General features: G+C 60.3%; 3 protein-coding genes across 3 annotated transcripts; all 3 read right to left on the bottom strand.

Annotated features, from left to right (window-relative positions):
- Positions 1–5061: 5061 nt before the first annotated feature.
- LOC136790782 (maestro heat-like repeat-containing protein family member 2B) lies at positions 5062–21120 on the bottom strand. Its single transcript, XM_066996562.1, has 39 exons — positions 20637–21120; positions 20093–20215; positions 19424–19592; positions 19004–19102; positions 18492–18646; positions 18042–18185; positions 17660–17752; positions 17299–17368; positions 17076–17189; positions 16741–16814; positions 16398–16517; positions 16038–16130; positions 15702–15855; positions 15459–15499; positions 15061–15199; positions 14320–14372; positions 14086–14247; positions 13699–13818; positions 13411–13518; positions 12835–12990; positions 12514–12636; positions 12162–12241; positions 11591–11690; positions 11402–11497; positions 10932–11036; positions 10678–10801; positions 10036–10157; positions 9620–9772; positions 8853–9007; positions 8459–8600; positions 8057–8253; positions 7405–7542; positions 7119–7230; positions 6841–6987; positions 6350–6532; positions 5816–5971; positions 5589–5711; positions 5324–5417; positions 5062–5174 (listed from the first exon to the last, which is right to left on the bottom strand). The coding sequence occupies exons 1-39, from the start codon at positions 20751–20753 to the stop codon at positions 5062–5064; spliced, it is 4767 nt and encodes a 1588-aa protein (XP_066852663.1). The 5' UTR covers positions 20754–21120.
- A 6058-nt stretch (positions 21121–27178) lies between these two features.
- Positions 27179–42430, bottom strand: LOC136790783 (maestro heat-like repeat-containing protein family member 2B). The gene is made up of 27 exons (XM_066996563.1): positions 42426–42430; positions 42115–42238; positions 41888–42010; positions 41623–41716; positions 37211–37347; positions 36207–36368; positions 35820–35939; positions 35532–35639; positions 34956–35111; positions 34635–34757; positions 34283–34362; positions 33519–33807; positions 33049–33153; positions 32795–32918; positions 32153–32274; positions 31737–31889; positions 30970–31124; positions 30576–30717; positions 30174–30370; positions 29522–29659; positions 29236–29347; positions 28958–29104; positions 28467–28649; positions 27933–28088; positions 27706–27828; positions 27441–27534; positions 27179–27291 (listed from the first exon to the last, which is right to left on the bottom strand). Exons 1-27 carry the CDS (start codon positions 42428–42430, stop codon positions 27179–27181), a joined length of 3585 nt encoding a protein of 1194 aa, XP_066852664.1.
- On the bottom strand, positions 41362–57402 carry LOC136790784 (maestro heat-like repeat-containing protein family member 2B). The gene is made up of 37 exons (XM_066996564.1): positions 56919–57402; positions 56375–56497; positions 55706–55874; positions 55286–55384; positions 54795–54949; positions 54345–54488; positions 53963–54055; positions 53602–53671; positions 53379–53492; positions 53044–53117; positions 52701–52820; positions 52341–52433; positions 52005–52158; positions 51762–51802; positions 51364–51502; positions 50623–50675; positions 50389–50550; positions 50002–50121; positions 49714–49821; positions 49138–49293; positions 48817–48939; positions 48465–48544; positions 47701–47989; positions 47231–47335; positions 46977–47100; positions 46335–46456; positions 45919–46071; positions 45152–45306; positions 44758–44899; positions 44356–44552; positions 43704–43841; positions 43418–43529; positions 43140–43286; positions 42115–42831; positions 41888–42010; positions 41623–41716; positions 41362–41473 (listed from the first exon to the last, which is right to left on the bottom strand). The coding sequence occupies exons 1-34, from the start codon at positions 57033–57035 to the stop codon at positions 42478–42480; spliced, it is 4545 nt and encodes a 1514-aa protein (XP_066852665.1). The 5' UTR covers positions 57036–57402; the 3' UTR covers positions 41362–41473; positions 41623–41716; positions 41888–42010; positions 42115–42477.
- Between the last annotated feature and the right edge of the window lie 5713 nt (positions 57403–63115).

Raw genomic sequence — 63115 nt, forward strand, 5'->3', positions numbered from 1 at the left:
CCGTCAGGAACTGGGGGGGAACACGGCAGGAGGCAAATGTTGTCTCGCCCTTTGCCCAGGCCTTTCACGTTCATGTGCCCCAGGAGCTGTCGGGGCACAACTGCCCACAGCCTCACCCCCAGGGATGCGTACCTTAAGCAGATTGCACTGCCACTCTTCAGAGTCCAGGGAGCCCTCTGTTTTTTCTGGAAAGCAAGAGGAAGCAAAATGCGTCGCTGTCACTTAAGCCAGCACCGGAGAAGAGTTCAGTGCTCTCCTTCCCTGGGAGCCAAAAACCCCAGAAGTCCCAGGCTTGAAAGGGCCTAAAATTGCCTGCACCAAAGCTCTTGCCAGGCTGCAGACCCCGGCTGGATCCCAGGGACATTGGCCAGAGCCACCGACTCAAGCCGGGGAAGGAAAGACTGACTGGGGCCGATCGCCGCTGCCCGACTGTGATCCCCGCACTACTCGAGCACCGTGCCCCAGCGTGCACAGCCGCACACATTTTCTCCTGACAGACCCAACACTTGCAGCCCATTTAGGGCCTCCTCCCAGGCTACTGCGCTGCCCAGCGTGGGACCGAGCTGCCCAGAACGGCTGCTGCAGACCTGCCCCAGGCACTCGGCCTTCCAGAGCCAGGGGCGCTGGTCCCACCCCTGCCCCAAGCACCGTCCCAGCAGGGGCAGGGGGACACTGCCCAGACCTGCCCTCCACGGGCACATCGATGGCCCCCTGCAGTACAAGCATAAAAAAGCAATTTCTGCTGTTGGAGACTCCATGGGCTTGGTTTGCAGATGTGTCTGAGGGAAAAAAAAAAAATATATATATATATATATATATATATAAGAAAAGGAGGCAATTGGCATCTCCTGGACTTGCTTCACTAGATTACCAGGGGTGGTGGGAGGTGCACCACTAGACCTTCTGTTCACAAACAGAGAAGGACTGGTGGGAGATGTGGTGGTTGGGAGCTGTCTTGGGCAGAGTGACCACGAAACGGTAGAGTTCTCTATCCTTGGCGAAGTCAGGAGTGGGATCAGTAAAACTGCTATCTTGGACTGTTGGAGGGCAGACTTTGAGCTGTTCAGGACACTGGTTGGCAGAGTCCCTTGGGAGGCAGTCCTGAAGGGCAGAGGAGTCCAGGAAGGCTGGGCACTCTTCAAGAAGGAAATCTTAAAGACTCAGGAGCAGACCGTCCCCACGTGCCCAAAGACGAGCCAGCATGGAAGAAGACCGGCCTGGCTGAACAGAGAGCTCAGGAAGAAAAAGAGGGTTTATGGCCTTTGGAAAAGAGGGTGGGCCACTCAGGAGGACGATAAGGCTGTTGCGAGGCTGTGCATGGGCAAAATTAGAAAGGCCAAAGCTCATCTGGATCTCAATCTGGCTACTGTTTTTATAAATACATGAACACAAAAAGGAGGACTAAGGAGAATCTCCATCCTCTACTGGATGCGGGGGGAAACCTAGTGACAAGAGACGAGGAGAAGGCTGAGGTGCTTAATGCCTTCTTTGCCTCAGTCTTTAGCGGCAAGGCCAGTTGTTCTCTTGGGTACCCAGCCCCCTGAGCCGGTGGAAGGGGATGGGGAGCAGAATGTGGCCCTCATAATCCACGAGGAAATGGTTGGCGACCTGCTACAGCACTTAGATGTATGGAAGTCAACGGGGCCAGAGAGGATCCACCCGAGGATGCTGAGAGAACTAAGTGGTGGAAGTTCTGACCAAGCTGCTTTCCATCACTTATCAGCAGTCCTGGCTATCAGGGGAGGTCCCAGTCGACTGGCGGCTAGCAAATGTGATACCTATTTAGAAGAGGGGCCGGAGGGTGGACCTGGGAAACTATAGGCCTGTCAGTCTGACTTCGGTGCCAGGGAAGCTCATGGAGCAGATTATCTTGAGTGTTATCACGCGGCACTTGCAGGGCAACGAGGTGATCAGGCCCAGTCAGCATGGGTTTATGAAAGGCAGGTCCTGCTTGACGAACCCGATCTCCTTCTATGAAGAAGTGACGCGCTTAGTGGACGAGGGAAAGGCTGTGGAAGTGGTCTACCTTGACTTCAGTAAGGCTTTTGACACCATTTCCCACAGTATTCTCCTCAAGAAACTGGCTGCTCATGGCTTGAACTGGCGTACGCTTTGTTGGGTTAAAAACTGGCTGGATAGCTGGACCCAAAGAGTCGTGGTGAATGGAGTTAAATCCAGTTGGACGCCAGTCACTAGTGGAGTCCCCCCGGGCTGAGTACTAGGGCCAGTTCCCTTCAATATCTTTATCGATGATCTGGATGAGGGGATTGAGTGCACCCTCAGTAAGTTTGCAGGCGACACCAAGTTGGGTGCATGTGTTGATCTGCTCGAGGGTAGGAAGGCTCTGCAGGAGGATCTGAATAGGCTGAACCGATGGGCTGAGGCCAACCGTATGAAGTTCAACAAGGCCAAGTGCTGGGTCCTGCATTTGGGGCACAACAACCCCAAGCAGTGCTACAGGCTGGGAGATGAGAGGCTGGAACTGCCTGGCAGGGAAGGACCTGGCAGTATTGGTTGATAGTCGGTTGGATATAAGCCAGCAGTGTGCTCAGGTGGCCAAGAAGGCCAACAGCATCCTGGCTTGTATCAGAAACGGCGCGGCCAGCAGGACTAGGGAAGTGATTGTCCCCCTGTACTCGGCTTGGTGAGGCCACACCTGGAGTGCTGTGTTCAGGTTTGGGCCCCTCACTACAAGACGGACATCGAGGTGCTCGAGCGTGTCCAGAGAAGGGCAATGAAGCTGGTGAGGGGTGTGGAGAACAAGTCTTACGAGGAGCGGCTGAGGGAGCCGGAGTTGTTTAGCCTGGAGAAGAGGAGGCTCAAGGGCGACCTTATCGCTCTCTACAGATACCTTAAAGGAGGCTGTAGCGAGGTGGGGATTGCTCTGTTCTCCCACATGCCCAGTGACAGGACGAGGGGGAATGGGCTAAAGTTGCGCCAGGGGTGGTTTGGGTTGGATAGTAGGAAAAATTCTTTACTGAAAGGGTTGGTAGGCATTGGAATGGGCTGTCCAGGGAAGTGGTTGAGTCACCATCCCTGGAGGTCTTTAAAAGACGTTTAGATGTGGAGCTTAGTGATATGGTTTAGTGGAGGACTGGTTCGTGTTAGGTCAGAGGTTGGACTAGGTGATCTTGGAGGTCTCTTCCAACCTAGATGATTCTGTGACTGTGTGATTAAATTTTGCTTGCTTTGACAAGCCAACGGAACTAACTGCTGAGCCACCTGTGCTATCTATCACTGGGCTGGCAGCACTCAGACCACGGGGAACCTCAACTTTGGGTGTCAGACTCGTTTCTTCTGGTGAAGAATGGCAAAGCTGAGGCAGAAACGGCCATCTAACAGCCCTAACGACCACATAACGACTGTAACGGCCACCTAACAGCCATGGAACGGTCTCCTCAGCAAGGGCGCTGAGGGGCTGCCTCACGCCCGCCAGGCGGCGCTGTGGTAACGGCAGCCGCGCGGCGAGGCCCGGCCCCTGTTCCCGGTTCCCAGCCCCAATTCCCGGCCCCTGTTCCCGGTTCCCGGCCCCTGTTCCCGGTTCCCGGCCCCAATTCCCGGCCCCTGTTCCCGGTTCCCGGCCCCTGTTCCCGGTTCCCGGTTCCCTCCAGTCGCGTTGGAGCCAGCCCGGGCGTAGGCAGGGCTGTAAATGCGTCTCTGTCACGACGGTCGGTCTTCATCTTCGTGCTGTGCTCACATGTTGTGTGAACGCTGACCGGCTGTGTTGTGCGTGTAATTACCTGTCTGCAGGTAATTACAGCTGGTGCTTGTCCCAAAAGCCTGGGCAACTCAATTGCTGTTCTAACTGAAATGTTAATGCCAGACGCCCTAGTTGTGCACTGTATACATACTAACATACAGTCTGGCCTGGCTGAGGGCTTGGCCCCAAAGCAGCCGGTGGGTTCAGTTTCTGAGCCTGAGTACACTGGCACTGGGCTCGATTCCGAGATCCCAAAACGTGCTGCTTACTCTCCATTTCTGAGCCCCCAGGCTGGACAGATGAGCCTGGCTGGGCCCACAAAACACAGCAGGTGGTCTCCCTTTTCAAGCCGCCCACAGCTGCCCAACGAGCCTCCTATAAAGGCTGGAAACCACAGGACTGCCTGCATTGTTGAGCCTGAAAACCAGCCAAACAAGGCTCATTTTGAGCCCCCCAAAGACAGATGATGACTCCATCTTCACATAGGGCCCCAAAGCTAGTGCACAAAGACTGGCGTTGAGCCCCAACGTGCAACATTTCACCTCTGTTTTCGTGCCCCAGCCCAGTTTCCCCAGCTGTGATCCCAGCCGCCATCAGCAGCCCCCCCGTTTTGCTTTTCTTTCTGCCCCAGGCCGTGTTTGTGTAGTCCGTAGGTTCGTGCCCGCGCCAACAAGCACACAGAGTCAGAATCCACATGAAGGTCGTTTAATTAAATAATTAATTATATAACTCTGCAGAGTCGGGTGCTTGGCGATCTTTCTCAAAGCAAGCACACCTCTGACTCGAATCACCGTAATTTATACACAGCAAACTTGTGAAAACTCTCTCTTTGGTTACTTTTGATTGGCTGTCATAGCTCACCTAACTTATCTCTACTGAGTTTGCTCATTACAAAGGAACAGTGGTGGAGGGGAGGACACCAAATCCCACATCAGCATACATTAGCATTTTGATGGGCGTGATTTTTAATATGTTAATGACCCTTAATGAGCAAAAGGTAACTAGTTGGAAAACCAGTCTGGAGCTGGTTTTCTCCTTCTTCTTTTTAACCTTTTATCCCTTATCTTCCTTGCTTCTGCTAGCTCAAGGCTACCTGTCTCTTTCCTTCAGCTAAAAGACTACACAAGCTGCAGGCCTCCCAATTTTCTTCAAGGTTTTCTTGTTTTTTCCCAGCTTTGGGACTACATTTGGACATGGATGGGGGGATCGGAGCACTGGTGCTTTGGCCCTGACCCTCCCCATCCCACCAGTGCTGAGAGGTTTGCAGGCAGCGCTGCCTGGCCCCAGCTCCCACCAATGCCACCCTGGGAAGGACCCAGTCCACAGCCGCTGTGCTCTCTGGATTTTTATTCTGTGGGTGCTCAGGCCTCTGCAAGCTCGGGGACGTCTTCTGTGTGCCCCGAGAGATCTTCTGCATGCTCTGGGCTGTCTTCAGCATGCTTTGGGCTGCCTTCTTTGTGCTCCGGGCTGGCTTCTGTAGCGTGGGGAAGAAGAGGCAGTGTCAAGATACGGCCCCTGGCCGTGCCCTCCTGGGCACCGTAGGGAAGGCGGCTGGGGCAGCGCTTGGCGGCCCCTGGGCCGCCCCGGTGGGAGCGGAGCAGAGAGCTCCGTCCCGGCTCTCACCAAGGACGTGGAGAGTGGCATCTGTGGACCGCTTCTCCAGTGGTGGCTTCTGCTGGCGCTTCAGTGTCTTCAGCAGCTCGGGAGCATGTGTCTCCTGGGGGAGAGCAGGGAGGTGTGAATTCTGCTTGGGCCGGAGAGGCCTCGCTGCCGAGCCCTCAGACTCCCGGGGAGCATGCGGCGGGACGGACGGACGCGTCACGCCATGCTCCCCGCTCGGTGCCGGGCCCCGTGGCCCCAGCGTCGCCCCGGGACAGGGCTCACTCACCAGGTAAGAGCAGACCTCGCTCTGCAGCTGTGCTCCACTGCGCCCGATGGCATTCTTGACGACTACCTGCAGCCCCTTTGGCTCGACGAAAGGAGCGCAGACATAGAGGGCTGTCCTGCAAACCTGGAAAAGAGCATTGTGCTCGGTCGTTCCTTCTCCCTTGCCAGGGAGGCAGCTCCTCAGGGAGCCTTTCTGTGGGTTGGCAAATAAGCTCAGGGGGTTCTTACGCTGGATACTGCACAGCTGGGGTCTTGGAGGTGCAGGAAGAGGCTGCCCAATATCTGCTCCACTTCTCCGCTGAAGAACGTGGTGAGATTGTCCTTGGCGCCAGCAGCCAGGGCCGTGTAGAGACTGAAGGCCGCAAAACGAAGGTCCTCTTGCTTCTGCAACCCAGAAAGCCATCTGTGAGCTGGGTCACGAAGGCATCGTCTCCCAGCCTCTCTGCAACAACGAAGCATCAGGGACTGACAACTGAGGGCGAGCGAGCACAGCGCTGTTGGCAGTGGCGCTTTGGAAACCAGCTCCAGAACGAGGTCACCTCATCCCGGCCCCTTCCCTGCCATGTGGAAGGTCCCTTCCTCGTCCCATCCCTAAGAAATGGCACCTGAGTGCCGGGGCCCTCGGTGCGTCCCACCCGCAGGAGAGAGAGAGAGAGGGGCCACGGCAGCTGGTTGCCTGGAGGAGCACCTCCTCGCAGCACAGGCAGGCCCCTGCCCACCCCACGCCCCTCGGACAAGTGGGAGAAAAGTAGGTTCACTCACGGCATCAAGGAACTTCCTGGTGGAGCGGGCGATGCGTCTGAAGGCCCCGCCCAAGCCCTTCGCCATCTGCTTTGCAAGTATTTCTGCCAGGGCCAACATGCTCTCCGCAGCCACCTCTGGATGGTCCACGTTCCTCATTTCACGCTCCAGTGCTGCCACGATGCTCCTCTTGTGCTTTTGAACCTGCAACGCCAAAGATGCGCACAAGCTGCTCGCGGCTCCTGCCTGCAATGCCCACCCTTTCTCCCCACGTCTGTTTGGCAAGGGGGTGCGGCTGCGGCACAACCCCGTGACGAACGGCACTCGCACGGTTCCCCGCTGCCACCGTGCTGAGCTTGGAGAGCAGCCTGGCCGTTGGGAAGCCCCCATCTGCCCGTGCTGCTCTGCCCCAGGCTCCCGAACTGCCCCGCGGCTCTGCTTGGCTCTCACTCAGCCTCTGCCCGGCTCTCTGCTGGGGGGCTGCAGCCAGAGCAGAGGAAAGTGCGCCTCACCTTCTTGGGCAAGCCACTGACAGCACTGCCCAGGCCTCTCGCTGCCATGTGCTGCACAGCACAGCTCGGATGCTGCAGCTTCTCCAGGAAGAGCCGTACCAGGGGCTTCAGGAGATCCTTCCCCTCAGCTGGCGGGTCCTTCATCAGCTACAAGACAGCCAAAGGTCTGTTAGTGCTGGCATGGGACCTCGGCTGGTCTCTTCCATAAAGAGACACCCCAAGCAGCAGTTTCTTCCGAAAAGCCCTCTGAGCCCACCCCGCCCCACGCGCCGCCTCACCTCAGCGAAGAAAGCCAGCGCCGTGACCTGCAGGTTTGGCAAGGGGGAGTGCAGCCACGGCAGGAAGGTCTGTATGAGCGCACGCGAGACGAGCCGGGCACGGAGCAGCACACTGCACACAGAGCACAAGCAGGTGACGTGGTCAGGTGGGAAGGCCATGGGCAGCGGCCCGAAACGTCCCCTGCTGCGACGCAGGCGCTGCCCTGCCTCCCAGGAGAGCTCCCCAGGCACACGGGAAGGGTCCTGCGGCTGCTTCCCGGGGCACAGCCACCCGCTGGGCTCTCACCTGGTCAGCAGCTGCACGCTGTTGCAGTGCCACTGAGGCAAGTCCAGGGATGGCCACGCTCCGTGCCTGAAGAGCACCTGCTGCCACCTCTCGTCCAGGCATCTTCTCAGCACTTGCTCCAGAGCATCACAGTAGAGTCTGGCGAAAGAAAACCCACAGAAATCTCACATCGTGGCACCGGAGGGGAAGTTTTGTCTTGGCTCTGCCGAAACGCCCCGGTCCCAGCGCCCCGAGCTGCCCCACGCCTGGGGTCTCCCCTGTCCCGAGAGCTGCCAGCCCTGCGCAGGGTTTGACGCCCGGTCTCTCCCGGATCGGTCCAGAGAGAGGAAGGACACGCCCGGTCTCTCCTGGATCGGTCCAGAGAGAGGAAGGACACGCTGTAATCGGGGACGCAGAGGAGACAGGCCGAGAGCAGCCGTCGGTCCCGTCCCGTCTGGGAACATCCCCTGGGGACATCCTGGGAACGATCCCGTCTGGGATCCTTCTCCAGCAGAGGACAGAAGTCAAACGAACCCCGGCGACCCGTTTCCACACCTGGGAAACAGGGCAGGCTTGGGAAACAGGGCAGCCCTTTGGCTCCCTCAGCACCACGAACAAACGTGCCTGGCTGGGGAACTGAAGCCCCCCGTTCCCCGCCCCTGCTGCTCCTTACCCGCACAACTGCTCCTCTTGTCCCATGTCCTTGAAGAGGAGGAGTCCTCTTGGAGGACTCAGAGGGGGAAACAGCAACTCTACCCCCAGTTCCTTGCTGACCCACTGCAGGAGGACTGGAAGGAGGTGAGGAAGCAGGTCCCGGACTGCCTCCGCGGTCAGCAGAGCAGACACCACCTCAGAGATCGCACAGAGGAGCTGCAGGGAAATGTGACCCACAAGAACCTGTTAAACACCGCCTTTCCCACCAGCCCGCTGGTGCCCCTGTCCCCCTGGGGGACTCTTCCTGCCGGCAGGTCTCACACCTGGGACAGCCTCGGATGACCCCCAAGTCCCTCACCCTGATGAGCTAAGTTAGAAAGCACGTGGGAAGCTGCAGAAATGCTTCTGCCAACGAACATACCTTGAGACGATGCGGCTCTTGATCAGCATCGTTGCACAAAGGTCTGGTTTCAGGTGCCTTGTCCAGCCTCTCTGCTAAGTGCCTCAGGACCTGAGGCCCGAGGTCGCTGCTGCCCAGGCTCCTCCAGAGCTGCACCATGTCTCTGCAAGCAACCAGACGTTCACCCGTGAGCCCCGTCCTCTGGCAGCCCTGGTGCCCTCCCCAGAGGCCAAACGCTCTCCTCGCCAGCAGCGGGCATACGATGCCTGCTTCCCCAGAGGCACGAGTGCACGATCTCACAGAGCTCAGGCTTCTGGGGGAGGAATGGGACCTGCTGCTTCCCTGGATCTGCCTACCGCAGGCAAGCCTGGGGTTGCTGTTTGGCCACAGCGGGGCAAGGGGGGAGCGCACATACCTCTCTGAGGGCAGTTCTGTCTGGAGGAGGCTGTCCACCACAGGCTGAAGGTGGAAGCCAGCCAGGAGACGGGCTGCCTTCAAGAGCAGGTCCCTGAGGGTGCCCTGCTGCATGGTGTACATGGCCTTCCACAGGATGTTCACGACTTCAGGCACCTGCAAGGCAAGGGGCGAGATGGCACACCTCAGCGTATCCTTTGCCTGTGCAGGACCCCAGCACGGTCACTCGGCGCCTGAGCAACGCCTGCCGCCTTGGCACGCTGACAAGCCCTCGTCCCTGAGCCCTGCCTCACGGCTGGGGGCGCGTGTGCTCTCGGCGCTGACGCACACCAACGTGCACACGCGCACACCCCCCTCCGTCGCTGCGTGTGCCTGGGGCCGGCGGTGGCAGCAGCTGAGCGATTTGAGCACACCGAAGGCCTGGGCACGTTTTATGCCCAACAGCCTGGATAATCGCCGGCGCACGGCTGCAGCGATGGGAGATCGCAACCCAGCAGGCTCCGACACCTTGCAGGCAGTGGGGAGGAACGGGAAGGTTGGTGTGTCCCAGCGGTAACTGCCTCGCCCGGGGCAAGGACCTGCGCCGACGGGAGACTTGAGAGTGCAGTGCCTGAGTCCTCGTCAGAGGACCGCACAGAGCAGAACGTGTCAGGCAGCAGCGGTCCCCTCAGCTCCACGCTCGGGCTGCATTTCTTCAGCCCACACGAGGTGCAGCACAACAGCCAACAGAGAGAAGTCAAGGCCGAGGGTTACAAGGGTCTCCCTTACCTCTGGACGTATTTCCTTTCCGCACGCTTCCAGGAATCCGATCATCCAGTCGCCAGCTGCCTGTGCACGCTCCTCGTTAGCGCATTCGAAGGTCTTCATGATGGCGTCCATGAAGCTCCTGGCCTGTCCCTGGGGGAAGTACTGGCAAACCCCCTGGAGAGACAGGAGAGACACTGTCACAGCTCTGCTCCGGCTCTTTAGAACAGAAAGGAAACTCCAGGGGCCTCTGAGCTCAGCAGCTCGCTGGTCACTGAGAGGGCACTCAGGGCACACTCCTCTGTGCATACGCTGCTTTTTTGTACTTCCTGCAGCGGAGGGGTTTAGAACCATCTCCTCTCGTCTTGTTTCCCTGCGTGCGAAACGCACCTCCTGACAAATGCACTGGGGCCCCCACCTCACTCTCTGGAGCCAGTTACCTTCGCTATTTTGGCAGGGTCCTCACACAGAGACCCGTCCTCCGTGCTCTTCAGCCTCTCACACAGCTCCTTGCAGTCAGGCACTTGGAGCACCGCTCTCCTGGTCTTCGTCATGCCACATGCTGTGAGGGAAGGGAGTCCTGGTTAGGGGAACTGAATCTCTGGCGCCAGACGTGGATAGAGGAGGCTGGGGAGCAAAGGCCAGGGCCCTCCCAACCCTCCCGTGGCAGGATGCCACCAGCCCGGCTCCGTGGCTGACACATCCCGGGCCGCACAGAGCCCTCCTTCCCCTGGAGCTGTTTTGGGGCTGTGGGGTCCCAGCAGCCGCAGGCCTCTGCTCCCAGCTGCTGCGTCCCCAGGTCCTGCACCGGGCACCAGCGTCTCCGGGAGGGAGCAAACCTCCCCGCAAATTCCTCAGCGCAGACGCTGCTCACTGAGGAGGGGGCAGGAGCTCGCTTCCAACCGATTTCTTAGTGGGAACGGTGATTGTGCAGGGCCACAGAGCGCCCCGTCCACTCCCCTCATTCGTCGCGACAGTGTTTCTTGACTGGCTGGGAAGGGACGTAAACAAAAGCCCTCGCTGGGCAGGGAAGGAAGAGAAGATGGGGCTGATGGGGGCCAGGAAGAACCCGCTTTCCTCACCTTGGATCCGGAGGAGGCAGCTGAGGCAGGCCCCTGCCCTCTGCCGGGACGTGGCCTGGGAGTCGCTCAGCAGAGGCCCCAGCACGCCGACCAAGGAGCCGAACTGCGAGCAGGTGCGTTCCCTCTGCGGGGGCGAGAGGCAGGAGGAAGCTCGCAGGCAGCCCAGTGCCTGCTCGCCTCCCCAGGCCATGGCCAGGCGTCGGGGCCGTGGCCAGCAGGGAGAGGGGACGGGGCACGTGGGGCTCCCTACTCACCGAACACTTGAAGAGCTCTTCGTAAGTGCCCAGCAGCTGGGCGCAGACCTGCAGGGCCCTCTCTCGCTCCCATGCTTTCGTTGACGTGAGGTGGCACAGCAAGATCTGGGGTGGAGCACATGCGTCTCGTGACGGGTGTCCTTCTCTCCCCAGCACCCCTCTCTGCCTCCCTCCTCTTCTGGCCCCTTCCCCCAGGGCCTGCCCTGTGGCTCCGCGTGGCCCCAGCCCCGCCGAGCACCGGCACTGCCACCCCCCTGCCCCGCTCGCTCCACGCACCCCTGCCCTCACCCAGGAGCCGTTTCCCCACCGGCATCTCCCTGTGCCAGCCTGGCACTTGGGAGCCTGGCTCTTGGCTTTGCCTCCCGCAGGGCCCGTTCCTTTGCCTGCCCTGGCACTGCGGCAGGGAACGGATCCTCCTCTGGGCATCCCCTAAGGCCCCAACTCTGCCCCACTGCCTCATGGATACTCACAGAGACCACGTCCGCGAAGGCGCTGGAGGTCCCTTCTGCTTTGAGAAGGGCTGACACAAGTTGGCCCAGAGCTTCCTCACATGATGTCTGCAGAGACTGAAAACGGGAAAGGAGGAGTGAGGCTGAGCACCGCGGCAGCTGCCAGGGCACAGGGAGCGCTGAGGTGTGCAGGGAAGGGCTGGCAGGTACCTGCAGCTCTGTCTCCTCAGGAGGGCACGACAGGACTCTCCAGCAGCACACAGCCACCTGGGAGCACCTGTACTCCCAGTCCATGCAAGGCTTCAGCGTGCTGGATGGAGAAAAAAAGGAGAAAACAGGGGGTTTACCAGCAATCTCCAGAGTGGCCCAAACGCCGACTGGGTTTGAGCCCCAGACCCGGCCCCCCCAGCCCGTGCTGGTGAGCTCCAGCTCCGGCAGTTCCTGGCAGCTCCCTGGCAGCGGCCAAGCACTCACCCCCAGGGGCAAGGAGACCCCCCCCAGGTGCCCGTTCCTTGCCCTTCCCGTCCCCTGGAGAGCCAGGGCCTTTCTGCCGGCACAGCGCTCATGGCTCGCTGACCATGACAGCCCAGCCCCGTCTCTGTGGATGCGGCCCCCCAGCCCCAACAGCCCCCCGGCCTTCGGAAGTCACCCAGGATGGGGCACGCCGTTCCGGCCCAGAACCCCGCAGCTCCCTGCCCCGTACTCGAGACCACTGGGGCTGCACCAGCCGGCTGGGCTGGGACGCACAGCGAGCCCCCACAGCCTGGGGCACAGACCTCACCTCAGCTGCTCCAGGAGCTGAAGCATCTTGAGATGCACTTGGGACACAGGGGTGTCGCAGGCATCCTCCTCCATCAAGTCCTGCAAGTCCCAGAGAGACGCACTCAGGGCGGGCTGTGGCACGGAGAGCCTGCCCACCCGCCCCAGAAGCCGGCTCTGCTGACAGGCCTGCGCCCGCACCAGCCCCTTCATCCCCACGGCCACCACAGAGCCACCGTGCTCTCCAGCCACCGAGTGCCAGCTCCCCAGGGCCCAGCAGCTGGGGACAAGGCTTCGGGAGCTCAGGAGCTGGTGGGTGGCCGGGGGAGACCATCGCACCTCCCCTGCGGGCAGCCCCGGCTCCAGGCACTCACCAGCAGGATCTCTAGCACCTCCGGCTTCTTGCAGAGCCTGAAGCTGTGCTTGGTGTCCGCAGCCTGGATGGCACAGGTGACCTCCTTGATGCCGTTCAGCAGGGCGAGCTTGTGCTGCAGTTCCTGAGACCCGAGAGAGAAAAACACCAGTTGAACTGCTTGAAGAGCTGGGAGAGGAACACGGGCGAGGGGTTCTTAGGGGCTGGGGTTGGTCCTGGACATTCAGGACAAACCACTCAGGGGACGTTCAGAAAGAGACCGTCCACCTCGGCACGTGGGGGCCCCCAGCCCTCCCTGCCCCTCTGTGCCCCACGCTCCTACCTTTCTGCAGGCATGGAAGAGCTCCAGGATGTTGGCCAGGATGTCTTCCTCCACGCAGGCCAGCAGTTCTGACTTGGGCGCGTGCAGTGCAACCTTGCCATAGGTAAGCATGGCTGCAGCCCAAGCGGCCTGAGCTCTCTGGTGTCCCTTCTGCGCCTGTGTTGAGTAAGATGCCCCGAGATGTCAGTCCGCTGGCCCTGCTGTGCCCCAGGACTCGACGAATTTGTGGGGCTGGGGAGCGGGGCTGTAAGGGGCTGTGTGGCTCAGCTGTGCAGGGCCGTGGAAAACCATCTGAAGGAGTTTGTCCCATTCCTGCCCTGAGGTGAGCAGCCTGTGCCCGGCAGGGGCGTACTGGCCATGAAAGGCTTGCCCATGGCCCCCAGGTGAGGGGCAGAGCCAGCAAGAGCTCACAGGGCTCCGGCTCCTGGCCCTCAGCTTTCTGGAGGGGGCAGTGCGTCTTAGGTAGCTCTTACGGGAGGGGTAAATGCAATGTGGCTGCCACGACTCGGCCGCCACTGTTCAGGAAGTGAGAACAGGGCAAGAGAAGGCCGAACACTAAAACCCTGCACCCATTACCTTTCGACATCTGTCAAATGTGATGAGCCACTTGGTGAACTTGCGCATTGCATCCAGGGCCAGGTAGAAGTGGCGCTCAGCAGCATAGGAGACCACTGAAGCTATTCCCTGCAGTGATGGAGAAATGGGAGTGAGCTCTGGCACACGCTGGCCAGTCCTGGCCAGCTACGACGGCAAGGCAGGACATTGCCCGAGGGAAACAGCAGCTACAAGGAAATGAAAAAGGTCCGGAGCAGGGCTGGGACGAGGGGACACCAGGCAGAGCAGGGGCAGGAGAGGAAACCTCACCTGTCTGTCACATGGGCTGGTGGCATCTGTTTCTTTCAAGTATTTCAGCAGCTGCCCTTGGACGTGGGTGAGCTGCCGACAAGAGGCCAGCACCGTGCCGAGAGCCTGGTACAGGAAGTTCTGAAAGAGAAGAGACCGAGACCGAGACGTGGTAACGGCGCGACTTGTCAGGACAGGGCCTGGCCGCGACAGGCCCCAACAGCCCAGGGAGCAGCCGCGGCGCCCGGCTGTAGCCGACCCTGGGCAGCACGGAGGGAAGCATCTTTGGGGCGAGGGCAGGGGGAGCGGTGACGACAGCCCGCACGGGGAACGCGCTCCTTCAGCCCCAGCCCCGGAGCTGGGTGCCCCCGGGCTGTGCTGCCAGGAGGGCGCAGGCAGGGCGCAAACCTTGTCCTCGGCGCTGCTGGAGGGGTTGCTCAGCTGCTGGCTCAGCTCCCGGCTCAGGCACACGACCCATGGCTGGTCCACCAGCATCTCCTCCACCGACTCCGTCAGGAACTGGGGGGGAACACGACAGGAGGCAAATGTTGTCTCGCCCTTTGCCCGGGCCTTTCACGTTCACGTGCCCCAGGAGCTGTCGGGGCACAACTGCCCACAGCCTCACCCCCAGGGATGCTGTACCTTAAGCAGATAGCACTGCCACTCTTCAGAGTCCAGGAAGCCCTCTGTTTTTTCTGGAAAGCAAGAGGAAGCAAAATGCCTCGCTGTCACTTAAGCCAGCACCGGAGAAGAGTTCAGTGCTCTCCTTCCCTGGGAGCCAAAAACCCCAGAAGTCCCAGGCTTGAAAGGGCCTAAAATTGCCTGCACCAAAGCTCTTGCCAGGCTGCAGACCCCGGCTGGATCCCAGGGACATTGGCCAGAGCCACCGACTCAAGCCGGGGAAGGAAAGACTGACTGGGGCCGATCGCCGCTGCCCGACTGTGATCCCCGCACTACTCGAGCACCGTGCCCCAGCGTGCACAGCAGCACACATTTTCTCCTGACAGACCCAACACTTGCAGCCCATTTAGGGCCTCCTCCCAGGCTACTGCGCTGCCCAGCGTGGGACCGAGCTGCCCAGAACGGCTGCTGCAGACCTGCCCCAGGCACTCGGCCTTCCAGAGCCAGGGGCGCTGGTCCCACCCCTGCCCCAAGCACCGTCCCAGCAGGGGCAGGGGGACACTGCCCAGACCTGCCCTCCACGGGGACATCGATGGCCCCGTCCACCCCTGGGACGAGCTGATCCCAGCAGATCGCTGCCCCCAGCCTCCACGCTGGCTGCCTGGAAGGGGGACAGCAGCGGTTCCCCTACGCCATGCTGGGAGGCTGTTTTCTTGCCCCCTCCAGCTCTCCTGAGCCCGGCCCTCCACACTGGCACCTTACCTTCAAGGTACTGCAGCATGCAGGGGATGGAGATGGGCCACAGTCCCCTCAGGGAGCTGTGGATCCTGCTCTGCAGGGCCTGCAGCAGCTGTAGGGCAGCAACCGCGCATTCTCTGCACTGATCACAAGCCGCCACCACCTAGAGGAGGACAGAGAGAGACGGGGTCACTCCTTCCACCAGGGACGCGGCTTCTCCCACGAGGGAGCTCGACTCTGCCTCGGCGCCTCCCCCCACGTGCTTCCAGCCCCAGGGAGGGAGCGGGATCCCCAGCTCGTGGGCTTGGGCACGCTGGGACGCGCTGCCTCCTCCTCGGGGCTGCCAGCAAAAGCATCCCTGCCCCAGCATCTCCCCCTGCCCCTGGCCAGAAAAGCTCTTGCCCCGGGGCCCCGCTACTCACCAACAGCCGAACCAGTAGGGCCTGTGGCGTGGGCTTCTTGGCTGCAAGGAGGAAAAAAGGCAGGGTGAGCCCCTGAGCACCTCTGCACCCAGCCCCTCGCACCTTCGACGCCCCGACGCGGGGCTGAGAGTACCCGTGCAGCTGCAGAGCTGGCCTGGGGGCTGCCAGGGTGCAGGGAGGCATGCACCAGGCAGGCCCCTGGCCGAGCCCGGCACAGGTTGCTGGGGCACCTTCTGGTCCCACCTTGCTCCTGGACGTCAGCAGGCTTCTCGGTGTCCTCTTGCCCTTCCGTTTGCTTCTGCCTCTCGATCAGGGCTTGGAGACAACGCAACAGCGGGACCAGCATGCCGCAGTACTGGGCCGGCACCACGTACTGCAGGAGCCGTGGCCACAAGAGCTGCAGAGGAGGAGGAGGAAGTTTGGCACATCAGCATTCCCATCTCGGCTCAGAGGTGAAAAGGATGGCTTGCGCATCCCTTGGAGCCCATTAGGGTCGAGCTCCGGGGGGGCAGGCGAGGGCTGGCAAAAACACCCTGAAGGTGAAAAGTGGCTGCAGCAGCAGGGAGCAGGACCACTTACTTCGGTCATCCCTTCCACAGAGAGATCCAGAGACTCCAGGATACCTATGCACTGGGCCTGAAGGTCTCTTTCCTCTTGGACGTCTTCTACCGCCTGCAAGACAGCGTTGGGAAACCCCCCATTACTCTCAGCTCCCACCTCAGGAGGCTCTGTGGAGGATGAGGACAGCCAGGCCCCACTCAGGGGCCACGTCCCAGCCCCAAGGAAGTGCTGGGCAGCTTGGGAGCAGCGAGCGCTGCACAGGGCTGTCGGGCACACGAGGTTCTGCGGGGCCCAGGCGATGCTGCGAGTGCCACTGAGGGAGCTCTCGGCACAGCCTGGGCACGGGACCGAGCCGCGGGTGTCCCGCTCTGTCCTTACCAGTCTGTCCGAGGCCCGCCTGAACTCGACAAAGATGTGCGCCACCACATCCCATGCCAAGCAGCTCGGGATGCTGACGCTGAGCAGATCCTTGATGAAACCCAGGAGCGCTCTCCTCAACTGCCAAGGAGACAGGGTGGTTACGGTCTGCCCCGCCAGCAGCCAAAGGGAAGCCACCTTTGCCTGGGGGCAGCCCTCGCAGCCCGTGGAGAGGCAACGAGTGCACAGGAGAAGCCTTCGCTGCCAGGGGTCGGGGCTAGGCTTTGTACAGCACAACAACCTGCCCGCTCTGGGGGCTTTCTCTGCCCCACTGGTCTCGCTGTTCCTTCCTAAATGAGCTCACCTGGGTGCCGGACTCAGTGAACAAGGGCTGCACAGCCTCTACAATTAGGGGCAGCTTCTCTCTCACTGCAGGTTCTGCAAGAGACACAGAGAGGTATGCGTTCAGGCAGGGCTCAGATGGCAGAAGGGATCCCTCGAAGCTCCCAGGCTTTTCACAGACAAGCGGGACAGCACAGCAGGGCTGGGCTCTGACTGCAGGGGAAGCACTGGCGTCCCAGAAGGACTTTGTTTCTGCCGCTACTACTGCGTTACAGGGCCTGAAAGCTCTGACAGCAGATAGCTTCAGCCCCCTGACTGCCCCAGCCCTGGCTGGCGGCCCTGGCCTGTGGTACTGACCGTCAGAGCGGGCCACAGCTCCCAGCAGAGTCAGCGCTGTCCCGCGGGAGCCCTGGTTCTCGCTGCTCAGCTGGGACAGCAGGAACGTGACCGTCTCCTCCGGGTAGATTCGAGCTGCGGGCCAGAAACCACATTTTGCATGAATAGTCAGCAAAACCCCATGGCTGAGGTTCACAAGGAAGTTGGGAGAACACGACAGGCATCGTCCCGTTCCCTCCCTTACCTTGAAGCACAATGCACTGCCTCAGTTCTTCTTTATGGCCTGCACTGTGCTGCCTGGTCTCGTCCCCAAGCTGTGGGAGAAAGGTCCATTTTAGAGAAAGATCGCAGGCAGAGCAGCGATCAGAGGCTGCCTTTTGGGTCCCAGCACTCCAGAGTCCTCCTGCCAGGTGGCTGAGAGGGAAGTGCTGAAGGAACTGAGCTGCCCCTCGGGCCTGCACAAAACAGCCAGGATCAGGGTGCTCACAGCCTCGAGGCACCTCCAGGAAGGTCCCGGTGGAAGGACGCCCTGCCCTGCCCTGCCCCTCTGTGGCAATCCGGCCTGCAGGACCTGGGCCAGCAGCACAGGCACGGGCTCCCTTTACCTCGTGGTGCACAGCAGCAGCGATGGCACAGAGCTTGTCCTTGGGGGCGACAGCGTGAAGTTCCTCCAAGGTCTTCAGGAAATAATGGAGGCTCTACAAGAGAAGGGAGAGGACGAGTGGGTTAAAGCCACTGAAGCCACGTGGGAAGGAAGAAACCCAGCACGCCTGTGGCATGGGGAACCCCTAACCCCAGCTCCCAGGGAGAACCCCAAAGCTCCTGCCCAGGGCTTCCTGCTCACCTGGGTTGTTCTCTTCCTGCCCGAGCAGCCCAGGAAGCCTCACAGCTCCCCTGCTGCCGCCCTGCCTTCTCGGAGGGCTCCCCGACACCTCGTGGCACTCACACGCACACCACAGCCGCACCAGACCCCGCGCAACGCCTCACCTCTGTCACCCGGGAAGTATCTTGGACCTCCTGGTACTGCTGCAGGAGCCAGACGACCTGCTTCCACACCCGGTCCTGGTGCTGCGCATCATGGAGGACGACAGCCATCATAGCAGTCACTGCTCCAAAGATGGCCTGCTTGTCCTGCAGAGGGAAGAGACGAGATGCTCTGAGGGCTGTCTAGCACTCGGCGTCCCCCAGCACATGCCTGCCTTTGCACAGAGAGGGCTTTCCCTTTCCCTTCTGCCCCACAGAAGGGCTCTCTCCAGAGGACAGCAAGCATTCCCCTGCCAAAGGGCCCTGGGGCCCAAGCACTTGCCAGCTGGGAGCCCCCAGCCCCGGGCACGGCGTCAGCCCGCCCGCTCCCTCCCCTCACCCCTCTGCTCCCACCCAGGGGGCACGGGCAGCCCCAGCCAGGCACAGCCCCGCTGCTGCCCCAGCAGCGCTCACCTCCTCCTTCTTATGGCGGCCCAGCCAGTTTACCACAGCGTGGCAGAACAGGGAGTACACCTGCTCGCAGAGCTGCTTCTCCCCGATGCGAGGGAAGGGGCACTGCTCCCAGGCGTTGAAGTAAGCGTTGATCGCCCTCGACCACTGCTCCAGCACTGCACCAGAAGGAAGGAGCTCGTCAAAGTCTGCAACAGGCAGCGTGCCTGGCTCCCTCACCCACGCCTGCGTGGAGCAGTCCCTGGCTCACCAGGCGTCGGCTTGGGACTGCCAAGTGCTGCGCTCCCGGCATCTGAACTAAAATACGGTGCCCCTTCTCCCCTTCTGCACACCGCACCTCCTCCTCCTCCTCCTCCTCCTCCTCCTCCTCCTCTTCCTCGCAGGCCTCTTCCCCTCCAGCACTTACCATTGCAGCCCCCGCCCTGCCCTTCCCAAAGTTTGCCCCCCAGCGCAGGACCACGCCGCGATCCGAGCGAGGCACCGAGGGCCTGCCCGGCCCCTTCCCCTCTACTCACCACTGCAGATGGTGCGCAGGATCCGGCTGCTCTCCACTTGTCTCAGCATGGCGTGCAGAGCAAGGAGCGTCATTTCGACGAAGGGGATGCACCGCAGGGCTGCAGAGAGAGGACAGGCAGAGGGACAGAGGGAGCCACGGTCAGCCAGAGCCAGAGCAGCACCGCGGGCAGGAGGGCTGGGGCTGCCGGGCTGGGGGACGTGTCAGAGGGACAGGGGAGGTCGCTGCGGGTTCAGTCCCCAGCAGCTTCCACCCTTGCAGCACTGGCATTGGGGTGGCGGGGCGGAAATCCCAGCTCCAGGCGAGGAGGTGCCACAACCCCACAGCCCTCCGGCCCAAAACAGCGTTCAGGGAGGGGCAGGGTCCCTGCTCCTGGCCGTCATGGACCATAACCCAGAGCACGAGGCCAAAGGGGCCATACCATAGCTGCTGGCCAGTTTGCTCAAGGTGGTGAGCACAAACTCCTGGCATGCTCCTCCCCTCATGGTCTTCAGGTGGCCCTGGAGCTCGGACATCACAAATTCGAAGTGGGAACGAGCCAGAGCCACCAGGACGTCACCAGCAGCTGCTGTCACATTGTTCATTGCACCCTGAAAAAGAGCCACAGGTGAAATGCTGCCCAGGAGAAAGGCTGAGGCACCAGGTCAGGCCCTGCTGGCCAGTGAGGACCACGGGGCTTCAGCTCATCGTTTTGCTGTCAGAGCCACTGGCGAGACGACCGCGTCTCCCCCACAGAACACCCCCGGGACAGCTGTGCCCGAGCTGGGACGCGTCCCCAGAGCCTCTGCGTTAAGCAGGAGTCGCGCGAGGCAGGAACTGGGGGGCTGCACGGCCCAACTCCAGCCCTGGGAGGTGGCGCACACGTCGCCTGGCGTGGAGGAGCTCACCACGCTCTGCACAGTCTGGAGCAGGGCTGGATACGGCCTTTCCCCTAGCGGGATGCGCTCCCTGGGAGAGGGAGCAGCCACAGGGGCACTGGGGAAGTCCCCAGGCCTGAATCCCAGTGAACCATCTGTGCGCCACTCCATGTCACACCCACAGCTGGGGAGAGGCAGGCTGCTCCTTTCGCCCTTCTAGAGAACAAGCTCACCTGGGCTGCCTTCATGTCTCCAGACACCTCTGCGAGCACTCGGTTCACAACGCCGCTCTGCAGACGGGTATCATCTCCTTGCAAGACATGCTGGAGGCGGCGGTAGGTCTCCGCTCGGTCACCCTAGGGAGAGACCACGACACCACTTGCTTTGCCCTTATTCCCGGGCAGCTGCGAGCTGCTGCCCCTCACTCTAGAGTGAGAGCCCACAAGCAGCACCACCGCGTCCTGTCCCAGCTTGTGTCCAGCTACACAAAGGAGCCGAGGGAGCAGCAGCCCTGGGAACCGACCAAGCACCAGGCACCAGCCTGGGACCATGGTACAGGGCCAGGACAAGGATGGATGCTTGGGCAGCTCCAGGCTGAGCTGCTGCGGGAAAGGAGGCAGCGCAGCAGCGTCAGCCCAGCGTGACCGCAGGATCAGCCTTTGGGGACCGGGCACCAGCAGCAGGACAGAGGGGCCATCAGGCAAGACCCCTCGGTGGCACCCAGGGTGGAGGGGAGCCCTCAACCCCCCACGGCACAGCGGGATGTCCGCAGCTCACCTCTCTGTCTTGCAGCTTCTTTAACAAGGAATTCACGACGGTGGCAGAGATGGCAACAGTCTCAGACCCCGTCTCTCTGCCACCGTCCTTGTGATAAATTAGCGGGTGTTTGTTCATTGTCTTTAAAAGGAATTCAGAGAATCTGCTGAGAAGATAAGGTTTTGCAATTTACGACCTTGTTAAGGGGGAAGACTAAGCAAGTAGATAGTGGGGAGGGGGTCTTGGATAAACGTCCTTGGTAAAACAAAGACTCTGTGAAATACTGTTTGCCGCTTCACTACCCTCCCCCTTGAACACGAGCACAAGGCATGATCATTGAAAGAAAAACAACGACCCCCAACAACGAACTGCACAGCTTCAGAAGATTCAACAAGTCCTGACAAGCCAAAACGTGGATGCTATAAAACGGCGACACTGAAAAGGGAAAGTTGCGTGCTGTGATGGAGCGGAGACTCCCCAGCCGCCCAGCGCTGTTTTGCTTCTACCTGCTTACCTAATTAATAAATTATCTTCGATAGACCAGAAAATTGCGTGGTCTCGCTTATAACAGTCCTCATGATGTGTAGGTCCAGTCCTGACCCCTACACAAGCAAAGGAAGCTGGAAGGAAACAACCAAACAGTTTGCGTCAGCTTGGCTGGCTGTGGGGATTCGCACCAGGTTGGGGCAGGCATCCTCCCAGCCTGGAGAGGAAACCTCCCCAGCACCAACAGCACAGGCTGGGGTCCCCATCTCTCGTCGTGCTGGGAACTCATAGGGATGCAGCCCCCGGCCTCCCCCTGCCCCTCACCAAAAAATCTTCTCAGCCTCCCCTTCACAGCAGGATCACCCCAGAATCTCTCTCCAGGTCCTCCTCCTGTGGCCGCCGAGAAGCAATGGGCCACCTGCGCTCACCGCAGCAGCTATGAGGCACCCAGCCATTGTGACCTCCCTGAGGGCTGCCATGGATACGGGGACACATCACAGGGCAGGGCCGGAGGTGGCAGCACCCCCATGGCCCAAACCCACAGCATATCCCCACTCTCCATCGCTCCAGTTCGCTCCGGTCCTTGCGTGGTTTTCAGCAACGGCCTTCCGTGCACTTCTCTGCCCAGCCCCGGTCCCATCTGGTTCCACTCTCCAGGGACCCCAGGTCCCGGGAGAAGGGAGAGGAGAGTGGGTTAAAGCCACTGAAGCCACGTGGGAAGGAAGAAACCCAGCACGCCTGTGGCATGGGGAACCCCTAACCCCAGCTCCCAGGGAGAACCCCAAAGCTCCTGCCCAGGGCTTCCTGCTCACCTGGGTTGTTCTCTTCCTGCCCGAGCAGCCCAGGAAGCCTCACAGCTCCCCTGCTGCCCCCCTGCCTTCTCGGAGGGCTCCCCGACACCTCGTGGCACTCACACGCACACCACAGCCGCACCAGACCCCGCGCAACGCCTCACCTCTGTCACCCGGGATGACACCAGGCACACGACCCATGGCTGGTCCACCAGCATCTCCTCCACCGACTCCGTCAGGAACTGGGGGGGAACACGGCAGGAGGCAAATGTTGTCTCGCCCTTTGCCCAGGCCTATCACGTTCATGTGCCCCAGGAGCTGTCGGGGCACAACTGCCCACAGCCTCACCCCCAGGGATGCGTACCTTAAGCAGATTGCACTGCCACTCTTCAGAGTCCAGGGAGCCCTCTGTTTTTTCTGGAAAGCAAGAGGAAGCAAAATGCGTCGCTGTCACTTAAGCCAGCACCGGAGAAGAGTTCAGTGCTCTCCTTCCCTGGGAGCCAAAAACCCCAGAAGTCCCAGGCTTGAAAGGGCCTAAAATTGCCTGCACCAAAGCTCTTGCCAGGCTGCAGACCCCGGCTGGATCCCAGGGACATTGGCCAGAGCCACCGACTCAAGCCGGGGAAGGAAAGACTGACTGGGGCCGATCGCCGCTGCCCGACTGTGATCCCCGCACTACTCGAGCACCGTGCCCCAGCGTGCACAGCCGCACACATTTTCTCCTGACAGACCCAACACTTGCAGCCCATTTAGGGCCTCCTCCCAGGCTACTGCGCTGCCCAGCGTGGGACCGAGCTGCCCAGAACGGCTGCTGCAGACCTGCCCCAGGCACTCGGCCTTCCAGAGCCAGGGGCGCTGGTCCCACCCCTGCCCCAAGCACCGTCCCAGCAGGGGCAGGGGGACACTGCCCAGACCTGCCCTCCACGGGCACATCGATGGCCCCCTGCAGTACAAGCATAAAAAAGCAATTTCTGCTGTTGGAGACTCCATGGGCTTGGTTTGCAGATGTGTCTGAGGGAAAAAATATATATATATATATATATATATATATATATATATAAGAAAAGGAGGCAATTGGCATCTCCTGGACTTGCTTCACTAGATTACCAGGGGTGGTGGGAGGTGCACCACTAGACCTTCTGTTCACAAACAGAGAAGGACTGGTGGGAGATGTGGTGGTTGGGAGCTGTCTTGGGCAGAGTGACCACGAAACGGTAGAGTTCTCTATCCTTGGCGAAGTCAGGAGTGGGATCAGTAAAACTGCTATCTTGGACTGTTGGAGGGCAGACTTTGAGCTGTTCAGGACACTGGTTGGCAGAGTCCCTTGGGAGGCAGTCCTGAAGGGCAGAGGAGTCCAGGAAGGCTGGGCACTCTTCAAGAAGGAAATCTTAAAGACTCAGGAGCAGACCGTCCCCACGTGCCCAAAGACGAGCCAGCATGGAAGAAGACCGGCCTGGCTGAACAGAGAGCTCAGGAAGAAAAAGAGGGTTTATGGCCTTTGGAAAAGAGGGTGGGCCACTCAGGAGGACGATAAGGCTGTTGCGAGGCTGTGCATGGGCAAAATTAGAAAGGCCAAAGCTCATCTGGATCTCAATCTGGCTACTGTTTTTATAAATACATGAACACAAAAAGGAGGACTAAGGAGAATCTCCATCCTCTACTGGATGCGGGGGGAAACCTAGTGACAAGAGACGAGGAGAAGGCTGAGGTGCTTAATGCCTTCTTTGCCTCAGTCTTTAGCGGCAAGGCCAGTTGTTCTCTTGGGTACCCAGCCCCCTGAGCCGGTGGAAGGGGATGGGGAGCAGAATGTGGCCCTCATAATCCACGAGGAAATGGTTGGCGACCTGCTACAGCACTTAGATGTATGGAAGTCAACGGGGCCAGAGAGGATCCACCCGAGGATGCTGAGAGAACTAAGTGGTGGAAGTTCTGACCAAGCTGCTTTCCATCACTTATCAGCAGTCCTGGCTATCAGGGGAGGTCCCAGTCGACTGGCGGCTAGCAAATGTGATACCTATTTAGAAGAGGGGCCGGAGGGTGGACCTGGGAAACTATAGGCCTGTCAGTCTGACTTCGGTGCCAGGGAAGCTCATGGAGCAGATTATCTTGAGTGTTATCACGCGGCACTTGCAGGGCAACGAGGTGATCAGGCCCAGTCAGCATGGGTTTATGAAAGGCAGGTCCTGCTTGACGAACCCGATCTCCTTCTATGAAGAAGTGACGCGCTTAGTGGACGAGGGAAAGGCTGTGGAAGTGGTCTACCTTGACTTCAGTAAGGCTTTTGACACCATTTCCCACAGTATTCTCCTCAAGAAACTGGCTGCTCATGGCTTGAACTGGCGTACGCTTTGTTGGGTTAAAAACTGGCTGGATAGCTGGACCCAAAGAGTCGTGGTGAATGGAGTTAAATCCAGTTGGACGCCAGTCACTAGTGGAGTCCCCCCGGGCTGAGTACTAGGGCCAGTTCCCTTCAATATCTTTATCGATGATCTGGATGAGGGGATTGAGTGCACCCTCAGTAAGTTTGCAGGCGACACCAAGTTGGGTGCATGTGTTGATCTGCTCGAGGGTAGGAAGGCTCTGCAGGAGGATCTGAATAGGCTGAACCGATGGGCTGAGGCCAACCGTATGAAGTTCAACAAGGCCAAGTGCTGGGTCCTGCATTTGGGGCACAACAACCCCAAGCAGTGCTACAGGCTGGGAGATGAGAGGCTGGAACTGCCTGGCAGGGAAGGACCTGGCAGTATTGGTTGATAGTCGGTTGGATATAAGCCAGCAGTGTGCTCAGGTGGCCAAGAAGGCCAACAGCATCCTGGCTTGTATCAGAAACGGCGCGGCCAGCAGGACTAGGGAAGTGATTGTCCCCCTGTACTCGGCTTGGTGAGGCCACACCTGGAGTGCTGTGTTCAGGTTTGGGCCCCTCACTACAAGACGGACATCGAGGTGCTCGAGCGTGTCCAGAGAAGGGCAATGAAGCTGGTGAGGGGTGTGGAGAACAAGTCTTACGAGGAGCGGCTGAGGGAGCCGGAGTTGTTTAGCCTGGAGAAGAGGAGGCTCAAGGGCGACCTTATCGCTCTCTACAGATACCTTAAAGGAGGCTGTAGCGAGGTGGGGATTGCTCTGTTCTCCCACATGCCCAGTGACAGGACGAGGGGGAATGGGCTAAAGTTGCGCCAGGGGTGGTTTGGGTTGGATAGTAGGAAAAATTCTTTACTGAAAGGGTTGGTAGGCATTGGAATGGGCTGTCCAGGGAAGTGGTTGAGTCACCATCCCTGGAGGTCTTTAAAAGACGTTTAGATGTGGAGCTTAGTGATATGGTTTAGTGGAGGACTGGTTCGTGTTAGGTCAGAGGTTGGACTAGGTGATCTTGGAGGTCTCTTCCAACCTAGATGATTCTGTGACTGTGTGATTAAATTTTGCTTGCTTTGACAAGCCAACGGAACTAACTGCTGAGCCACCTGTGCTATCTATCACTGGGCTGGCAGCACTCAGACCACGGGGAACCTCAACTTTGGGTGTCAGACTCGTTTCTTCTGGTGAAGAATGGCAAAGCTGAGGCAGAAACGGCCATCTAACAGCCCTAACGACCACATAACGACTGTAACGGCCACCTAACAGCCATGGAACGGTCTCCTCAGCAAGGGCGCTGAGGGGCTGCCTCACGCCCGCCAGGCGGCGCTGTGGTAACGGCAGCCGCGCGGCGAGGCCCGGCCCCTGTTCCCGGTTCCCAGCCCCAATTCCCGGCCCCTGTTCCCGGTTCCCGGCCCCTGTTCCCGGTTCCCGGCCCCAATTCCCGGCCCCTGTTCCCGGTTCCCGGTTCCCGGTTCCCTCCAGTCGCGTTGGAGCCAGCCCGGGCGTAGGCAGGGCTGTAAATGCGTCTCTGTCACGACGGTCGGTCTTCATCTTCGTGCTGTGCTCACATGTTGTGTGAACGCTGACCGGCTGTGTTGTGCGTGTAATTACCTGTCTGCAGGTAATTACAGCTGGTGCTTGTCCCAAAAGCCTGGGCAACTCGATCGCTGTTCTAACTGAAATGTTAATGCCAGACGCCCTAGTTGTGCACTGTATACATACTAACATACAGTCTGGCCTGGCTGAGGGCTTGGCCCCAAAGCAGCCGGTGGGTTCAGTTTCTGAGCCTGAGTACACTGGCACTGGGCTCGATTCCGAGATCCCAAAACGTGCTGCTTACTCTCCATTTCTGAGCCCCCAGGCTGGACAGATGAGCCTGGCTGGGCCCACAAAACACAGCAGGTGGTCTCCCTTTTCAAGCCGCCCACAGCTGCCCAACGAGCCTCCTATAAAGGCTGGAAACCACAGGACTGCCTGCATTGTTGAGCCTGAAAACCAGCCAAACACGGCTCATTTTGAGCCCCCCAAAGACAGATGATGACTCCATCTTCACATAGGGCCCCAAAGCTAGTGCACAAAGACTGGCGTTGAGCCCCAACGTGCAACATTTCACCTCTGTTTTCGTGCCCCAGCCCAGTTTCCCCAGCTGTGATCCCAGCCGCCATCAGCAGCCCCCCCGTTTTGCTTTTCTTTCTGCCCCAGGCCGTGTTTGTGTAGTCCGTAGGTTCGTGCCCTCGCCAACAAGCACACAGAGTCAGAATCCACATGAAGGTCGTTTAATTAAATAATTAATTATATAACTCTGCAGAGTCGGGTGCTTGGCGATCTTTCTCAAAGCAAGCACACCTCTGACTCGAATCACCGTAATTTATACACAGCAAACTTGTGAAAACTCTCTCTTTGGTTACTTTTGATTGGCTGTCATAGCTCACCTAACTTATCTCTACTGAGTTTGCTCATTACAAAGGAACAGTGGTGGAGGGGAGGACACCAAATCCCACATCAGCATACATTAGCATTTTGATGGGCGTGATTTTTAATATGTTAATGACCCTTAATGAGCAAAAGGTAACTATAGTTGGAAAACCAGTCTGGAGCTGGTTTTCTCCTTCTTCTTTTTAACCTTTTATCCCTTATCTTCCTTGCTTCTGCTAGCTCAAGGCTACCTGTCTCTTTCCTTCAGCTAAAAGACTACACAAGCTGCAGGCCTCCCAATTTTCTTCAAGGTTTTCTTGTTTTTTCCCAGCTTTGGGACTACATTTGGACATGGATGGGGGGATCGGAGCACTGGTGCTTTGGCCCTGACCCTCCCCATCCCACCAGTGCTGAGAGGTTTGCAGGCAGCGCTGCCTGGCCCCAGCTCCCACCAATGCCACCCTGGGAAGGACCCAGTCCACAGCCGCTGTGCTCTCTGGATTTTTATTCTGTGGGTGCTCAGGCCTCTGCAAGCTCGGGGACGTCTTCTGTGTGCCCCGAGAGATCTTCTGCATGCTCTGGGCTGTCTTCAGCATGCTTTGGGCTGCCTTCTTTGTGCTCCGGGCTGGCTTCTGTAGCGTGGGGAAGAAGAGGCAGTGTCAAGATACGGCCCCTGGCCGTGCCCTCCTGGGCACCGTAGGGAAGGCGGCTGGGGCAGCGCTTGGCGGCCCCTGGGCCGCCCCGGTGGGAGCGGAGCAGAGAGCTCCGTCCCGGCTCTCACCAAGGACGTGGAGAGTGGCATCTGTGGACCGCTTCTCCAGTGGTGGCTTCTGCTGGCGCTTCAGTGTCTTCAGCAGCTCGGGAGCATGTGTCTCCTGGGGGAGAGCAGGGAGGTGTGAATTCTGCTTGGGCCGGAGAGGCCTCGCTGCCGAGCCCTCAGACTCCCGGGGAGCATGCGGCGGGACGGACGGACGCGTCACGCCATGCTCCCCGCTCGGTGCCGGGCCCCGTGGCCCCAGCGTCGCCCCGGGACAGGGCTCACTCACCAGGTAAGAGCAGACCTCGCTCTGCAGCTGTGCTCCACTGCGCCCGATGGCATTCTTGACGACTACCTGCAGCCCCTTTGGCTCGACGAAAGGAGCGCAGACATAGAGGGCTGTCCTGCAAACCTGGAAAAGAGCATTGTGCTCGGTCGTTCCTTCTCCCTTGCCAGGGAGGCAGCTCCTCAGGGAGCCTTTCTGTGGGTTGGCAAATAAGCTCAGGGGGTTCTTACGCTGGATACTGCACAGCTGGGGTCTTGGAGGTGCAGGAAGAGGCTGCCCAATATCTGCTCCACTTCTCCGCTGAAGAACGTGGTGAGATTGTCCTTGGCGCCAGCAGCCAGGGCCGTGTAGAGACTGAAGGCCGCAAAACGAAGGTCCTCTTGCTTCTGCAACCCAGAAAGCCATCTGTGAGCTGGGTCACGAAGGCATCGTCTCCCAGCCTCTCTGCAACAACGAAGCATCAGGGACTGACAACTGAGGGCGAGCGAGCACAGCGCTGTTGGCAGTGGCGCTTTGGAAACCAGCTCCAGAACGAGGTCACCTCATCCCGGCCCCTTCCCTGCCATGTGGAAGGTCCCTTCCTCGTCCCATCCCTAAGAAATGGCACCTGAGTGCCGGGGCCCTCGGTGCGTCCCACCCGCAGGAGAGAGAGAGAGAGGGGCCACGGCAGCTGGTTGCCTGGAGGAGCACCTCCTCGCAGCACAGGCAGGCCCCTGCCCACCCCACGCCCCTCGGACAAGTGGGAGAAAAGTAGGTTCACTCACGGCATCAAGGAACTTCCTGGTGGAGCGGGCGATGCGTCTGAAGGCCCCGCCCAAGCCCTTCGCCATCTGCTTTGCAAGTATTTCTGCCAGGGCCAACATGCTCTCCGCAGCCACCTCTGGATGGTCCACGTTCCTCATTTCACGCTCCAGTGCTGCCACGATGCTCCTCTTGTGCTTTTGAACCTGCAACGCCAAAGATGCGCACAAGCTGCTCGCGGCTCCTGCCTGCAATGCCCACCCTTTCTCCCCACGTCTGTTTGGCAAGGGGGTGCGGCTGCGGCACAACCCCGTGACGAACGGCACTCGCACGGTTCCCCGCTGCCACCGTGCTGAGCTTGGAGAGCAGCCTGGCCATTGGGAAGCCCCCATCTGCCCGTGCTGCTCTGCCCCAGGCTCCCGAACTGCCCCGCGGCTCTGCTTGGCTCTCACTCAGCCTCTGCCCGGCTCTCTGCTGGGGGGCTGCAGCCAGAGCAGAGGAAAGTGCGCCTCACCTTCTTGGGCAAGCCACTGACAGCACTGCCCAGGCCTCTCGCTGCCATGTGCTGCACAGCACAGCTCGGATGCTGCAGCTTCTCCAGGAAGAGCCGTACCAGGGGCTTCAGGAGATCCTTCCCCTCAGCTGGCGGGTCCTTCATCAGCTACAAGACAGCCAAAGGTCTGTTAGTGCTGGCATGGGACCTCGGCTGGTCTCTTCCATAAAGAGACACCCCAAGCAGCAGTTTCTTCCGAAAAGCCCTCTGAGCCCACCCCGCCCCACGCGCCGCCTCACCTCAGCGAAGAAAGCCAGCGCCGTGACCTGCAGGTTTGGCAAGGGGGAGTGCAGCCACGGCAGGAAGGTCTGTATGAGCGCACGCGAGACGAGCCGGGCACGGAGCAGCACACTGCACACAGAGCACAAGCAGGTGATGTGGTCAGGTGGGAAGGCCATGGGCAGCGGCCCGAAACGTCCCCTGCTGCGACGCAGGCGCTGCCCTGCCTCCCAGGAGAGCTCCCCAGGCACACGGGAAGGGTCCTGCGGCTGCTTCCCGGGGCACAGCCACCCGCTGGGCTCTCACCTGGTCAGCAGCTGCACGCTGTTGCAGTGCCACTGAGGCAAGTCCAGGGATGGCCACACTCCGTGCCTGAAGAGCACCTGCTGCCACCTCTCGTCCAGGCATCTTCTCAGCACTTGCTCCAGAGCATCACAGTAGAGTCTGGCGAAAGAAAACCCACAGAAATCTCACATCGTGGCACCGGAGGGGAAGTTTTGTCTTGGCTCTGCCGAAACGCCCCGGTCCCAGCGCCCCGAGCTGCCCCACGCCTGGGGTCTCCCCTGTCCCGAGAGCTGCCAGCCCTGCGCAGGGTTTGACGCCCGGTCTCTCCCGGATCGGTCCAGAGAGAGGAAGGACACGCCCGGTCTCTCCTGGATCGGTCCAGAGAGAGGAAGGACACGCTGTAATCGGGGACGCAGAGGAGACAGGCCGAGAGCAGCCGTCGGTCCCGTCCCGTCTGGGAACATCCCCTGGGGACATCCTGGGAACGATCCCGTCTGGGATCCTTCTCCAGCAGAGGACAGAAGTCAAACGAACCCCGGCGACCCGTTTCCACACCTGGGAAACAGGGCAGGCTTGGGAAACAGGGCAGCCCTTTGGCTCCCTCAGCACCACGAACAAACGTGCCTGGCTGGGGAACTGAAGCCCCCCGTTCCCCGCCCCTGCTGCTCCTTACCCGCACAACTGCTCCTCTTGTCCCATGTCCTTGAAGAGGAGGAGTCCTCTTGGAGGACTCAGAGGGGGAAACAGCAACTCTACCCCCAGTTCCTTGCTGACCCACTGCAGGAGGACTGGAAGGAGGTGAGGAAGCAGGTCCCGGACTGCCTCCGCGGTCAGCAGAGCAGACACCACCTCAGAGATCGCACAGAGGAGCTGCAGGGAAATGTGACCCACAAGAACCTGTTAAACACCGCCTTTCCCACCAGCCCGCTGGTGCCCCTGTCCCCCTGGGGGACTCTTCCTGCCGGCAGGTCTCACACCTGGGACAGCCTCGGATGACCCCCAAGTCCCTCACCCTGATGAGCTAAGTTAGAAAGCACGTGGGAAGCTGCAGAAATGCTTCTGCCGACGAACATACCTTGAGACGATGCGGCTCTTGATCAGCATCGTTGCACAAAGGTCTGGTTTCAGGTGCCTTGTCCAGCCTCTCTGCTAAGTGCCTCAGGACCTGAGGCCCGAGGTCGCTGCTGCCCAGGCTCCTCCAGAGCTGCACCATGTCTCTGCAAGCAACCAGACGTTCACCCGTGAGCCCCGTCCTCTGGCAGCCCTGGTGCCCTCCCCAGAGGCCAAACGCTCTCCTCGCCAGCAGCGGGCATACGATGCCTGCTTCCCCAGAGGCACGAGTGCACGATCTCACAGAGCTCAGGCTTCTGGGGGAGGAATGGGACCTGCTGCTTCCCTGGATCTGCCTACCGCAGGCAAGCCTGGGGTTGCTGTTTGGCCACAGCGGGGCAAGGGGGGAGCGCACATACCTCTCTGAGGGCAGTTCTGTCTGGAGGAGGCTGTCCACCACAGGCTGAAGGTGGAAGCCAGCCAGGAGACGGGCTGCCTTCAAGAGCAGGTCCCTGAGGGTGCCCTGCTGCATGGTGTACATGGCCTTCCACAGGATGTTCGCGACTTCAGGCACCTGCAAGGCAAGGGGCGAGATGGCACACCTCAGCGTATCCTTTGCCTGTGCAGGACCCCAGCACGGTCACTCGGCGCCTGAGCAACGCCTGCCGCCTTGGCACGCTGACAAGCCCTCGTCCCCGAGCCCTGCCTCACGGCTGGGGGCGCGTGTGCTCTCGGCGCTGACGCACACCAACGTGCACACGCGCACACCCCCCTCCGTCGCTGCGTGTGCCTGGGGCCGGCGGTGGCAGCAGCTGAGCGATTTGAGCACACCGAAGGCCTGGGCACGTTTTATGCCCAACAGCCTGGATAATCGCCGGCGCACGGCTGCAGCGATGGGAGATCGCAACCCAGCAGGCTCCGACACCTTGCAGGCAGTGGGGAGGAACGGGAAGGTTGGTGTGTCCCAGCGGTAACTGCCTCGCCCGGGGCAAGGACCTGCGCCGACGGGAGACTTGAGAGTGCAGTGCCTGAGTCCTCGTCAGAGGACCGCACAGAGCAGAACGTGTCAGGCAGCAGCGGTCCCCTCAGCTCCACGCTCGGGCTGCATTTCTTCAGCCCACACGAGGTGCAGCACAACAGCCAACAGAGAGAAGTCAAGGCCGAGGGTTACAAGGGTCTCCCTTACCTCTGGACGTATTTCCTTTCCGCACGCTTCCAGGAATCCGATCATCCAGTCGCCAGCTGCCTGTGCACGCTCCTCGTTAGCGCATTCGAAGGTCTTCATGATGGCGTCCATGAAGCTCCTGGCCTGTCCCTGGGGGAAGTACTGGCAAACCCCCTGGAGAGACAGGAGAGACACTGTCACAGCTCTGCTCCGGCTCTTTAGAACAGAAAGGAAACTCCAGGGGCCTCTGAGCTCAGCAGCTCGCTGGTCACTGAGAGGGCACTCAGGGCACACTCCTCTGTGCATACGCTGCTTTTTTGTACTTCCTGCAGCGGAGGGGTTTAGAACCATCTCCTCTCGTCTTGTTTCCCTGCGTGCGAAACGCACCTCCTGACAAATGCACTGGGGCCCCCACCTCACTCTCTGGAGCCAGTTACCTTCGCTATTTTGGCAGGGTCCTCACACAGAGACCCGTCCTCCGTGCTCTTCAGCCTCTCACACAGCTCCTTGCAGTCAGGCACTTGGAGCACCGCTCTCCTGGTCTTCGTCATGCCACATGCTGTGAGGGAAGGGAGTCCTGGTTAGGGGAACTGAATCTCTGGCGCCAGACGTGGATAGAGGAGGCTGGGGAGCAAAGGCCAGGGCCCTCCCAACCCTCCCGTGGCAGGATGCCACCAGCCCGGCTCCGTGGCTGACACATCCCGGGCCGCACAGAGCCCTCCTTCCCCTGGAGCTGTTTTGGGGCTGTGGGGTCCCAGCAGCCGCAGGCCTCTGCTCCCAGCTGCTGCGTCCCCAGGTCCTGCACCGGGCACCAGCGTCTCCGGGAGGGAGCAAACCTCCCCGCAAATTCCTCAGCGCAGACGCTGCTCACTGAGGAGGGGGCAGGAGCTCGCTTCCAACCGATTTCTTAGTGGGAACGGTGATTGTGCAGGGCCACAGAGCGCCCCGTCCACTCCCCTCATTCGTTGCGACAGTGTTTCTTGACTGGCTGGGAAGGGACGTAAACAAAAGCCCTCGCTGGGCAGGGAAGGAAGAGAAGATGGGGCTGATGGGGGCCAGGAAGAACCCGCTTTCCTCACCTTGGATCCGGAGGAGGCAGCTGAGGCAGGCCCCTGCCCTCTGCCGGGACGTGGCCTGGGAGTCGCTCAGCAGAGGCCCCAGCACGCCGACCAAGGAGCCGAACTGCGAGCAGGTGCGTTCCCTCTGCGGGGGCGAGAGGCAGGAGGAAGCTCGCAGGCAGCCCAGTGCCTGCTCGCCTCCCCAGGCCATGGCCAGGCGTCGGGGCCGTGGCCAGCAGGGAGAGGGGATGGGGCACGCGGGGCTCCCTACTCACCGAACACTTGAAGAGCTCTTCGTAAGTGCCCAGCAGCTGGGCGCAGACCTGCAGGGCCCTCTCTCGCTCCCATGCTTTCGTTGACGTGAGGTGGCACAGCAAGATCTGGGGTGGAGCACATGCGTCTCGTGACGGGTGTCCTTCTCTCCCCAGCACCCCTCTCTGCCTCCCTCCTCTTCTGGCCCCTTCCCGCAGGGCCTGCCCTGCGGCTCCGCGTGGCCCCAGCCCCGCCGAGCACCGGCACTGCCACCCCCCTGCCCCGCTCGCTCCACGCACCCCTGCCCTCACCCAGGAGACGTTTCCCCACCGGCATCTCCCTGTGCCAGCCTGGCACTTGGGAGCCTGGCTCTTGGCTTTGCCTCCCGCAGGGCCCGTTCCTTTGCCTGCCCTGGCACTGCGGCAGGGAACGGATCCTCCTCTGGGCATCCCCTAAGGCCCCAACTCTGCCCCACTGCCTCATGGATACTCACAGAGACCACGTCCGCGAAGGCGCTGGAGGTCCCTTCTGCTTTGAGAAGGGCTGACACAAGTTGGCCCAGAGCTTCCTCACACGATGTCTGCAGAGACTGAAAACGGGAAAGGAGGAGTGAGGCTGAGCACCGCGGCAGCTGCCAGGGCACAGGGAGCGCTGAGGTGTGCAGGGAAGGGCTGGCAGGTACCTGCAGCTCTGTCTCCTCAGGAGGGCACGACAGGACTCTCCAGGAGCACACAGCCACCTGGGAGCACCTGTACTCCCAGTCCATGCAAGGCTTCAGCGTGCTGGATGGAGAAAAAAAGGAGAAAACAGTGAGGGGGTTTACCAGCAATCTCCAGAGTGGCCCAAACGCCGACTGGGTTTGAGCCCCAGACCCGGCCCCCCCAGCCCGTGCTGGTGAGCTCCAGCTCCGGCAGTTCCTGGCAGCTCCCCGGCAGCGGCCAAGCACTCACCCCCAGGGGCAAGGAGACCCCCCCCAGGTGCCCGTTCCTTGCCCTCCCCGTCCCCTGGAGAGCCAGGGCCTTTCTGCCGGCACAGCGCTCATGGCTCGCTGACCATGACAGCCCAGCCCCGTCTCTGTGGATGCGGCCCCCCAGCCCCAACAGCCCCCCGGCCTTCGGAAGTCACCCAGGACGGGGCACGCCGTCCCGGCCCAGAGCCGCACAGCTCCCTGCCCCGTACTCGAGACCACTGGGGCTGCACCAGCCGGCTGGGCTGGGACGCACAGCGAGCCCCCACAGCCTGGGGCACAGACCTCACCTCAGCTGCTCCAGGAGCTGAAGCATCTTGAGATGCACTTGGGACACAGGGGTGTCGCAGGCATCCTCCTCCATCAAGTCCTGCAAGTCCCAGAGAGACGCACTCAGGGCGGGCTGTGGCACGGAGAGCCTGCCCACCCGCCCCAGGAGCCGGCTCTGCTGACAGGCCTGCGCCCGCACCAGCCCCTTCATCCCCACGGCCACCACAGAGCCACCGTGCTCTCCAGCCACCGAGTGCCAGCTCCCCAGGGCCCAGCAGCTGGGGACAAGGCTTTGGGAGCTCAGGAGCTGGTGGGTGGCCGGGGGAGACCATCGCACCTCCCCTGCGGGCAGCCCCGGCTCCAGGCACTCACCAGCAGGATCTCTAGCACCTCCGGCTTCTTGCAGAGCCTGAAGCTGTGCTTGGTGTCCGCAGCCTGGATGGCACAGGTGACCTCCTTGATGCCGTTCAGCAGGGCGAGCTTGTGCTGCAGTTCCTGAGACCCGAGAGAGAAAAACACCAGTTGAACTGCTTGAAGAGCTGGGAGAGGAACACGGGCGAGGGGTTCTTAGGGGCTGGGGTTGGTCCTGGACATTCAGGACAAACCACTCAGGGGACGTTCAGAAAGAGACCGTCCACCTCGGCACGTGGGGGCCCCCAGCCCTCCCTGCCCCTCTGTGCCCCACGCTCCTACCTTTCTGCAGGCATGGAAGAGCTCCAGGATGTTGGCCAGGATGTCTTCCTCCACGCAGGCCAGCAGTTCTGACTTGGGCGCGTGCAGTGCAACCTTGCCATAGGTAAGCATGGCTGCAGCCCAAGTGGCCTGAGCTCTCTGGTGTCCCTTCTGCGCCTGTGTTGAGTAAGATGCCCCGAGATGTCAGTCCGCTGGCCCTGCTGTGCCCCAGGACTCGACGAATTTGTGGGGCTGGGGAGCGGGGCTGTAAGGGGCTGTGTGGCTCAGCTGTGCAGGGCCGTGGAAAACCATCTGAAGGAGTTTGTCCCATTCCTGCCCTGAGGTGAGCAGCCTGTGCCCGTCAGGGGCGTACTGGCCATGAAAGGCTTGCCCATGGCCCCCAGGTGAGGGGCAGAGCCAGCAAGAGCTCACAGGGCTCCGGCTCCTGGCCCTCAGCTTTCTGGAGGGGGCAGTGCGTCTTAGGTAGCTCTTACGGGAGGGGTAAATGCAATGTGGCTGCCACGACTCGGCCGCCACTGTTCAGGAAGTGAGAACAGGGCAAGAGAAGGCCGAACACTAAAACCCTGCACCCATTACCTTTCGACATCTGTCAAATGTGATGAGCCACTTGGTGAACTTGCGCATTGCATCCAGGGCCAGGTAGAAGTGGCGCTCAGCAGCATAGGAGACCACTGAAGCTATTCCCTGCAGTGATGGAGAAATGGGAGTGAGCTCTGGCACACGCTGGCCAGTCCTGGCCAGCTACGACGGCAAGGCAGGACATTGCCCGAGGGAAACAGCAGCTACAAGGAAATGAAAAAGGTCCGGAGCAGGGCTGGGACGAGGGGACACCGGGCAGAGCAGGGGCAGGAGAGGAAACCTCACCTGTCTGTCACATGGGCTGGTGGCATCTGTTTCTTTTAAGTATTTCAGCAGCTGCCCTTGGACGTGGGTGAGCTGCCGACAAGAGGCCAGCACCGTGCCGAGAGCCTGGTACAGGAAGTTCTGAAAGAGAAGAGACCGAGACCGAGACGTGGTAACGGCGCGACTTGTCAGGACAGGGCCTGGCCGCGACAGGCCCCAACAGCCCAGGGAGCAGCCGCGGCGCCCGGCTGTAGCCGACCCTGGGCAGCACGGAGGGAAGCATCTTTGGGGCGAGGGCAGGGGGAGCGGTGACGACAGCCCGCACGGGGAACGCGCTCCTTCAGCCCCAGCCCCGGAGCTGGGTGCCCCGGGGCTGTGCTGCCAGGAGGGCGCAGGCAGGGCGCAAACCTTGTCCTCGGCGCTGCTGGAGGGGTTGCTCAGCTGCTGGCTCAGCTCCCGGCTCAGGCACACGACCCATGGCTGGTCCACCAGCATCTCCTCCACCGACTCCGTCAGGAACTGGGGGGGAACACGACAGGAGGCAAATGTTGTCTCGCCCTTTGCCCGGGCCTTTCACGTTCACGTGCCCCAGGAGCTGTCGGGGCACAACTGCCCACAGCCTCACCCCCAGGGATGCTGTACCTTAAGCAGATAGCACTGCCACTCTTCAGAGTCCAGGAAGCCCTCTGTTTTTTCTGGAAAGCAAGAGGAAGCAAAATGCCTCGCTGTCACTTAAGCCAGCACCGGAGAAGAGTTCAGTGCTCTCCTTCCCTGGGAGCCAAAAACCCCAGAAGTCCCAGGCTTGAAAGGGCCTAAAATTGCCTGCACCAAAGCTCTTGCCAGGCTGCAGACCCCGGCTGGATCCCAGGGACATTGGCCAGAGCCACCGACTCCAGCCGGGGAAGGAAAGACTGACTGGGGCCGATCGCCGCTGCCCGACTGTGATCCCCGCACTACTCGAGCACCGTGCCCCAGCGTGCACAGCCGCACACATTTTCTCCTGACAGACCCAACACTTGCAGCCCATTTAGGGCCTCCTCCCAGGCTACTGCGCTGCCCAGCGTGGGACCGAGCTGCCCAGAACGGCTGCTGCAGACCTGCCCCAGGCACTCGGCCTTCCAGAGCCAGGGGCGCTGGTCCCACCCCTGCCCCAAGCACCGTCCCAGCAGGGGCAGGGGGACACTGCCCAGACCTGCCCTCCACGGGCACATCGATGGCCCCCTGCAGTACAAGCATAAAAAAGCAATTTCTGCTGTTGGAGACTCCATGGGCTTGGTTTGCAGATGTGTCTGAGGGAAAAAAAATATATATATATATATATATATATATATATATAAGAAAAGGAGGCAATTGGCATCTCCTGGACTTGCTTCACTAGATTACCAGGGGTGGTGGGAGGTGCACCACTAGACCTTCTGTTCACAAACAGAGAAGGACTGGTGGGAGATGTGGTGGTTGGGAGCTGTCTTGGGCAGAGTGACCACGAAACGGTAGAGTTCTCTATCCTTGGCGAAGTCAGGAGTGGGATCAGTAAAACTGCTATCTTGGACTGTTGGAGGGCAGACTTTGAGCTGTTCAGGACACTGGTTGGCAGAGTCCCTTGGGAGGCAGTCCTGAAGGGCAGAGGAGTCCAGGAAGGCTGGGCACTCTTCAAGAAGGAAATCTTAAAGACTCAGGAGCAGACCGTCCCCACGTGCCCAAAGACGAGCCAGCATGGAAGAAGACCGGCCTGGCTGAACAGAGAGCTCAGGAAGAAAAAGAGGGTTTATGGCCTTTGGAAAAGAGGGTGGGCCACTCAGGAGGACGATAAGGCTGTTGCGAGGCTGTGCATGGGCAAAATTAGAAAGGCCAAAGCTCATCTGGATCTCAATCTGGCTACTGTTTTTATAAATACATGAACACAAAAAGGAGGACTAAGGAGAATCTCCATCCTCTACTGGATGCGGGGGGAAACCTAGTGACAAGAGACGAGGAGAAGGCTGAGGTGCTTAATGCCTTCTTTGCCTCAGTCTTTAGCGGCAAGGCCAGTTGTTCTCTTGGGTACCCAGCCCCCTGAGCCGGTGGAAGGGGATGGGGAGCAGAATGTGGCCCTCATAATCCACGAGGAAATGGTTGGCGACCTGCTACAGCACTTAGATGTATGGAAGTCAACGGGGCCAGAGAGGATCCACCCGAGGATGCTGAGAGAACTAAGTGGTGGAAGTTCTGACCAAGCTGCTTTCCATCACTTATCAGCAGTCCTGGCTATCAGGGGAGGTCCCAGTCGACTGGCGGCTAGCAAATGTGATACCTATTTAGAAGAGGGGCCGGAGGGTGGACCTGGGAAACTATAGGCCTGTCAGTCTGACTTCGGTGCCAGGGAAGCTCATGGAGCAGATTATCTTGAGTGTTATCACGCGGCACTTGCAGGGCAACGAGGTGATCAGGCCCAGTCAGCATGGGTTTATGAAAGGCAGGTCCTGCTTGACGAACCCGATCTCCTTCTATGAAGAAGTGACGCGCTTAGTGGACGAGGGAAAGGCTGTGGAAATGGTCTACCTTGACTTCAGTAAGGCTTTTGACACCATTTCCCACAGTATTCTCCTCAAGAAACTGGCTGCTCATGGCTTGAACTGGCGTACGCTTTGTTGGGTTAAAAACTGGCTGGATAGCTGGACCCAAAGAGTCGTGGTGAATGGAGTTAAATCCAGTTGGACGCCAGTCACTAGTGGAGTCCCCCCGGGCTGAGTACTAGGGCCAGTTCCCTTCAATATCTTTATCGATGATCTGGATGAGGGGATTGAGTGCACCCTCAGTAAGTTTGCAGGCGACACCAAGTTGGGTGCATGTGTTGATCTGCTCGAGGGTAGGAAGGCTCTGCAGGAGGATCTGAATAGGCTGAACCGATGGGCTGAGGCCAACCGTATGAAGTTCAACAAGGCCAAGTGCTGGGTCCTGCATTTGGGGCACAACAACCCCAAGCAGTGCTACAGGCTGGGAGATGAGAGGCTGGAACTGCCTGGCAGGGAAGGACCTGGCAGTATTGGTTGATAGTCGGTTGGATATAAGCCAGCAGTGTGCTCAGGTGGCCAAGAAGGCCAACAGCATCCTGGCTTGTATCAGAAACGGCGCGGCCAGCAGGACTAGGGAAGTGATTGTCCCCCTGTACTCGGCTTGGTGAGGCCACACCTGGAGTGCTGTGTTCAGGTTTGGGCCCCTCACTACAAGACGGACATCGAGGTGCTCAAGCGTGTCCAGAGAAGGGCAATGAAGCTGGTGAGGGGTGTGGAGAACAAGTCTTACGAGGAGCGGCTGAGGGAGCCGGAGTTGTTTAGCCTGGAGAAGAGGAGGCTCAAGGGCGACCTTATCGCTCTCTACAGATACCTTAAAGGAGGCTGTAGCGAGGTGGGGATTGCTCTGTTCTCCCACATGCCCAGTGACAGGACGAGGGGGAATGGGCTAAAGTTGCGCCAGGGGTGGTTTGGGTTGGATAGTAGGAAAAATTCTTTACTGAAAGGGTTGGTAGGCATTGGAATGGGCTGTCCAGGGAAGTGGTTGAGTCACCATCCCTGGAGGTCTTTAAAAGACGTTTAGATGTGGAGCTTAGTGATATGGTTTAGTGGAGGACTGGTTCGTGTTAGGTCAGAGGTTGGACTAGGTGATCTTGGAGGTCTCTTCCAACCTAGATGATTCTGTGACTGTGTGATTAAATTTTGCTTGCTTTGACAAGCCAACGGAACTAACTGCTGAGCCACCTGTGCTATCTATCACTGGGCTGGCAGCACTCAGACCACGGGGAACCTCAACTTTGGGTGTCAGACTCGTTTCTTCTGGTGAAGAATGGCAAAGCTGAGGCAGAAACGGCCATCTAACAGCCCTAACGACCACATAACGACTGTAACGGCCACCTAACAGCCATGGAACGGTCTCCTCAGCAAGGGCGCTGAGGGGCTGCCTCACGCCCGCCAGGCGGCGCTGTGGTAACGGCAGCCGCGCGGCGAGGCCCGGCCCCTGTTCCCGGTTCCCAGCCCCAATTCCCGGCCCCTGTTCCCGGTTCCCGGCCCCTGTTCCCGGTTCCCGGCCCCAATTCCCGGCCCCTGTTCCCGGTTCCCGGTTCCCGGTTCCCTCCAGTCGCGTTGGAGCCAGCCCGGGCGTAGGCAGGGCTGTAAATGCGTCTCTGTCACGACGGTCGGTCTTCATCTTCGTGCTGTGCTCACATGTTGTGTGAACGCTGACCGGCTGTGTTGTGCGTGTAATTACCTGTCTGCAGGTAATTACAGCTGGTGCTTGTCCCAAAAGCCTGGGCAACTCGATCGCTGTTCTAACTGAAATGTTAATGCCAGACGCCCTAGTTGTGCACTGTATACATACTAACATACAGTCTGGCCTGGCTGAGGGCTTGGCCCCAAAGCAGCCGGTGGGTTCAGTTTCTGAGCCTGAGTACACTGGCACTGGGCTCGATTCCGAGATCCCAAAACGTGCTGCTTACTCTCCATTTCTGAGCCCCCAGGCTGGACAGATGAGCCTGGCTGGGCCCACAAAACACAGCAGGTGGTCTCCCTTTTCAAGCCGCCCACAGCTGCCCAACGAGCCTCCTATAAAGGCTGGAAACCACAGGACTGCCTGCATTGTTGAGCCTGAAAACCAGCCAAACAAGGCTCATTTTGAGCCCCCCAAAGACAGATGATGACTCCATCTTCACATAGGGCCCCAAAGCTAGTGCACAAAGACTGGCGTTGAGCCCCAACGTGCAACATTTCACCTCTGTTTTCGTGCCCCAGCCCAGTTTCCCCAGCTGTGATCCCAGCCGCCATCAGCAGCCCCCCCGTTTTGCTTTTCTTTCTGCCCCAGGCCGTGTTTGTGTAGTCCGTAGGTTCGTGCCCTCGCCAACAAGCACACAGAGTCAGAATCCACATGAAGGTCGTTTAATTAAATAATTAATTATATAACTCTGCAGAGTCGGGTGCTTGGCGATCTTTCTCAAAGCAAGCACACCTCTGACTCGAATCACCGTAATTTATACACAGCAAACTTGTGAAAACTCTCTCTTTGGTTACTTTTGATTGGCTGTCATAGCTCACCTAACTTATCTCTACTGAGTTTGCTCATTACAAAGGAACAGTGGTGGAGGGGAGGACACCAAATCCCACATCAGCATACATTAGCATTTTGATGGGCGTGATTTTTAATATGTTAATGACCCTTAATGAGCAAAAGGTAACTATAGTTGGAAAACCAGTCTGGAGCTGGTTTTCTCCTTCTTCTTTTTAACCTTTTATCCCTTATCTTCCTTGCTTCTGCTAGCTCAAGGCTACCTGTCTCTTTCCTTCAGCTAAAAGACTACACAAGCTGCAGGCCTCCCAATTTTCTTCAAGGTTTTCTTGTTTTTTCCCAGCTTTGGGACTACATTTGGACATGGATGGGGGGATCGGAGCACTGGTGCTTTGGCCCTGACCCTCCCCATCCCACCAGTGCTGAGAGGTTTGCAGGCAGCGCTGCCTGGCCCCAGCTCCCACCAATGCCACCCTGGGAAGGACCCAGTCCACAGCCGCTGTGCTCTCTGGATTTTTATTCTGTGGGTGCTCAGGCCTCTGCAAGCTCGGGGACGTCTTCTGTGTGCCCCGAGAGATCTTCTGCATGCTCTGGGCTGTCTTCAGCATGCTTTGGGCTGCCTTCTTTGTGCTCCGGGCTGGCTTCTGTAGCGTGGGGAAGAAGAGGCAGTGTCAAGATACGGCCCCTGGCCGTGCCCTCCTGGGCACCGTAGGGAAGGCGGCTGGGGCAGCGCTTGGCGGCCCCTGGGCCGCCCCGGTGGGAGCGGAGCAGAGAGCTCCGTCCCGGCTCTCACCAAGGACGTGGAGAGTGGCACCTGTGGACCGCTTCTCCAGTGGTGGCTTCTGCTGGCGCTTGAGTGTCTTCAGCAGCTCGGGAGCATGTGTCTCCTGGGGGAGAGCAGGGAGGTGTGAATTCTGCTTGGGCCGGAGAGGCCTCGCTGCCGAGCCCTCAGACTCCCGGGGAGCATGCGGCGGGACGGACGGACGCGTCACGCCATGCTCCCCGCTCGGTGCCGGGCCCCGTGGCCCCAGCGTCGCCCCGGGACAGGGCTCACTCACCAGGTAAGAGCAGACCTCGCTCTGCAGCTGTGCTCCACTGCGCCCGATGGCATTCTTGACGACTACCTGCAGCCCCTTTGGCTCGACGAAAGGAGCGCAGACATAGAGGGCTGTCCTGCAAACCTGGAAAAGAGCATTGTGCTCGGTCGTTCCTTCTCCCTTGCCAGGGAGGCAGCTCCTCAGGGAGCCTTTCTGTGGGTTGGCAAATAAGCTCAGGGGGTTCTTACGCTGGATACTGCACAGCTGGGGTCTTGGAGGTGCAGGAAGAGGCTGCCCAATATCTGCTCCACTTCTCCGCTGAAGAACGTGGTGAGATTGTCCTTGACGCCAGCAGCCAGGGCCGTGTAGAGACTGAAGGCCGCAAAACGAAGGTCCTCTTGCTTCTGCAACCCAGAAAGCCATCTGTGAGCTGGGTCACGAAGGCATCGTCTCCCAGCCTCTCTGCAACAACGAAGCATCAGGGACTGACAACTGAGGGCGAGCGAGCACAGCGCTGTTGGCAGTGGCGCTTTGGAAACCAGCTCCAGAACGAGGTCACCTCATCCCGGCCCCTTCCCTGCCATGTGGAAGGTCCCTTCCTCGTCCCATCCCTAAGAAATGGCACCTGAGTGCCGGGGCCCTCGGTGCGTCCCACCCGCAGGAGAGAGAGAGAGAGGGGCCACGGCAGCTGGTTGCCTGGAGGAGCACCTCCTCGCAGCACAGGCAGGCCCCTGCCCACCCCACGCCCCTCGGACAAGTGGGAGAAAAGTAGGTTCACTCACGGCATCAAGGAACTTCCTGGTGGAGCGGGCGATGCGTCTGAAGGCCCCGCCCAAGCCCTTCGCCATCTGCTTTGCAAGTATTTCTGCCAGGGCCAACATGCTCTCCGCAGCCACCTCTGGATGGTCCACGTTCCTCATTTCACGCTCCAGTGCTGCCACGATGCTCCTCTTGTGCTTTTGAACCTGCAACGCCAAAGATGCGCACAAGCTGCTCGCGGCTCCTGCCTGCAATGCCCACCCTTTCTCCCCACGTCTGTTTGGCAAGGGGGTGCGGCTGCGGCACAACCCCGTGACGAACGGCACTCGCACGGTTCCCCGCTGCCACCGTGCTGAGCTTGGAGAGCAGCCTGGCCATTGGGAAGCCCCCATCTGCCCGTGCTGCTCTGCCCCAGGCTCCCGAACTGCCCCGCGGCTCTGCTTGGCTCTCACTCAGCCTCTGCCCGGCTCTCTGCTGGGGGGCTGCAGCCAGAGCAGAGGAAAGTGCGCCTCACCTTCTTGGGCAAGCCACTGACAGCACTGCCCAGGCCTCTCGCTGCCATGTGCTGCACAGCACAGCTCGGATGCTGCAGCTTCTCCAGGAAGAGCCGTACCAGGGGCTTCAGGAGATCCTTCCCCTCAGCTGGCGGGTCCTTCATCAGCTACAAGACAGCCAAAGGTCTGTTAGTGCTGGCATGGGACCTCGGCTGGTCTCTTCCATAAAGAGACACCCCAAGCAGCAGTTTCTTCCGAAAAGCCCTCTGAGCCCGCCCCGCCCCACGCGCCGCCTCACCTCAGCGAAGAAAGCCAGCGCCGTGACCTGCAGGTTTGGCAAGGGGGAGTGCAGCCACGGCAGGAAGGTCTGTATGAGCGCACGCGAGACGAGCCGGGCACGGAGCAGCACACTGCACACAGAGCACAAGCAGGTGACGTGGTCAGGTGGGAAGGCCATGGGCAGCGGCCCGAAACGTCCCCTGCTGCGACGCAGGCGCTGCCCTGCCTCCCAGGAGAGCTCCCCAGGCACACGGGAAGGGTCCTGCGGCTGCTTCCCGGGGCACAGCCACCCGCTGGGCTCTCACCTGGTCAGCAGCTGCACGCTGTTGCAGTGCCACTGAGGCAAGTCCAGGGATGGCCACACTCCGTGCCTGAAGAGCACCTGCTGCCACCTCTCGTCCAGGCATCTTCTCAGCACTTGCTCCAGAGCATCACAGTAGAGTCTGGCGAAAGAAAACCCACAGAAATCTCACATCGTGGCACCGGAGGGGAAGTTTTGTCTTGGCTCTGCCGAAACGCCCCGGTCCCAGCGCCCCGAGCTGCCCCACGCCTGGGGTCTCCCCTGTCCCGAGAGCTGCCAGCCCTGCGCAGGGTTTGACGCCCGGTCTCTCCCGGATCGGTCCAGAGAGAGGAAGGACACGCCCGGTCTCTCCTGGATCGGTCCAGAGAGAGGAAGGACACGCTGTAATCGGGGACGCAGAGGAGACAGGCCGAGAGCAGCCGTCGGTCCCGTCCCGTCTGGGAACATCCCCTGGGGACATCCTGGGAACGATCCCGTCTGGGATCCTTCTCCAGCAGAGGACAGAAGTCAAACGAACCCCGGCGACCCGTTTCCACACCTGGGAAACAGGGCAGGCTTGGGAAACAGGGCAGCCCTTTGGCTCCCTCAGCACCACGAACAAACGTGCCTGGCTGGGGAACTGAAGCCCCCCGTTCCCCGCCCCTGCTGCTCCTTACCCGCACAACTGCTCCTCTTGTCCCATGTCCTTGAAGAGGAGGAGTCCTCTTGGAGGACTCAGAGGGGGAAACAGCAACTCTACCCCCAGTTCCTTGCTGACCCACTGCAGGAGGACTGGAAGGAGGTGAGGAAGCAGGTCCCGGACTGCCTCCGCGGTCAGCAGAGCAGACACCACCTCAGAGATCGCACAGAGGAGCTGCAGGGAAATGTGACCCACAAGAACCTGTTAAACACCGCCTTTCCCACCAGCCCGCTGGTGCCCCTGTCCCCCTGGGGGACTCTTCCTGCCGGCAGGTCTCACACCTGGGACAGCCTCGGATGACCCCCAAGTCCCTCACCCTGATGAGCTAAGTTAGAAAGCACGTGGGAAGCTGCAGAAATGCTTCTGCCGACGAACATACCTTGAGACAATGCGGCTCTTGATCAGCATCGTTGCACAAAGGTCTGGTTTCAGGTGCCTTGTCCAGCCTCTCTGCTAAGTGCCTCAGGACCTGAGGCCCGAGGTCGCTGCTGCCCAGGCTCCTCCAGAGCTGCACCATGTCTCTGCAAGCAACCAGACGTTCACCCGTGAGCCCCGTCCTCTGGCAGCCCTGGTGCCCTCCCCAGAGGCCAAACGCTCTCCTCGCCAGCAGCGGGCATACGATGCCTGCTTCCCCAGAGGCACGAGTGCACGATCTCACAGAGCTCAGGCTTCTGGGGGAGGAATGGGACCTGCTGCTTCCCTGGATCTGCCTACCGCAGGCAAGCCTGGGGTTGCTGTTTGGCCACAGCGGGGCAAGGGGGGAGCGCACATACCTCTCTGAGGGCAGTTCTGTCTGGAGGAGGCTGTCCACCACAGGCTGAAGGTGGAAGCCAGCCAGGAGACGGGCTGCCTTCAAGAGCAGGTCCCTGAGGGTGCCCTGCTGCATGGTGTACATGGCCTTCCACAGGATGTTCACGACTTCAGGCACCTGCAAGGCAAGGGGCGAGATGGCACACCTCAGCGTATCCTTTGCCTGTGCAGGACCCCAGCACGGTCACTCGGCGCCTGAGCAACGCCTGCCGCCTTGGCACGCTGACAAGCCCTCGTCCCCGAGCCCTGCCTCACGGCTGGGGGCGCGTGTGCTCTCGGCGCTGACGCACACCAACGTGCACACGCGCACACCCCCCTCCGTCGCTGCGTGTGCCTGGGGCCGGCGGTGGCAGCAGCTGAGCGATTTGAGCACACCGAAGGCCTGGGCACGTTTTATGCCCAACAGCCTGGATAATCGCCGGCGCACGGCTGCAGCGATGGGAGATCGCAACCCAGCAGGCTCCGACACCTTGCAGGCAGTGGGGAGGAACGGGAAGGTTGGTGTGTCCCAGCGGTAACTGCCTCGCCCGGGGCAAGGACCTGCGCCGACGGGAGACTTGAGAGTGCAGTGCCTGAGTCCTCGTCAGAGGACCGCACAGAGCAGAACGTGTCAGGCAGCAGCGGTCCCCTCAGCTCCACGCTCGGGCTGCATTTCTTCAGCCCACACGAGGTGCAGCACAACAGCCAACAGAGAGAAGTCAAGGCCGAGGGTTACAAGGGTCTCCCTTACCTCTGGACGTATTTCCTTTCCGCACGCTTCCAGGAATCCGATCATCCAGTCGCCAGCTGCCTGTGCACGCTCCTCGTTAGCGCATTCGAAGGTCTTCATGATGGCGTCCATGAAGCTCCTGGCCTGTCCCTGGGGGAAGTACTGGCAAACCCCCTGGAGAGACAGGAGAGACACTGTCACAGCTCTGCTCCGGCTCTTTAGAACAGAAAGGAAACTCCAGGGGCCTCTGAGCTCAGCAGCTCGCTGGTCACTGAGAGGGCACTCAGGGCACACTCCTCTGTGCATACGCTGCTTTTTTGTACTTCCTGCAGCGGAGGGGTTTAGAACCATCTCCTCTCGTCTTGTTTCCCTGCGTGCGAAACGCACCTCCTGACAAATGCACTGGGGCCCCCACCTCACTCTCTGGAGCCAGTTACCTTCGCTATTTTGGCAGGGTCCTCACACAGAGACCCGTCCTCCGTGCTCTTCAGCCTCTCACACAGCTCCTTGCAGTCAGGCACTTGGAGCACCGCTCTCCTGGTCTTCGTCATGCCACATGCTGTGAGGGAAGGGAGTCCTGGTTAGGGGAACTGAATCTCTGGCGCCAGACGTGGATAGAGGAGGCTGGGGAGCAAAGGCCAGGGCCCTCCCAACCCTCCCGTGGCAGGATGCCACCAGCCCGGCTCCGTGGCTGACACATCCCGGGCCGCACAGAGCCCTCCTTCCCCTGGAGCTGTTTTGGGGCTGTGGGGTCCCAGCAGCCGCAGGCCTCTGCTCCCAGCTGCTGCGTCCCCAGGTCCTGCACCGGGCACCAGCGTCTCCGGGAGGGAGCAAACCTCCCCGCAAATTCCTCAGCGCAGACGCTGCTCACTGAGGAGGGGGCAGGAGCTCGCTTCCAACCGATTTCTTAGTGGGAACGGTGATTGTGCAGGGCCACAGAGCGCCCCGTCCACTCCCCTCATTCGTCGCGACAGTGTTTCTTGACTGGCTGGGAAGGGACGTAAACAAAAGCCCTCGCTGGGCAGGGAAGGAAGAGAAGATGGGGCTGATGGGGGCCAGGAAGAACCCGCTTTCCTCACCTTGGATCCGGAGGAGGCAGCTGAGGCAGGCCCCTGCCCTCTGCCGGGACGTGGCCTGGGAGTCGCTCAGCAGAGGCCCCAGCACGCCGACCAAGGAGCCGAACTGCGAGCAGGTGCGTTCCCTCTGCGGGCGCGAGAGGCAGGAGGAAGCTCGCAGGCAGCCCAGTGCCTGCTCGCCTCCCCAGGCCATGGCCAGGCGTCGGGGCCGTGGCCAGCAGGGAGAGGGGACGGGGCACGCGGGGCTCCCTACTCACCGAACACTTGAAGAGCTCTTCGTAAGTGCCCAGCAGCTGGGCGCAGACCTGCAGGGCCCTCTCTCGCTCCCATGCTTTCGTTGACGTGAGGTGGCACAGCAAGATCTGGGGTGGAGCACATGCGTCTCGTGACGGGTGTCCTTCTCTCCCCAGCACCCCTCTCTGCCTCCCTCCTCTTCTGGCCCCTTCCCGCAGGGCCTGCCCTGCGGCTCCGCGTGGCCCCAGCCCCGCCGAGCACCGGCACTGCCACCCCCCTGCCCCGCTCGCTCCACGCACCCCTGCCCTCACCCAGGAGACGTTTCCCCACCGGCATCTCCCTGTGCCAGCCTGGCACTTGGGAGCCTGGCTCTTGGCTTTGCCTCCCGCAGGGCCCGTTCCTTTGCCTGCCCTGGCACTGCGGCAGGGAACGGATCCTCCTCTGGGCATCCCCTAAGGCCCCAACTCTGCCCCACTGCCTCATGGATACTCACAGAGACCACGTCCGCGAAGGCGCTGGAGGTCCCTTCTGCTTTGAGAAGGGCTGACACAAGTTGGCCCAGAGCTTCCTCACACGATGTCTGCAGAGACTGAAAACGGGAAAGGAGGAGTGAGGCTGAGCACCGCGGCAGCTGCCAGGGCACAGGGAGCGCTGAGGTGTGCAGGGAAGGGCTGGCAGGTACCTGCAGCTCTGTCTCCTCAGGAGGGCACGACAGGACTCTCCAGGAGCACACAGCCACCTGGGAGCACCTGTACTCCCAGTCCATGCAAGGCTTCAGCGTGCTGGATGGAGAAAAAAAGGAGAAAACAGTGAGGGGGTTTACCAGCAATCTCCAGAGTGGCCCAAACGCCGACTGGGTTTGAGCCCCAGACCCGGCCCCCCCAGCCCGTGCTGGTGAGCTCCAGCTCCGGCAGTTCCTGGCAGCTCCCTGGCAGCGGCCAAGCACTCACCCCCAGGGGCAAGGAGACCCCCCCCAGGTGCCCGTTCCTTGCCCTTCCCGTCCCCTGGAGAGCCAGGGCCTTTCTGCCGGCACAGCGCTCATGGCTCGCTGACCATGACAGCCCAGCCCCGTCTCTGTGGATGCGGCCCCCCAGCCCCAACAGCCCCCCGGCCTTCGGAAGTCACCCAGGATGGGGCACGCCGTTCCAGCCCAGAACCCCGCAGCTCCCTGCCCCGTACTCGAGACCACTGGGGCTGCACCAGCCGGCTGGGCTGGGACGCACAGCGAGCCCCCACAGCCTGGGGCACAGACCTCACCTCAGCTGCTCCAGGAGCTGAAGCATCTTGAGATGCACTTGGGACACAGGGGTGTCGCAGGCATCCTCCTCCATCAAGTCCTGCAAGTCCCAGAGAGACGCACTCAGGGCGGGCTGTGGCACGGAGAGCCTGCCCACCCGCCCCAGGAGCCGGCTCTGCTGACAGGCCTGCGCCCGCACCAGCCCCTTCATCCCCACGGCCACCACAGAGCCACCGTGCTCTCCAGCCACCGAGTGCCAGCTCCCCAGGGCCCAGCAGCTGGGGACAAGGCTTTGGGAGCTCAGGAGCTGGTGGGTGGCCGGGGGAGACCATCGCACCTCCCCTGCGGGCAGCCCCGGCTCCAGGCACTCACCAGCAGGATCTCTAGCACCTCCGGCTTCTTGCAGAGCCTGAAGCTGTGCTTGGTGTCCGCAGCCTGGATGGCACAGGTGACCTCCTTGATGCCGTTCAGCAGGGCGAGCTTGTGCTGCAGTTCCTGAGACCCGAGAGAGAAAAACACCAGTTGAACTGCTTGAAGAGCTGGGAGAGGAACACGGGCGAGGGGTTCTTAGGGGCTGGGGTTGGACCTGGACATTCAGGACAAACCACTCAGGGGACGTTCAGAAAGAGACCTTCCACCTCGGCACGTGGGGGCCCCCAGCCCTCCCTGCCCCTCTGTGCCCCACGCTCCTACCTTTCTGCAGGCATGGAAGAGCTCCAGGATGTTGGCCAGGATGTCTTCCTCCACGCAGGCCAGCAGTTCTGACTTGGGCGCGTGCAGTGCAACCTTGCCATAGGTAAGCATGGCTGCAGCCCAAGTGGCCTGAGCTCTCTGGTGTCCCTTCTGCGCCTGTGTTGAGTAAGATGCCCCGAGATGTCAGTCCGCTGGCCCTGCTGTGCCCCAGGACTCGACGAATTTGTGGGGCTGGGGAGCGGGGCTGTAAGGGGCTGTGTGGCTCAGCTGTGCAGGGCCGTGGAAAACCATCTGAAGGAGTTTGTCCCATTCCTGCCCTGAGGTGAGCAGCCTGTGCCCGTCAGGGGCGTACTGGCCATGAAAGGCTTGCCCATGGCCCCCAGGTGAGGGGCAGAGCCAGCAAGAGCTCACAGGGCTCCGGCTCCTGGCCCTCAGCTTTCTGGAGGGGGCAGTGCGTCTTAGGTAGCTCTTACGGGAGGGGTAAATGCAATGTGGCTGCCACGACTCGGCCGCCACTGTTCAGGAAGTGAGAACAGGGCAAGAGAAGGCCGAACACTAAAACCCTGCACCCATTACCTTTCGACATCTGTCAAATGTGATGAGCCACTTGGTGAACTTGCGCATTGCATCCAGGGCCAGGTAGAAGTGGCGCTCAGCAGCATAGGAGACCACTGAAGCTATTCCCTGCAGTGATGGAGAAATGGGAGTGAGCTCTGGCACACGCTGGCCAGTCCTGGCCAGCTACGACGGCAAGGCAGGACATTGCCCGAGGGAAACAGCAGCTACAAGGAAATGAAAAAGGTCCGGAGCAGGGCTGGGACGAGGGGACACCGGGCAGAGCAGGGGCAGGAGAGGAAACCTCACCTGTCTGTCACATGGGCTGGTGGCATCTGTTTCTTTTAAGTATTTCAGCAGCTGCCCTTGGACGTGGGTGAGCTGCCGACAAGAGGCCAGCACCGTGCCGAGAGCCTGGTACAGGAAGTTCTGAAAGAGAAGAGACCGAGACCGAGACGTGGTAACGGCGCGACTTGTCAGGACAGGGCCTGGCCGCGACAGGCCCCAACAGCCCAGGGAGCAGCCGCGGCGCCCGGCTGTAGCCGACCCTGGGCAGCACGGAGGGAAGCATCTTTGGGGCGAGGGCAGGGGGAGCGGTGACGACAGCCCGCACGGGGAACGCGCTCCTTCAGCCCCAGCCCCGGAGCTGGGTGCCCCCGGGCTGTGCTGCCAGGAGGGCGCAGGCAGGGCGCAAACCTTGTCCTCGGCGCTGCTGGAGGGGTTGCTCAGCTGCTGGCTCAGCTCCCGGCTCAGGCACACGACCCATGGCTGGTCCACCAGCATCTCCTCCACCGACTCCGTCAGGAACTGGGGGGGAACACGACAGGAGGCAAATGTTGTCTCGCCCTTTGCCCGGGCCTTTCACGTTCACGTGCCCCAGGAGCTGTCGGGGCACAACTGCCCACAGCCTCACCCCCAGGGATGCTGTACCTTAAGCAGATAGCACTGCCACTCTTCAGAGTCCAGGAAGCCCTCTGTTTTTTCTGGAAAGCAAGAGGAAGCAAAATGCCTCGCTGTCACTTAAGCCAGCACCGGAGAAGAGTTCAGTGCTCTCCTTCCCTGGGAGCCAAAAACCCCAGAAGTCCCAGGCTTGAAAGGGCCTAAAATTGCCTGCACCAAAGCTCTTGCCAGGCTGCAGACCCCGGCTGGATCCCAGGGACATTGGCCAGAGCCACCGACTCAAGCCGGGGAAGGAAAGACTGACTGGGGCCGATCGCCGCTGCCCGACTGTGATCCCCGCACTACTCGAGCACCGTGCCCCAGCGTGCACAGCCGCACACATTTTCTCCTGACAGACCCAACACTTGCAGCCCATTTAGGGCCTCCTCCCAGGCTACTGCGCTGCCCAGCGTGGGACCGAGCTGCCCAGAACGGCTGCTGCAGACCTGCCCCAGGCACTCGGCCTTCCAGAGCCAGGGGCGCTGGTCCCACCCCTGCCCCAAGCACCGTCCCAGCAGGGGCAGGGGGACACTGCCCAGACCTGCCCTCCACGGGGACATCGATGGCCCCGTCCACCCCTGGGACGAGCTGATCCCAGCAGATCGCTGCCCCCAGCCTCCACGCTGGCTGCCTGGAAGGGGGACGGCAGCGGTTCCCCTACGCCATGCTGGGAGGCTGTTTTCCTGCCCCCTCCAGCTCTCCTGAGCCCGGCCCTCCACACTGGCACCTTACCTTCAAGGTACTGCAGCATGCAGGGGATGGAGATGGGCCACAGTCCCCTCAGGGAGCTGTGGATCCTGCTCTGCAGGGCCTGCAGCAGCTGTAGGGCAGCAACCGCGCATTCTCTGCACTGATCACAAGCCGCCACCACCTAGAGGAGGACAGAGAGAGACGGGGTCACTCCTTCCACCAGGGACGCGGCTTCTCCCACGAGGGAGCTCGACTCTGCCTCGGCGCCTCCCCCCACGTGCTTCCAGCCCCAGGGAGGGAGCGGGATCCCCAGCTCGTGGGCTTGGGCACGCTGGGACGCGCTGCCTCCTCCTCGGGGCTGCCAGCAAAAGCATCCCTGCCCCAGCATCTCCCCCTGCCCCTGGCCAGAAAAGCTCTTGCCCCGGGGCCCCGCTACTCACCAACAGCCGAACCAGTAGGGCCTGTGGCGTGGGCTTCTTGGCTGCAAGGAGGAAAAAAGGCAGGGTGAGCCCCTGAGCACCTCTGCACCCAGCCCCTCGCACCTTCGACGCCCCGACGCGGGGCTGAGAGTACCCGTGCAGCTGCAGAGCTGGCCTGGGGGCTGCCAGGGTGCAGGGAGGCATGCACCAGGCAGGCCCCTGGCCGAGCCCGGCACAGGTTGCTGGGGCACCTTCTGGTCCCACCTTGCTCCTGGACGTCAGCAGGCTTCTCGGTGTCCTCTTGCCCTTCCGTTTGCTTCTGCCTCTCGATCAGGGCTTGGAGACAACGCAACAGCGGGACCAGCATGCCGCAGTACTGGGCCGGCACCACGTACTGCAGGAGCCGTGGCCACAAGAGCTGCAGAGGAGGAGGAGGAAGTTTGGCACATCAGCATTCCCATCTCGGCTCAGAGGTGAAAAGGATGGCTTGCGCATCCCTTGGAGCCCATTAGGGTCGAGCTCCGGGGGGGCAGGCGAGGGCTGGCAAAAACACCCTGAAGGTGAAAAGTGGCTGCAGCAGCAGGGAGCAGGACCACTTACTTCGGTCATCCCTTCCACAGAGAGATCCAGAGACTCCAGGATACCTATGCACTGGGCCTGAAGGTCTCTTTCCTCTTGGACGTCTTCTACCGCCTGCAAGACAGCGTTGGGAAACCCCCCATTACTCTCAACTCCCACCTCAGGAGGCTCTGTGGAGGATGAGGACAGCCAGGCCCCACTCAGGGGCCACGTCCCAGCCCCAAGGAAGTGCTGGGCAGCTTGGGAGCAGCGAGCGCTGCACAGGGCTGTCGGGCACACGAGGTTCTGCGGGGCCCAGGCGATGCTGCGAGTGCCACTGAGGGAGCTCTCGGCACAGCCTGGGCACGGGACCGAGCCGCGGGTGTCCCGCTCTGTCCTTACCAGTCTGTCCGAGGCCCGCCTGAACTCGACAAAGATGTGCGCCACCACATCCCATGCCAAGCAGCTCGGGATGCTGACGCTGAGCAGATCCTTGATGAAACCCAGGAGCGCTCTCCTCAACTGCCAAGGAGACAGGGTGGTTACGGTCTGCCCCGCCAGCAGCCAAAGGGAAGCCACCTTTGCCTGGGGGCAGCCCTCGCAGCCCGTGGAGAGGCAACGAGTGCACAGGAGAAGCCTTCGCTGCCAGGGGTCGGGGCTAGGCTTTGTACAGCACAACAACCTGCCCGCTCTGGGGGCTTTCTCTGCCCCACTGGTCTCGCTGTTCCTTCCTAAATGAGCTCACCTGGGTGCCGGACTCAGTGAACAAGGGCTGCACAGCCTCTACAATTAGGGGCAGCTTCTCTCTCACTGCAGGTTCTGCAAGAGACACAGAGAGGTATGCGTTCAGGCAGGGCTCAGATGGCAGAAGGGATCCCTCGAAGCTCCCAGGCTTTTCACAGACAAGCGGGACAGCACAGCAGGGCTGGGCTCTGACTGCAGGGGAAGCACTGGCGTCCCAGAAGGACTTTGTTTCTGCCGCTACTACTGCGTTACAGGGCCTGAAAGCTCTGACAGCAGATAGCTTCAGCCCCCTGACTGCCCCAGCCCTGGCTGGCGGCCCTGGCCTGTGGTACTGACCGTCAGAGCGGGCCACAGCTCCCAGCAGAGTCAGCGCTGTCCCGCGGGAGCCCTGGTTCTCGCTGCTCAGCTGGGACAGCAGGAACGTGACCGTCTCCTCCGGGTAGATTCGAGCTGCGGGCCAGAAACCACATTTTGCATGAATAGTCAGCAAAACCCCATGGCTGAGGTTCACAAGGAAGTTGGGAGAACACGACAGGCATCGTCCCGTTCCCTCCCTTACCTTGAAGCACAATGCACTGCCTCAGTTCTTCTTTATGGCCTGCACTGTGCTGCCTGGTCTCGTCCCCAAGCTGTGGGAGAAAGGTCCATTTTAGAGAAAGATCGCAGGCAGAGCAGCGATCAGAGGCTGCCTTTTGGGTCCCAGCACTCCAGAGTCCTCCTGCCAGGTGGCTGAGAGGGAAGTGCTGAAGGAACTGAGCTGCCCCTCGGGCCTGCACAAAACAGCCAGGATCAGGGTGCTCACAGCCTCGAGGCACCTCCAGGAAGGTCCCGGTGGAAGGACGCCCTGCCCTGCCCTGCCCCTCTGTGGCAATCCGGCCTGCAGGACCTGGGCCAGCAGCACAGGCACGGGCTCCCTTTACCTCGTGGTGCACAGCAGCAGCGATGGCATGGAGCTTGTCCTTGGGGGCGACAGCGTGAAGTTCCTCCAAGGTCTTCAGGAAATAATGGAGGCTCTACAAGAGAAGGGAGAGGACGAGTGGGTTAAAGCCACTGAAGCCACGTGGGAAGGAAGAAACCCAGCACGCCTGTGGCATGGGGAACCCCTAACCCCAGCTCCCAGGGAGAACCCCAAAGCTCCTGCCCAGGGCTTCCTGCTCACCTGGGTTGTTCTCTTCCTGCCCGAGCAGCCCAGGAAGCCTCACAGCTCCCCTGCTGCCGCCCTGCCTTCTCGGAGGGCTCCCCGACACCTCGTGGCACTCACACGCACACCACAGCCGCACCAGACCCCGCGCAACGCCTCACCTCTGTCACCCGGGAAGTATCTTGGACCTCCTGGTACTGCTGCAGGAGCCAGACGACCTGCTTCCACACCCGGTCCTGGTGCTGCGCATCATGGAGGACGACAGCCATCATAGCAGTCACTGCTCCAAAGATGGCCTGCTTGTCCTGCAGAGGGAAGAGACGAGATACTCTGAGGGCTGTCTAGCACTCGGCGTCCCCCAGCACATGCCTGCCTTTGCACAGAGAGGGCTTTCCCTTTCCCTTCTGCCCCACAGAAGGGCTCTCTCCAGAGGACAGCAAGCATTCCCCTGCCAAAGGGCCCTGGGGCCCAAGCACTTGCCAGCTGGGAGCCCCCAGCCCCGGGCACGGCGTCAGCCCGCCCGCTCCCTCCCCTCACCCCTCTGCTCCCACCCAGGGGGCACGGGCAGCCCCAGCCAGGCACAGCCCCGCTGCTGCCCCAGCAGCGCTCACCTCCTCCTTCTTATGGCGGCCCAGCCAGTTTACCACAGCGTGGCAGAACAGGGAGTACACCTGCTCGCAGAGCTGCTTCTCCCCGATGCGAGGGAAGGGGCACTGCTCCCAGGCGTTGAAGTAAGCGTTGATCGCCCTCGACCACTGCTCCAGCACTGCACCAGAAGGAAGGAGCTCGTCAAAGTCTGCAACAGGCAGCGTGCCTGGCTCCCTCACCCACGCCTGCGTGGAGCAGTCCCTGGCTCACCAGGCGTCGGCTTGGGACTGCCCAGTGCTGCGCTCCCGGCATCTGAACTAAAATACGGTGCCCCTTCTCCCCTTCTGCACACCGCACCTCCTCCTCCTCCTCTTCCTCGCAGGCCTCTTCCCCTCCAGCACTTACCATTGCAGCCCCCGCCCTGCCCTTCCCAAAGTTTGCCCCCCAGCGCAGGACCACGCCGCGATCCGAGCGAGGCACCGAGGGCCTGCCCGGCCCCTTCCCCTCTACTCACCACTGCAGATGGTGCGCAGGATCCGGCTGCTCTCCACTTGTCTCAGCATGGCGTGCAGAGCAAGGAGCGTCATTTCGACGAAGGGGATGCACCGCAGGGCTGCAGAGAGAGGACAGGCAGAGGGACAGAGGGAGCCACGGTCAGCCAGAGCCAGAGCAGCACCGCGGGCAGGAGGGCTGGGGCTGCCGGGCTGGGGGACGTGTCAGAGGGACAGGGGAGGTCGCTGCGGGTTCAGTCCCCAGCAGCTTCCACCCTTGCAGCACTGGCATTGGGGTGGCGGGGCGGAAATCCCAGCTCCAGGCGAGGAGGTGCCACAACCCCACAGCCCTCCGGCCCAAAACAGCGTTCAGGGAGGGGCAGGGTCCCTGCTCCTGGCCGTCATGGACCATAACCCAGAGCACGAGGCCAAAGGGGCCATACCATAGCTGCTGGCCAGTTTGCTCAAGGTGGTGAGCACAAACTCCTGGCATGCTCCTCCCCTCATGGTCTTCAGGTGGCCCTGGAGCTCGGACATCACAAATTCGAAGTGGGAACGAGCCAGAGCCACCAGGACGTCACCAGCAGCTGCTGTCACATTGTTCATTGCACCCTGAAAAAGAGCCACAGGTGAAATGCTGCCCAGGAGAAAGGCTGAGGCACCAGGTCAGGCCCTGCTGGCCAGTGAGGACCACGGGGCTTCAGCTCATCGTTTTGCTGTCAGAGCCACTGGCGAGACGACCGCGTCTCCCCCACAGAACACCCCCGGGACAGCTGTGCCCGAGCTGGGACGCGTCCCCAGAGCCTCTGCGTTAAGCAGGAGTCGCGCGAGGCAGGAACTGGGGGGCTGCACGGCCCAACTCCAGCCCTGGGAGGTGGCGCACACGTCGCCTGGCGTGGAGGAGCTCACCACGCTCTGCACAGTCTGGAGCAGGGCTGGATACAGCCTTTCCCCTAGCGGGATGCGCTCCCTGGGAGAGGGAGCAGCCACAGGGGCACTGGGGAAGTCCCCAGGCCTGAATCCCAGTGAACCATCTGTGCGCCACTCCATGTCACACCCACAGCTGGGGAGAGGCAGGCTGCTCCGTTCGCCCTTCTAGAGAACAAGCTCACCTGGGCTGCCTTCATGTCTCCAGACACCTCTGCGAGCACTCGGTTCACAACGCCGCTCTGCAGACGGGTATCATCTCCTTGCAAGACATGCTGGAGGCGGCGGTAGGTCTCCGCTCGGTCACCCTAGGGAGAGACCATGACACCACTTGCTTTGCCCTTATTCCCGGGCAGCTGCGAGCTGCTGCCCCTCACTCTAGAGTGAGAGCCCACAAGCAGCACCACCGCGTCCTGTCCCAGCTTGTGTCCAGCTACACAAAGGAGCCGAGGGAGCAGCAGCCCTGGGAACCGACCAAGCACCAGGCACCAGCCTGGGACCATGGTACAGGGCCAGGACAAGGATGGATGCTTGGGCAGCTCCAGGCTGAGCTGCTGCGGGAAAGGAGGCAGCGCAGCAGCGTCAGCCCAGCGTGACCGCAGGATCAGCCTTTGGGGACCGGGCACCAGCAGCAGGACAGAGGGGCCATCAGGCAAGACCCCTCGGTGGCACCCAGGGTGGAGGGGAGCCCTCAACCCCCCACGGCACAGCGGGATGTCCGCAGCTCACCTCTCTGTCTTGCAGCTTCTTTAACAAGGAATTCACGACGGTGGCAGAGATGGCAACAGTCTCAGACCCCGTCTCTCTGCCACCGTCCTTGTGATAAATTAGCGGGTGTTTGTTCATTGTCTTTAAAAGGAATTCAGAGAATCTGCTGAGAAGATAAGGTTTTGCAATTTACGACCTTGTTAAGGGGGAAGACTAAGCAAGTAGATAGTGGGGAGGGGGTCTTGGATAAACGTCCTTGGTAAAACAAAGACTCTGTGAAATACTGTTTGCCGCTTCACTACCCTCCCCCTTGAACACGAGCACAAGGCATGATCATTGAAAGAAAAACAACGACCCCCAACAACGAACTGCACAGCTTCAGAAGATTCAACAAGTCCTGACAAGCCAAAACGTGGATGCTATAAAACGGCGACACTGAAAAGGGAAAGTTGCGTGCTGTGATGGAGCGGAGACTCCCCAGCCGCCCAGCGCTGTTTTGCTTCTACCTGCTTACCTAATTAATAAATTATCTTCGATAGACCAGAAAATTGCGTGGTCTCGCTTATAACAGTCCTCATGATGTGTAGGTCCAGTCCTGACCCCTACACAAGCAAAGGAAGCTGGAAGGAAACAACCAAACAGTTTGCGTCAGCTTGGCTGGCTGTGGGGATTCGCACCAGGTTGGGGCAGGCATCCTCCCAGCCTGGAGAGGAAACCTCCCCAGCACCAACAGCACAGGCTGGGGTCCCCATCTCTGGTCGTGCTGGGAACTCATAGGGATGCAGCCCCCGGCCTCCCCCTGCCCCTCACCAAAAAATCTTCTCAGCCTCCCCTTCACAGCAGGATCACCCCAGAATCTCTCTCCAGGTCCTCCTCCTGTGGCCGCCGAGAAGCAATGGGCCACCTGCGCTCACCGCAGCAGCTATGAGGCACCCAGCCATTGTGACCTCCCTGAGGGCTGCCATGGATACGGGGACACATCACAGGGCAGGGCCGGAGGTGGCAGCACCCCCATGGCCCAAACCCACAGCATATCCCCACTCTCCATCGCTCCAGTTCGCTCCGGTCCTTGCGTGGTTTTCAGCAACGGCCTTCCGTGCACTTCTCTGCCCAGCCCCGGTCCCATCTGGTTCCACTCTCCAGGGACCCCAGGTCCCTGGAGAAGGGAGAGGAGAGTGGGTTAAAGCCACTGAAGCCACGTGGGAAGGAAGAAACCCAGCACGCCTGTGGCATGGGGAACCCCTAACCCCAGCTCCCAGGGAGAACCCCAAAGCTCCTGCCCAGGGCTTCCTGCTCACCTGGGTTGTTCTCTTCCTGCCCGAGCAGCCCAGGAAGCCTCACAGCTCCCCTGCTGCCCCCCTGCCTTCTCGGAGGGCTCCCTGACACCTCGTGGCACTCACACGCACACCACAGCCGCACCAGACCCCGCGCAACGCCTCACCTCTGTCACCCGGGATGACACCAGGCACACAACCCATGGCTGGTCCACCAGCATCTCCTCCACCGACTCCGTCAGGAACTGGGGGGGAACACGGCAGGAGGCAAATGTTGTCTCGCCCTTTGCCCAGGCCTTTCACGTTCATGTGCCCCAGGAGCTGTCGGGGCACAACTGCCCACAGCCTCACCCCCAGGGATGCGTACCTTAAGCAGATTGCACTGCCACTCTTCAGAGTCCAGGGAGCCCTCTGTTTTTTCTGGAAAGCAAGAGGAAGCAAAATGCGTCGCTGTCACTTAAGCCAGCACCGGAGAAGAGTTCAGTGCTCTCCTTCCCTGGGAGCCAAAAACCCCAGAAGTCCCAGGCTTGAAAGGGCCTAAAATTGCCTGCACCAAAGCTCTTGCCAGGCTGCAGACCCCGGCTGGATCCCAGGGACATTGGCCAGAGCCACCGACTCAAGCCGGGGAAGGAAAGACTGACTGGGGCCGATCGCCGCTGCCCGACTGTGATCCCCGCACTACTCGAGCACCGTGCCCCAGCGTGCACAGCCGCACACATTTTCTCCTGACAGACCCAACACTTGCAGCCCATTTAGGGCCTCCTCCCAGGCTACTGCGCTGCCCAGCGTGGGACCGAGCTGCCCAGAACGGCTGCTGCAGACCTGCCCCAGGCACTCGGCCTTCCAGAGCCAGGGGCGCTGGTCCCACCCCTGCCCCAAGCACCGTCCCAGCAGGGGCAGGGGGACACTGCCCAGACCTGCCCTCCACGGGCACATCGATGGCCCCCTGCAGTACAAGCATAAAAAAGCAATTTCTGCTGTTGGAGACTCCATGGGCTTGGTTTGCAGATGTGTCTGAGGGAAAAAAAAATATATATATATATATATATATATATATATATATATATATAAGAAAAGGAGGCAATTGGCATCTCCTGGACTTGCTTCACTAGATTACCAGGGGTGGTGGGAGGTGCACCACTAGACCTTCTGTTCACAAACAGAGAAGGACTGGTGGGAGATGTGGTGGTTGGGAGCTGTCTTGGGCAGAGTGACCACGAAACGGTAGAGTTCTCTATCCTTGGCGAAGTCAGGAGTGGGATCAGTAAAACTGCTATCTTGGACTGTTGGAGGGCAGACTTTGAGCTGTTCAGGACACTGGTTGGCAGAGTCCCTTGGGAGGCAGTCCTGAAGGGCAGAGGAGTCCAGGAAGGCTGGGCACTCTTCAAGAAGGAAATCTTAAAGGCTCAGGAGCAGACCGTCCCCACGTGCCCAAAGACGAGCCAGCATGGAAGAAGACCGGCCTGGCTGAACAGAGAGCTCAGGAAGAAAAAGAGGGTTTATGGCCTTTGGAAAAGAGGGTGGGCCACTCAGGAGGACGATAAGGCTGTTGCGAGGCTGTGCATGGGCAAAATTAGAAAGGCCAAAGCTCATCTGGATCTCAATCTGGCTACTGTTTTTATAAATACATGAACACAAAAAGGAGGACTAAGGAGAATCTCCATCCTCTACTGGATGCGGGGGGAAACCTAGTGACAAGAGACGAGGAGAAGGCTGAGGTGCTTAATGCCTTCTTTGCCTCAGTCTTTAGCGGCAAGGCCAGTTGTTCTCTTGGGTACCCAGCCCCCTGAGCCGGTGGAAGGGGATGGGGAGCAGAATGTGGCCCTCATAATCCACGAGGAAATGGTTGGCGACCTGCTACAGCACTTAGATGTATGGAAGTCAACGGGGCCAGAGAGGATCCACCCGAGGATGCTGAGAGAACTAAGTGGTGGAAGTTCTGACCAAGCTGCTTTCCATCACTTATCAGCAGTCCTGGCTATCAGGGGAGGTCCCAGTCGACTGGCGGCTAGCAAATGTGATACCTATTTAGAAGAGGGGCCGGAGGGTGGACCTGGGAAACTATAGGCCTGTCAGTCTGACTTCGGTGCCAGGGAAGCTCATGGAGCAGATTATCTTGAGTGTTATCACGCGGCACTTGCAGGGCAACGAGGCGATCAGGCCCAGTCAGCATGGGTTTATGAAAGGCAGGTCCCGCTTGACGAACCTGATCTCCTTCTATGAAGAAGTGACGCACTTAGTGGACGAGGGAAAGGCTGTGGAAGTGGTCTACCTTGACTTCAGTAAGGCTTTTGACACCATTTCCCACAGTATTCTCCTCAAGAAACTGGCTGCTCATGGCTTGGACTGGCGTACGCTTTGTTGGGTTAAAAACTGGCTGGATTGCTGGACCCAAAGAGTCGTGCTGAATGCAGTTAAATCCAGTTGGACGCCAGTCACTAGTGGAGTCCCCCCGGGCTGAGTACTAGGGCCAGTTCCCTTCAATATCTTTATCGATGATCTGGATGAGGGGATTGAGTGCACCCTCAGTAAGTTTGCAGGCGACACCAAGTTGGGTGCATGTGTTGATCTGCTCGAGGGCAGGAAGGCTCTGCAGGAGGATCTGAATAGGCTGAACCGATGGGCTGAGGCCAACCGTATAAAGTTCAACGAGGCCAAGTGCTGGGTCCTGCATTTGGGGCACAACAACCCCAAGCAGTGCTACAGGCTGGGAGATGAGAGGCTGGAACTGCCTGGCAGGGAAGGACCTGGCAGTATTGGTTGATAGTTGGTTGGATATAAGCCAGCAGTGTGCTCAGGTGGCCAAGAAGGCCAACAGCATCCTGGCTTGTATCAGAAACGGCGCGGCCAGCAGGACTAGGGAAGTGATTGTCCCCCTGTACTCGGCTTGGTGAGGCCACACCTGGAGTGCTGTGTTCAGGTTTGGGCCCCTCACTACAAGACGGACATCGAGGTGCTCGAGCGTGTCCAGAGAAGGGCAATGAAGCTGGTGAGGGGTGTGGAGAACAAGTCTTACGAGGAGCGGCTGAGGGAGCCGGAGTTGTTTAGCCTGGAGAAGAGGAGGCTCAAGGGCGACCTTATCGCTCTCTACAGATACCTTAAAGGAGGCTGTAGCGAGGTGGGGATTGCTCTGTTCTCCCACATGCCCAGTGACAGGACGAGGGGGAATGGGCTAAAGTTGCGCCAGGGGTGGTTTGGGTTGGATAGTAGGAAAAATTCTTTACTGAAAGGGTTGGTAGGCATTGGAATGGGCTGTCCAGGGAAGTGGTTGAGTCACCATCCCTGGAGGTCTTTAAAAGACGTTTAGATGTGGAGCTTAGTGATATGGTTTAGTGGAGGACTGGTTCGTGTTAGGTCAGAGGTTGGACTAGGTGATCTTGGAGGTCTCTTCCAACCTAGATGATTCTGTGACTGTGTGATTAAATTTTGCTTGCTTTGACAAGCCAACGGAACTAACTGCTGAGCCACCTGTGCTATCTATCACTGGGCTGGCAGCACTCGGACCACGGGGAACCTCAACTTTGGGTGTCAGACTCGTTTCTTCTGGTGAAGAATGGCAAAGCTGAGGCAGAAACGGCCATCTAACAGCCCTAACGACCACATAACGACTGTAACGGCCACCTAACAGCCATGGAACGGTCTCCTCAGCAAGGGCGCTGAGGGGCTGCCTCACGCCCGCCAGGCGGCGCTGTGGTAACGGCAGCCGCGCGGCGAGGCCCGGCCCCTGTTCCCGGTTCCCAGCCCCAATTCCCGGCCCCTGTTCCCGGTTCCCGGCCCCTGTTCCCGGTTCCCGGCCCCAATTCCCGGCCCCTGTTCCCGGTTCCCGGCCCCTGTTCCCGGTTCCCGGTTCCCTCCAGTCGCGTTGGAGCCAGCCCGGGCGTAGGCAGGGCTGTAAATGCGTCTCTGTCACGACGGTCGGTCTTCATCTTCGTGCTGTGCTCACATGTTGTGTGAACGCTGACCGGCTGTGTTGTGCGTGTAATTACCTGTCTGCAGGTAATTACAGCTGGTGCTTGTCCCAAAAGCCTGGGCAACTCGATCGCTGTTCTAACTGAAATGTTAATGCCAGACGCCCTAGTTGTGCACTGTATACATACTAACATACAGTCTGGCCTGGCTGAGGGCTTGGCCCCAAAGCAGCCGGTGGGTTCAGTTTCTGAGCCTGAGTACACTGGCACTGGGCTCGATTCCGAGATCCCAAAACGTGCTGCTTACTCTCCATTTCTGAGCCCCCAGGTTGGACAGATGAGCCTGGCTGGGCCCACAAAACACAGCAGGTGGTCTCCCTTTTCAAGCCGCCCACAGCTGCCCAACGAGCCTCCTATAAAGGCTGGAAACCACAGGACTGCCTGCATTGTTGAGCCTGAAAACCAGCCAAACAAGGCTCATTTTGAGCCCCCCAAAGACAGATGATGACTCCATCTTCACATAGGGCCCCAAAGCTAGTGCACAAAGACTGGCGTTGAGCCCCAACGTGCAACATTTCACCTCTGTTTTCGTGCCCCAGCCCAGTTTCCCCAGCTGTGATCCCAGCCGCCATCAGCAGCCCCCCCGTTTTGCTTTTCTTTCTGCCCCAGGCCGTGTTTGTGTAGTCCGTAGGTTCGTGCCCGCGCCAACAAGCACACAGAGTCAGAATCCACATGAAGGTCGTTTAATTAAATAATTAATTATATAACTCTGCAGAGTCGGGTGCTTGGCGATCTTTCTCAAAGCAAGCACACCTCTGACTCGAATCACCGTAATTTATACACAGCAAACTTGTGAAAACTCTCTCTTTGGTTACTTTTGATTGGCTGTCATAGCTCACCTAACTTATCTCTACTGAGTTTGCTCATTACAAAGGAACAGTGGTGGAGGGGAGGACACCAAATCCCACATCAGCATACATTAGCATTTTGATGGGCGTGATTTTTAATATGTTAATGACCCTTAATGAGCAAAAGG

The sequence above is a fragment of the Anser cygnoides genome, chromosome 4 (assembly GCF_040182565.1).
Source record: "Anser cygnoides isolate HZ-2024a breed goose chromosome 4, Taihu_goose_T2T_genome, whole genome shotgun sequence".
NCBI classification, from domain to species: Eukaryota; Metazoa; Chordata; class Aves; order Anseriformes; family Anatidae; genus Anser; species Anser cygnoides.

What these genes read in the sequence shown, in the direction of transcription:
- LOC136790782 (XM_066996562.1), bottom strand. Translation starts at nt 20,753, where the DNA reads ATGAACAAACACCCGCTAATTTATCACAAGGACGGTGGCAGAGAGACG. An exon ending in GAGACATGAAGGCAGCCCAG is followed by an intron (nt 19,593 to 20,092) that starts GTGAGCTTGTTC and finishes GCTCTTTTTCAG; the next exon opens with GGTGCAATGAACAATGTGAC. An exon ending in TCACTGAGTCCGGCACCCAG is followed by an intron (nt 16,518 to 16,740) that starts GTGAGCTCATTT and finishes TCTCCTTGGCAG; the next exon opens with TTGAGGAGAGCGCTCCTGGG.
- LOC136790783 (XM_066996563.1), bottom strand. An exon ending in GAAAGGAAATACGTCCAGAG is followed by an intron (nt 31,125 to 31,736) that starts GTAAGGGAGACC and finishes CTTGCCTTGCAG; the next exon opens with GTGCCTGAAGTCGCGAACAT. An exon ending in TCAGTGGCTTGCCCAAGAAG is followed by an intron (nt 28,650 to 28,957) that starts GTGAGGCGCACT and finishes TTGGCGTTGCAG; the next exon opens with GTTCAAAAGCACAAGAGGAG.
- LOC136790784 (XM_066996564.1), bottom strand. Translation starts at nt 57,035, where the DNA reads ATGAACAAACACCCGCTAATTTATCACAAGGACGGTGGCAGAGAGACG. An exon ending in TGCTGACGTCCAGGAGCAAG is followed by an intron (nt 51,803 to 52,004) that starts GTGGGACCAGAA and finishes TCCTCCTTGCAG; the next exon opens with CCAAGAAGCCCACGCCACAG. An exon ending in CATGCTGCAGTACCTTGAAG is followed by an intron (nt 50,676 to 51,363) that starts GTAAGGTGCCAG and finishes CTTGCTTTCCAG; the next exon opens with AAAAAACAGAGGGCTTCCTG.